The sequence below is a fragment of the Somniosus microcephalus genome, chromosome 24 (genome assembly GCF_052327205.1).
Source record: "Somniosus microcephalus isolate GS21.2 chromosome 24, FLI_Smic_1.0, whole genome shotgun sequence".
NCBI lineage: Eukaryota > Metazoa > Chordata > Chondrichthyes > Squaliformes > Somniosidae > Somniosus > Somniosus microcephalus.
The window spans coordinates 52,654,448-52,725,977 of NC_141010.1; the positions used below are offsets into that span (position 1 = coordinate 52,654,448).

The following is a 71,530-nucleotide window of genomic DNA, read 5'->3' on the forward strand; positions in this document are numbered from 1 at the left end:
CCCAGAACTGCTCACAGTGCTCCAGGTGTGGTCTAACCAGGGTTTTGCAGCATAACGTCTACCCCTTGTATTCTAGTCCTCTAGATATAAAGGCCAGCATCCCATTAGCCTTTATGATTATTTTCTGCACCTGTTCATGACATTTTAATGATCTATGTACCTGAACCCCCCAAGTCTCTTTGGACATCCACTGTTTTTAGCCTTTCACCATTTAGAAAGTACCCTGTTCTATCCTTTTAGGTCCAAAGTGGATGACCTCACATTTGCTTCCATTGAAATCCATTTGCCACAGTTTTGCCCATTCATTTAATCTATCAATATCCCTCTGTAATTTTATGCTTCCATCTACACTGCCTACAATGCCGCCTATTTTTGTGTCATCGACACATTTGTTATATAACTTTCTATGCCATTGTCTAAGTCGTTAATAAATATTCTAAATAGTTGAGGCCCCAACACGGATCCCTGCGGGACACCACTAGTCACATCCTGCCAATTTGAGTACCTACCCATTATCCCTACAGCCTGTCTCCTGCCGTTCAGCCAATCTCCTAACCAGGTCAATAATTTGCCCTCAATTCCGTGGGCTTCTACCTTAGTTAACAGACACTTATGTGGGACTTTATCAAATTCCTTCTGGAAGTCCATATAAATAACATCCATAGACATTCCGCTGTCCATTACTTTAGCCACCTCTTCAAAAAATTCAATCAGGTTTGTCAGGCATGACGTACCTTTCACAAATCCATGCTGGCTCTCTGATCAACTGAAAATTTCAAGGTGTTCTGTCCGCCTATCCTTAATTATAGACTCTAGCAATTTCCCAACAACAGATGTTAGGCTAACTGATCTATTATTCCCTGGTTTCCCTCTCTCACCATTTTTAAGTAGTGGAGTGACATGCGCAATTTTCCAATCTAAGGGAACGGTTCCTGAATCGCGAGAACTTTGGAAGATTATAGTTAGGGCATCTGCAATGTGCTCACCTACTTCCTTTAAAACCTGGGATGGAAACCACCTGGCCCTGGGGATTTGTCACTCTTTAGTGCCATTATTTTCTTCATTACTGTTATTTTACTTACATTAACTTTATTGAGACCCTGTCCCTGATTCCTTGGGATTTGCTCTACTGTAAATACTGACACAAAGTAATTATTCAACATGTCCGCCATTTCCTTATTATCACTGATAATATCACCACTTTCAGTTTTTAAGGGGTCCACATTGCTCCTGACCACTCTCTTTTTCCAAATATAATTGTAAAAAAAAGTGTTGATTTTGATATCCCTTGCAAGTCTCTTTTCATACAGACCTTTTGTAGCTCTTACGATCTGTTTTCTAACCCTTTGCTGTTCTTTGTATCTTTCCCATTTGCCAGGATTTCTGCTATTTTTTGCATTTTTGTATGTCCTTTCCTTTAGTTTTATGCTGTCCTTTACCTCTTTAGTTGTCCATGGCTTTTTTTTTTGGGAAGTAGATCTCTTGCCCCTCAGGGGTATCAACTGGTTCTGTATCACCTTAAATTCTTTTTTGAACATCTCCCACTGATCTTCTGTCATTTTACCCATTAACGGCGAGGGTTATGGGGAGCGGGCAGGAAAGTGGTGTTGAGGCCAAGATCAGATCAGCCATGATCTTATTGAATGACTTGAGGGGCCGAATGGCCTACTCCTGCTCCGATTTCTTATGTAACAGATTTGCCCAGTTTACTGTGGACAGTCTCTGCCTCATTCCATTGAAGTCGGCCTTACCCAAATCCAGAATCTTAGCGGTTTCGCGTTTCTCCCTTTCAAACACTACGTTGAACTCGATCATGTTATGATCGCTATTGGATAAATGTTCACACACAGTTAGGCTGTTAACTAAATCTGGCTCATTACTCATTACTAAATCTAATTAACTTGCCCCCTTGTTGCCTCTCGGACATATTGTTGTAGAAAACTATCCCGGACACACTCAAGAAATTCACTACCTTTCTGACAGGTGCTCGTCTGCTTTTCCCAATCTATATGAAAGTTAAAATCCCCCATTAAAGCCACTCTGCCTTTGCTACACGCTTGTCTAATCTCTGCATTTATACAATCTAGCACTTCACAGCTGCTACCAGGGGGCCTATACACAACTCCCACTACAGTCTTAGATCCTTTCCTATTTCTTAATTCTACCCATAAAGTCTCCACTGCCTGCTTACCTCTCTTTAAATCCTCTCTTATCATTGAAGTGATTTCATCCTTAATCACTAAGGCTACTCCTCCCCCTCTGCCATTTCCCCTATCTTCCCTGTAGACCTTATAAACTGGTATATTTAGTTCCCAGTCCTGACTGTCTTGCAGCCATGTGTCAGTAATGGCTACCATGTCATACCCTCCAATTTGAATTTGTGCCTACAGTTCATTCAATTTATTCCTTATACTCCATGCGTTTGTATAAAGAACGTGTTTTTGGAGCTTTCCTATTCTTGGCTAAAGTTTCAGTGGAATACAAGGAGTGTCCTGGCTGGTGCTGAAGTACTTTTTTGCTGATTTATAAACTTTTGCTGAAACAAGTTGCTTCCAGACATGGGTGGCCTGGTAGGGCTTCCTCTGGGAATTGAGCATGACTGGGAGAGTGAAGAGAGGCCACGCAGAGCAGGACAAGCTGCTAGAAGAGGGAGGAGGAGGAGGGGGAGAAGGGCTCTCAGCAGGAGGCCATATCCATCGAGGGTCTTTAGGGAGCAACTTCAGCGAGGACCAAAGCATGAGACGTCTTCTCTTCACTAAAGAGGTCATGATTGAAATCTGTAAACTGCTGCAGCCCCACCAGTGCAACCTCAAAGCAGGGCAAGGACAGCATTGCCTGTGGTTGTCAAGGTGACCGTGACTCTTAACCTTTATGCATCTGACTCCTTCCAGGCTGCTGCTGGAGAATTAAGCAACATCTCACAGTTTACAGTGCACTGTAAGGGAGCTCAGTGAGTCTCTCTATACACAGAGTGACAGCTTCATCTCATTCCCTCTTGCCAGAGACAAGCAGGCGGCACGAGCACAAGGGTTTGCTCGGATTGCAGGCTTCCCCATAGTGGAGCGTGCCATTGGCTGCATACCCCATGTGAACTCTGCCATTTTCCTGAACTGAAAGGGATTCCACTCCCTCAATGTGCAGCTGGTGTGTGACCACAGGCTGTGCATCATGCAGCTCAATGCCTGTTATCCTGGCAGTAGTCATGATTCCTTCATTCTGCGGCAGTCCTCTGTGCCGGCTGTATTTAGCCCACCACGGCAGTCAAAGGCTGGTTACTGGTGACAAGGGTTATCCACTGATGATATGACTCATGACTCCGGTCCGGAACATACACACACGTCCACAGCAGGCCTACAATGAGAGCCGTGCTGCCACAGGAACATTACAGAGCAGACCATCGGCATCCTCAAGCAACGCTTCCGCTGCCTGGAGGAGCTCTGCAGTACTCAGCTGAGCGGGTATCAGGATTTGTGGTGTTTTGCTGCATGCTGCACAACCTGGCCATCGTGAGGGAACAGCCCTGGCCACCACCTATCAGATGAGAATCTGCGGAGCAGGAGCACGAGGAGGAGGAGGAGGAGAAGGGGAGGAGAAATTGGAGGAAGAGAAGGAGGAGGAGGAATTGTAAGAAGAAGAAGGGAGGCTACAACGTAGACAGTCCCTTTCTGCCCGGGTACTACGTGATCAAATAAGTCAAAAGCGTTACCAGTAACCTCAACCACACCTCCCCATTCACCAACAGTCCCACATTCCTTACCTTTCCTCTATCACTGACCATCACATCGTCCTCGTTCCAACAACACAAATAAAAACCACCAGAAAATGCACATTCCAATCCAAATTTATAAATCAAATTATGACATAATGCATACAAAAATAAACTAATCACCCTTGTGTATTCCTTAGTGCCTCTTCCACGTGCCTTTGCCTGTCCTAGTGTTCCTACGAGGTGCTTCCTCAGTGGCTGCAATATGGGTGGTGGAAGGCTGTTGACCTCCAATTTGAGGAGACTGCAGATGGCCCTGAAGGGCGACCTCGAGCAGCTCTGGGCCTAGAAGACATAGCTTCAGACTGCACCATCTGTGCTGCAGCCGCCTGGGCTGGCTGGCTGACAGGCAACAGCAAGGGCACTAGCGGAGTGGCAGTGGTGGGAGCAGGAATGCTGTCCTCCTGAGTGAGGACAGCAGGTTTGTCCTCCATGGAGGCACTGCCACTCCCCCGGGGTGGTGCCTCAGCAATCCTAGTAATCTGTTGGCGAACAGATTGATGGACTGCTGGTATGCCCTGGAAGACCCTTTGAACACTGGTATCCAGAGCCATGATGACAGCAGTCTGAGCTTCCACTGCAGCACTCAGACCTTTGGTGGAAGCTGCTTGTGCTGCGATGGAGGCTGTGACATCGGCCATCAGACGCTGCATCATGGTGAGTTCCACAGGTGTACTGATTGAGGTTCCATGCTGGAAATCATGGGCTCCAAGCTCCGCGCAAAGCCCTGTGCCAAGTTGGTACTGGACTCCTCCAAGCTCCTTGACAATTGAGCGCAGGCACCAAGCATTTTGGTGTGTACACCCATCAGCCTTCTTCTGTAATCTGGCCCATCAAAGTCATCATCTGAGTCCTCTGCAGCAGAACTAGTGTGCGACCTTGCCCTCTGGTGAGCTGGCACCCGTGTTATCCTTTTCCCCCCCCGTCCTGGCTCCTGTGCACTTGTGCCCGGTGTCTCACCACGTGCAGATCCCTCCTCTATCCTGGACTCTAAAATGCGCGCAGTCTCAGTATCTGAGCTGATGGCTGCGAGTGTGTGATCGAGTGATGGTGTCTCTTCATCTTCACTGTCCTCTTCCTCCACTGACTGGGCAGGTTCCAGTTCTTGGGTATCTGAAATGGAAAAGGGACAAGGGTTGGGTTGTGGTGGGAGTCGAGGAGAAAGTACGAAGTGTGTGCTTACACCCTCTGCAGCTTCTCGCTCAGAAGAGATTGAGGGATGAGGGGGAAGTGGATGAGAGAAGGAGGATTAGGTACGCAGATACCCTCATCATTGATCATTTCAGCCCCGCCGGTGGCCACAGCCTCAGCGATGCCCCTTCCCACGATGGCCAGCACAGTCTCCTCCATGGGAGTTAAAACATGCAGGCGCACTTGCCCTCCTCCAGTTCTTTGCTGCTGCCTCCTTTTATGCGCCACCTACATCTGCAAGAAAGAGGGATTGTCCTGCAATATGTTTGGGTGATGTGGCTGTCATGGTTGAACAGCTGCCGGTGTGTGTGAGCTGTGAGTTATGAGTGCGAGGCTTGCAACAACGCTAAGTGTGTGAGGGTGAGGTAAAGCACATGAATGTTAGAGTTGAGCACTGATTGATAGAGATTGTTGGTAGGTGAGTGATGGGGGTGAGGTGATTGAGCAGTGGATGAGACTGGTGGTGTGTTTGGTAGGACACGCCATTTGAAGATTAGCTTACTCACCCTGACAACTCGTGTGAGATTGTTAAACTTCCTCCTGCACTGTGTCCATGTTCTTGGAGCAACACTCCTGGCATTGACCTCTGCCGCTACTTGGTCCCACTGCCTCCTGGGCATGTGTCTGGAGGGCCTCCTGCATCTCTCTGATTCGGGACGGCTCTCCTCCATTCAACCTCTTCCACCATGGCCTCCAGTACACATCAGAATACCTTGGTATACGCTCTCTACCATGTTCAGCCATTCTTCAATCTTTGACAGCACAGATTCAGCTCACAAAGGACTCCCACCACCTAGTCCAGCCACAATGCACCTCCCCTGGTGCTGGCTGCATGCAGCAATCATTTAAAACAGCAGGCAGCATCGCCATCTCTACGCCTGTTTTCAAGCCTTATTCAATTTATCCCCCTTCAAGTTTTGCTCCATCCTTCTATCCTCTCGTTAAACCTGGTGATGGCTTTTGAACTGTGGCTGCCCTATTGCTATAGAGTCCTGGGGGTGTGGGGGGGGGGGAATTTTAACCCTATTCGTCTGGCAGAAACCGAGTGAGTGGGCAGTTAAAATCGCCCAGGCTACTTAGTCACCCTGGAGACACCAGGAACTGACTTCCCAATTTTAACCTGCAAGGACTCCCGCCCAAAGGTAGCGAGGTCCTATTTCACATGTGCATGTTGGGTTCCAATAACGTCATCAGGACCTGACTGCAATTTTAACTCGATGGGTACGAGCAGGAAACCACTGTGGTGAGGATAACAGAGGAGAGGATCTGGGCCAGAACAGGCCCAAACAGGTCAAAAACTCCTGCTTCTCCTGGCCCCACAAGGAAAGCTTAGGCTTCCTCTACAGCGGATTAACCCCCCCGCCTCTACCCCAACCCCCATCCCCATCGTGAGGTGCCCGTGTGACAGCCCCCGCAGCCAATCCCGCTACTACTTCTTCTTCTTCTTAGGCAGTCCCTCGGAACCGAGGATGACTTGCTTCCACATTAAAAATGAGTTCTCAGGTGACTGATGAGTCCAATGCAGGACCTGCAGTCTCTGTCACAGGTGGGGCAGACTGTGTTTGAAGGGGCGGGTGGGTGTGGTGCTTGGGTTGACGTGCGCTCCTTGTGCAGCCTGCGCTTGGCTTCCGCTTGCTCCCAGCGAAGAGACTCGAGGTGTTCGGCGCCTTCCCGGATGCTTCTCCTCCACTTTGTGCGGTCCTGGGCCAGGGATTCCCAGGTGTCGGTGGGGATGTTACACTTTTTCAAGAAGGCTTTGAAGGTGTCCTTGAAGCGTTTCCTCTGCCCACCTGGGGCTCTCTTGCCGCGCCGGAGCTCCGAGTAGAGCGCTTGTTTTGGGAGTCTCGTATCAGGCATGCAGAGAATGTGACCCGGCCATCGGAGCTGATCAAGCGTGGTCAAAGCTTCAATGCTGGGGATGTTGGCCTGAGCAAGAACACTGACGTTGGTGTGCCTATCCTGCCAATGGATTTGCAGGATCTTGCGGAGGCAGCGTTGGTGGTACCTCTCCAGTGCTTTGAGGTGCCTGCTGTACATGGTCCATGTCTCTGAGGCATTCAGCAGGGCAGGTATCACTGCTGCTCTGTCGACCATGAGCTTCGTGCCGGGTTTGAGGTCCTGGCCTTCAAACACTCTCTTCCTCAGGTGACCGAAGGCTGCACTGGCACACTGAAGTCTGTGTTGGACTTCGTCATCGACGTCTGCCCTTGTTGACAGTAGGCTCCCGAGGCATGGAAAGTGGTTCACGTTGTCCAAGGCCTTGTCTTGGATTTTGATAATCGGGGGGGCAGTACTGTGTGGTGGGGGTACTTACATGGGTGTCGGCTCGTGGCCTCGGAATTGTAGTGTATGTACTTTTAAGAGCTCCTGTGTACTGTAGTACTGGTAGTGACCACTCAGGTATATAAGCCTGTATAGCGTCTTGTATCTGTTAGTTCACCTCCAGCCTTTGTTCAGTAAACACCTGTTAAACCAACTCCTGCATTCCGTGTCTCCATTAACACACGGATACAACAGGACTCACATCACTTCCTGCTGACATCACTCCTGGAATGGGCGGTAAACTGGCTGGCGGGATTTGCATGAGTCCCAGGAGTTAAAATAGCCTGGGTTTCTAGCTCACACCACTGCCCATCTGCCCAGAGTGAATCCCTTCTGCACCCTCCCAATGGCCTTGACATCCTTCCTAAAGTAGGGTAACCAAAACTGAACACTGGCCCAGAAATTTGGGTCGGGGGCTTCCCGCGGGTGCAAGCCCCTGACCTGCACGTACCTAGTGCGCCGGCCGTTGAGCTGTGGGCCCCTGTGCAATTCCGATCCGGGGCCTGGTCCAGCTGCCGGCGCGCAGTGCTTGCATATCCCAGGGGTGCAGTTAATTCGATGCGTCCCCTGGGATCACGTGGGCCATGGGCAGCCAATCAGAGCAGGGAATGCTCCATTCATAAGTCTGACAGGAAGTGCTGTCAAGACTTATAAATACTACGGCCGCAAAATAGCACTAAATTTTCAAATAAATTTTTTAAAAACATCACATTTTTTAAATCTATATATATAAACGAATCGATCTGTCTGTCCTTCTGTCTGTCCTTCTGTCTGTCCTCGGGTGTGCGTCTGTCCGGCTATGCGCTCGAAAGTTACAGAGCGTACCTACGCATGCATTACGTCGAAAGAAAGCTCACCGTTCCAAAACGATGGTAAGCATATTTGCGTTTCGGCCGGACAAAAATTGCGCCCGCGGTATCCGAAAACCTTCAACATTCCGCTCATTAGCATCTCATTATCCGCTCATTAGCGACAGAGTGACCTCGAGGTCGACCAATCGTACGCCGGGTTGCTGGCGCGTGCGGCCGGGCCCTCCTACGGTCGAGTGACGAGACGATTGACCAATCCTATGCTTTGGTGACCTGACAGTCGACCAATCGGTGCGTGTGTGGGCGGGCCTTATCGTTCTGAACCGAGGTGAGTAGCCACCATCTTGCTTCCATTCTTTTTCCTGCTATCTGCGTCTTTCTTTTCAAATATACATTTCCAGCAAAATAAAATTGCTTTTATTAAATTGTTTAAAAAAAAACTTCATTCATTTGTAAATATTTTCTCTAACCTGAAGATTCTTTTTCCTACCTTTCCCTGTTTTTGTTAGGCCTCAAAGCCTGGGCCTTTCTTGCCCAGCCAGGCCCGAGCTAGGTAATTGTCCCACGGCTTCTGCAAAGCTCCTCCCCCCCCGCTGGTGTCATGTTACCCGGGGCAACGGCGTCAGCCACGAGGGCCACAAGGGTCAGGGTGCGCGCGCAGCAGGAGCAGCTGAGACACGCCATCTCTCTCTGTTCCCCGCTCGGCTCGGGCGGGGGGGGCGGGGCTCTCGGGAGTGCGGATCTCGGGCGGGGCTTGGAGAGCGGGAAGAGTTACCCCGGCAACCTGGCCCGCCGGCCGTCTCTCACAGCCGCAATCGGCGGACTTGAAGCCAGCTCGGGAGGGCGGGGGGCCGGTGCTCGGGACTCTGGAGTTCGGTGCTTGGTTGGGGGTGCGGGAGATCGGGCGGGGGGGGGGCGGGAGATCGGGGGGGCGGGGCACGGGTGATGGGGGGGCGGAGATCAGGGGGCTCAGGGACTCTCCCCCTTCCGCCCCTCCCATCCCCTCCCCCTTCCCCCTCACCCCTCCCCTTCCCTTCCCCTCCTCCCCTCCCCTTCCCCCCTCCGCTTCCCCCCTCCCCTTCCACCCCCCTCCACCCCCCTTCCCCCCTCTTTCCCCCCTTCCCCCTCCCCTTCCCCCTCCCCTTCCACCCCTCTTCCCCCCCAGTCGCTCTCTCTCTCCCCCCCCAGTCGCTCTCTCTCCCCCCCAGTCGCTCTCTCTCTCCCCCCCAGTCGCTCTCTCTCTCCCCCCCCAGTCGCTCTCTCTCTCCCCCCCCAGTCGCTCTCTCTCTCCCCCCCCGGTCGCTCTCTCTCTCCCCCCCCGGTCGCGCTCTCTCTTCCCCCCCGGTCGCGCTCTCTCTTCCACCCAGGTCGCTCTCTCTCTTCCACCCAGGTCGCTCTCTCTCTTCCACCCAGGTCGCTCTCTCTCTTCCCCCCGGTCGCTCTCTCTCTCTTCCCCCCGGTCGCTCTCTCTCTCTTCCCCCCGGTCGCTCTCTCTCTCTTCCCCCCCGGTCGCTCTCTCTCTTCCCCCCGGTCGCTCTCTCTCTTCCCCCCCGGTCGCTCTCTCTCTTCCCCCCGGTCGCTCTCTCTCTTCCACCCAGGTCGCTCTCTCTCTTCCCCCCAGTCGCTCTCTCTCTTCCACCCAGGTCGCTCTCTCTCTTTTCCCCCCAGTCGCTCTCTCTCTTCCCCCCAGTCGCTCTCTCTCTTCCCCCCAGTCGCGCTCTCTCTCTTCCCCCCAGTCGCGCTCTCTCTCTTCCCCCCAGTCGCTCTCTCTCTCCCCCCTAGTCGCTCTCTCTCTTCCCCCCAGTCGCGCTCGCTCTCTCTTCCAACAACAACATGCCCTCGAAAAAGCCTCGGCACCGCCGGGTACTCCAGCTTTAAACTATAAATTACATGAAATAACTATTTTAAACAATAATTTAAATTTTTGAAAAAAATAATTTTATATTCTAACAGGGCTAAAAATAAACTTACCTTGCTTTAAAGTGTTTAAAAATAATAAACCTGTGGAAAAAATGTTTTAATTTTAATTAATTCACCACTTACCTTGTAAAAAGCAGGCCTTACGCAGCCTCTCCCGCGCACGCGTTCGACCTCTGAACCTCTTCGTTCAGAGGAACGGAAGTGCTGGTTTCCCGTGCATGCGCAGTGCATGCAGGAACCCGCACTTCCATCGGGCCTACGGGTGAGTACCCCGTGCGTACTCACCCGTGGAGACCCGAATTTCTGGGCCAATGATTTATACAGGTTCAGAATTGCCTTTATTCTTTTAAACTCAGTGTTAATATAATGTCATTTTATGTATCTGGGTCAGAGCAGGATTATTTAGGAGGAAAAAACAGCCAAAGATAGAAGGACTTGCATTTCTATAGCACCTTTCACAACTTCAGGACATCCCAAAATATTTTACAGCCAATTCAGTGCTCTTGTAGGAAATATGCCCAGCAAGGGCAGCATGGTGGCATAGTGGTTAGCACTGTTGCCTCACAGCGCCAGGGACCCGGGTTCGAATCCGGCCTCGGGTGACTGTCTGTGTGGAGTTTGCACATTCTCCCCGTGTTTGCGTGGGTTTCCTCCGGGTGCTCCGGTTTCCTCCCACAGTCCAAAGATGTGCGAGTTAGGTTGATTGGCTATGATAAATTGACCCTTAGTGTTAGGGGGATTAAATACATGGGGTTACGGGGATAGGGTGGGATATGTGTTGGTGTAGGGGTTACAGGGATCGGGTGGGATATGTGTTGGTGCAGGCTCGATGGGCCGAAATGGCCTCTATCTGCATTGTGGGGTTTCTGTGATTTCTGTGAAGGTCCCACAGTCAGCAATGTGATAATGACCAGATAATCTGTTTCAGTGACATTGGTTGAGAAGTAAGTATTGGCCTGGACACTGGGGAGAACTCCCCTGCTTTTCTTTGAATAGTACCATTGGGATCTTCTGCGTCCACCTGATAGGGCGACAGGGCCTTAGTTTAATGTCTCATCTGAAAGATGGCACCGCCGACAGTGCAGCACTCCCTCAGTACTGTCCTGGAATGTCAACCTAGGACTGTGCTCAAGTCTCTGGAATGGGATTTGAACCCACAACCTTCTGTCCTAGAGGCGAGTGAGCGACCCACTGACCCACAGGCAACACTGACAAGCATCAATAAACTTTAGCTTAGATGGAATTAAAATTCTGTTAACTCTTCTGGTGAAGTGAAATCCTCCTCTTTGCTTTTAGACGTCTACTGTCATTGGACGAGTTCTGCCAACTCTTCCTCAGGGCTTGAGACAGAGTGTTGTGTACGGGCGGAGAGTTCTGAGTTGTTGAAAGGGCGGGGAGTAGCTGTCAGGAGAGGAGCTGAGGAACAGAAGCTCTCAGGATCACCTGCTTTCAATCTTAAAGTTAGAGCTAGGCCGTTCAGGAGCGAAATCTGGAAGCACTTTTTCACACAAAGTCTAATGGAACTCCTGGACCCTCTCTCCCAACAAAAGGCTGTGGATGCTGGGGGACAATTAAAATGTTCGAGGCAAGTAAATGGAGTTGAGGTACAGATTAGTCCTGATCGAAGTTAATGGTGGAACATGCTCAAGGGGTTGAATGGCCCCCTCTTGTTCCTATAGCGCAGGGCGAGTGTGGCTAGCCCCGAGGAGGTGGCACAGGGGAGAGTGTAACAAGTCCTGTAATGGGACTGGGTGAGTGTGACTAGCCCCGAAGAGGTGGCACAGGGGAGTGTAACAGGTCCTGTAGTGGGACTGGGTGAGTGTGACTAGCCCCGAGGAGGTAGCACAGGGGAGTGTAACAAGTCCTGTAGTGGGACTGGGTGAGTGTGACTAGCCCCGAGGAGGTGACACAGGGGAGTGTAACAGGTCCTGTAGTGGGACTGGGTGAGTGTGACTAGCCCCGAGGAGGTGGCACAGGGGAGTGTAACAGGTCCTGTAGTGGGACTGGGTGAGTGTGACTAGCCCCGAGGAGGTGGCACAGGGGAGTGTAACAAGTTCTGTAGTGGGACTGGGTGAGTGTGATTAGCCCTGAGGAGGTGGCACAGGGGAGTGTAACAGGTCCTGTAGTGGGACTGGGTGAGTGTGACTTGCCCCGAGGAGGTGGCACAGGGGAGTGTAACAGGTCCTGGAGTGGGACTGGGTGAGTGTGACTAGCCCCGAGGAGGTGGCACAGGGGAGTGTAACAAGTCCTGTAGTGGGACTGGGTGAGTGTGACTAGCCCCGAGGAGGTGGCACAGGGGAGTGTAACAGGTCCTGTAGTGGGACTGGGTGAGTGTGACTAGCCCCGAGGAGGTGGTACAGGGGAGTGTAACAAGTCCTGTAGTGGGACTGGGTGAGTGTGACTAGCCCCGAGGAGGTGACACTGGGGAGTGTAACAAGTCCTGTAGTGGGACTGGGTGAGTGTGACTAGCCCCGAGGAGGTGGCACAGGGGAGTGTAACCGGTCCTGTAGTGGGACTGGGTGAGTGTGACTAGCCCCGAGGAGGTGGCACAGGGGAGTGTAACAAGTCCTGTAGTGGGACTGGGTGAGTGTGATTAGCCCTGAGGAGGTGGCACAGGGGAGTGTAACAGGTCCTGTAGTGGGACTGGGTGAGTGTGACTAGCCCCGAGGAGGTGGCAAAGTCTCTTTAATTCACTGTCTGGATACCTGCCTGCTAAGCTTGAGTGTGAAGTTCTGCAGTTCCTGCTGCAATGATGGGTTTGAATCCCATGACCTGAAGTAATGGCAGTGACTCATCCGATTCTGTTTGTTACTCTCACACAGGCTAATTACGATTTTTGCATCCTTTGGAGAACTGAGCAGACAGCAGTTTGATGCCCATCAGCAACGGGGCGTGTGAGGGGACAGCAACGAGCATCAAATAAAACTCCGAGCAGCAACCAATATGGAACATGAAGCTTTAGAAAGTAAGAGTTCCTCACGGACCCCAGGGAGGAGGGGCCGAGCTCGGGGAGTTTTAGTTGTAAATGTACTTTTGATGAACTTTGGCTCCTGAATTCCTTGGTGGACATTTTTTGGGGAAGTTCTCTCGGTCGAGCTGCCCCCGAACCACATCCAAACCCTTCACCTTCTGACTTTTAAACATTCACTTAGGCCTCGAAATTCAGTGGGCCTTGCGCCCACTTAGCGCCTAAAGAGGTCTTTTGCGCCGGCGGGGTGGTAGCGCGGAAATTGAGTGCAGCGGTATTGGCGGCAGTAGCCGTTAGCGCTGCGCCGGGACCGATGACGTCATCGGTGTGCGCGGTGGCCCGTAACGCCCCGAAACCGCACCGATCCCCATATTTATTTGCGCCCGCCTCCTCCGAAGCGGGCGCAAACAGCGAACAGAAAACGGGGCCGTCCTGCTGCCATAGTGGGGCGCTTTAAAGCGGAAGGTGCGGCCGGCCGCTTTTTCGGCGGCCGCCTGCCCGCACCTCCTTCCCCGGCCTCCTCCACCCCCCCCCGCGGCATTGCCGGCTGGTTTCCGTGGAGCCCGGCACTTCTCCGTTGTGCTGGGCTCTTTTGCCGGCACTCGCGATCGGGGCTCCGGCCGTTGCAGGCACCTCCCCCTTAAGAGAAGGAGGAGGCCTGCAGTACCGCAGCCTGCCACACCGCATCGGGTGGCGCTGCGGCAACTAGCGCACCGATATTCAGTTGCAGCGCCCCAAACGGAGGCGGGCACACCCTGGTATAGCGCCCGCTTCTGAATTGGGGCGCAGAAGACGAATATACGGCGTGCGCTAATGCCTCCCCGCCCAGCGCTAACTTTTGGGCGCGAGCGAGCTGCCCGCGCCCAAGTGAATTTCTAGGCCTCAGTGTCTGAATGCATAATTTGAGATATAATTACTGAGGATTTAGAAGTGCTTGACAAATTTAATAGACATTTCAGAAGAAGTAACTGATTGGATAAATAAAGGAAATGCAGTAGATGCAGTGTACATGGATTTTAAGAAGGTATTTGATAAGGTGTCTCACTAGAGGCTTTTTAGAAAAAGTTCGGGTAAATAGGTGTTGCTCAGACTAGAGAAGGGTGGAAAGGATCGAACAGGGTACTTTCTAAATGGTAAAAAGCTAAAAACAGTGGGGGTCCAGGTACATTGATCATTCAAATGTCAGGAACAGGTACAGAAAATAATCAAAAAGGCTAATGGGATGCTGGCCTTTATATCTAGAGGACTAGAGTACAAGTGGGTAGAAGTTATGCTGCAGCTGTACAAAACCCTGGTTAGACCACACCTGGAGCACTGTGAGCAGTTCTGGGCACCACACCTTAGGAAGGATAGATTGACCGTGGAGGGAGGGCAGCGCAGGTTTACCAGAATGATACACGGACTTCAAGAGTTACGTTACGAGGAGAGATTACACAAATTAGAGTTGTATTCCCTAGAATTTAGAAGGTTAAGGGGTGATCTGATCGAAGTTGTCAAGATATTAAGGGGAAGAGATAGGCTAGGTAGAGAGAAACTATTCCCGCTGGTTGGGGAGTCGAGGACTCGGGGGCAGAGTCTAAAAATTAGAGCCAGACTTTTTTGGAGTGAAATTAGGAAACACTTCAACACACAAAGGGTGTTAGAAGTTTGGAACTCTCTTCCACAAACGGCAATAGATGCTAGATCAATTGTTAATTTTAAATCGGAGATTGATAACTTTGTTAACCAAAGGTATTAATGGAAATGGGCCAAAGGCAGGTATATGGAGTTAGGTCGCAGATCAGCCATGATCTCATTGAATGGCGGAACAGGTTCAAGGGGCTGAATGGCCGACTCCTGTTCCTATGTTCCTCTATTCCTGTGTTCCTATGCTGGACCACAGGGGTCAGTGCTGGGTCCACTTGCTCTCAGTATATATCGATGATTTAGACTTGAGAGCACATTCTTTGCTGATGATGCAAAAGCAAAGGGTTGACAAACAACAGGCCAGTCAGCCTAACCTTGGTGGTGGGAAAATTATTGGAAAGAATTCTGAAGGACAGGATAAATCTTCATTAGAATGACACGGATTAATCAAGGATAGTCAGCACAATTTGATTGAATTATTTGAGGAGGTAACAAGGAGGGTAGATGAGGGTAGTGCATTTGATGTAGTGTATATGGACTTTAGCAAGGCTTTTGATAAGGTTCCACATGGCAGACTGGTCACAAAGTTAAAAGCCCATGGGATCCAGGGCAAAGTGTCAAGTCGGATTCCAAACTAGCTCGGAGACAGGAAGCAGAGGGTAATGGTTGATGGGTGTTTTTGTGACTGGAAGGCTATTTCCAGTGGGGTTCCGCAGGGCTCAGTACTAGGTCCCTTGCTTTTTGTGGTATATATCAACGATCTAGACTTGAATATAGGGGGTATGATTAAGAAGTTTGCAGATGATACTAAAATCGGCTGTGTGGTTGATACTGAAGAAGGAAGCTGTAGACTGCAGGAAGATATCAATAAATTGGTCAGGTGGGCAGAACAGTGGCAAATGGGATCAATCCGGAGAAATGTGAGGTAATGCATTTGGGGAGGGCTAACAAGGAAAGGGAATACACATTAAATGGTAGGACACTGAGTAGTGTAGGGGAACAAAGGGACCTTGGAGTGCATGTCCACAGATCCGTGAAGGTAGCAGGCCAGGTAGATAAGGTGGTTAAGAAGGCATACGGAATGCTTGCCTTTATTAGCCGTGGCATAGAATGCAAGGGTAGGGGGGGTTATGCTTCAACTGTATAAGACACTAGAGTACTGCGTGCAGTTCTGGTCACCACATTACAGGAAGGATGTGATTGCACTAGCGAGGGTACAGAGGAGATTTACAAGGATGTTGCCGGAAGTAGAGAATCTTAGCTACGAGGAAAGACTGGATAGGCTGGGTGTTATCCTTGGAACAGAGGAGGCTGAGGGGAGACCTTATTGAGGTGTATAAAATTATGAGGGGCATAGATAAAGTGAATAGAAAGGACCTATTTCCCTTAGCAGAAAGGTCAAAAACCAAGGGGCACAGATTTAATGTAATTGGTGGAAGGTTTAGAGGGGATTTGAGGGGAAATTTCTTCACCCAGAGGGTTGTGGGGGTCTGGAACTCACTGTCTGAAAGGGTGGTAGAGCCAGGAACCCTAACCACATTTACAAAGTACTTGGATGTGTACTTGGGATGCTCTAACCTGCAGGGCTATGGACCAAGAGCTGGGAAGTGGGATTAGGCTGGATAGCTCTTTGTTGGCCGGCGCAGATTCTATGATTCTATCAGACTGAAAGATGTTAGGAGGACAGAGCCAGGTGAGTGGAATGGGCAGACAGGTGGCAGATGCAGTTTAATGTGGAGCAGTGTGAAGTAATACATTTTGGGTGGAATGGGCAATACACTCAATGGAAAGACACTGAAGGGTGAGGATAAATACAGAAACCTAAGGATTCACATATCTGCACATGCAGGTACCGAAAACCATTAAGAAAAGGCTAACTGCACGTTGACTTTTATAAATAGGAGCAAAGTGTACAAGAGTGAAGAAGTAATGATGAATTTATACAAAGCATTTGTTAGGTCACAGTGAGACAAGTATGTGCACTTTCGAACGCCCCATCGTAGAAAGTACATTAAACCGGTGGAGAGTGTACAGCCTAGATTCACCAGGATGATGCCAGGGATCGGAAACTATCGCAGTGAGGAGAGATTAGAGACACTGGGACTATTTCTATTGGTGCACAGGAGGTTCCAAGGAGATTAAATAGAGTTTTTTTTAATTCTGGAGGCAGAGTGAATCGGGAAACACTATTTACTCTGGTTGGGGAGTCAATGATGAGGTGTTATCAATTTAAAATTGTCACTGAGAGAGTGAGGAGAGAGGTTAGGAGGAATTTCTTTACACAGCGAGTAGTTGGAGCAAAGTGTCTTACCACAGGGAGTGGCTGAGTCAGAGACTGTTGCATTATTAACAACAATGGGATTAGTTTCGGATTGCTCTCGCAAAGGGCCAGCACAGACATGGTGGGCTGAATGGCCTCCTGTGTGTAAATGTATATGCTTTTATTTAGCTGCTGTCACTCTGAGTTCACCCCAAACACTGTAAAAGAGACAGGTTCCAGGCACAGATATCTCTTTGCATCAGACTGTGACTCCTGTTCAATTCAAGCGGTACAGCCCACTGGTCCTGGTGAAACCGTCAAAAGAGGCAAGCAGTTTCTGAACCTGACACAGGATACAGCCAATCACAGCCAGCACCTGCAATATGGATGGTGCCAATCAATGTGGGGTTTGGATAGTAATTGAGGTTCAAAGCACGGTGGCATAGTGGTTAGCACTGTTGCCTCACAGCGCCAGGGACCCGGGTTCAAATCCGGCCTCGGGTGACTGTCTGTGTGGAGTTTGCACATTCTCCCCGTGTTTGCGTGGGTTTCCTCCGGGTGCTCCGGTTTCCTCCCACAGTCCAAAGATGTGTGGGTTAGGTTGATTGGCCATGATAAAAATTGGCCCTTAGTGTTAGGGGGGGATTAAATATGTGGGGTTACGGGGATAGGGCTTGGGTGGGATGGCTGTCGGTGTAGGGACCGGGTGCTAGGGTTTGGATGATCAGCCATGATCTTGTTGAATGGCGGAGCAGGCTCGAAGGGCCGAATGGCCTACTCCTGCTCCTATCTTCTATGTTTGTATGTTTCTAAAAGCGATTGGCTGAGTGATCAGTTGCAATATTTATGTTACACATTGATATGTTGCTTAAAAAATATGGTGGTGCCCCTGTACATAGGGCAAAGGCATAGCAAACATACCCAGGCACTGCCCAACCACGAGTATCATAACCAGCCCATGGACCAAAAGTGAGAATCGTAAGCCACCCTTACCCAACTGTAAGCATTGCAACCCTCCACTGCATAACAGCAAGCATTAAACCCAGCCTCTCTCCAACACCGAGCATCGTATCCAGCCCCTCTCCAACACCGAGCATCGTATCCAGCCCCTGCCCGACACTGTGCCTCGTATCCAGCCCCTCTCCAACACTGCATTGTATCCAGCCCCTCTCCAACACTATGCATCATATCCAGCCCCGTCCAACACTGCATCGTATCCAGCCTCTCTCCAAAACTGCATCGTATCCAGCCCCTGCCCGACACTGTGCCTCGTATCCAGCCCCACTCCAACACCGAGCATCTTATCCAGCCCCTCTCCAACACTGCATTGTATCCAGCCCCTGCCCGACACTGTGCATCATATCCAGCCCCGTCCAACACTGCATTGTATCCAGCCCCTGCCCGACACTGTGCCTCGTATCCAGCCCCACTCCAACACCGAGCATCGTATCCAGCCTCTCTCCAAAACTGCATCGTATCCAGCCTCTCTCCAACACCGAGCATCGTATCCAGCCTCTCTCCAAAACTGCATCGTATCCAGCCCCTGCCCGACACTGTGCCTCGTATCCAGCCCCACTCCAACACTGAGCATCGTATCCAGCCCCTGTCCAACACTGAGCATCTTATCCAGCCCCTGTCCAACACAGAGCATCGTATCCAGCCCCTCTCCAACACTGCATTGTATCCAGCCCCTACCCGACACTATGCATCGTATCCAGCCCCGTCCAACACAGCATCGTATCCAGCCTCTCTCCAAAACTGCATCGTATCCAGCCCCTGCCCGACACTGTGCCTCGCATCCAGCCCCACTCCAACACTGAGCATCTTATCCAGCCCCTGTCCAACACAGAGCATTGTATCCAACACTGAGCATCGTATCCAACACTGAGCATCGTATCCAGCCCCTGTCCAACACTGCATCGTATCCAGCCCCTCTCCAACACTGAGCATCTTATCCAGCCCCTCTCCAACACTGAGCATCGTATCCAGTCCCTCTCCAACACAGAGCATTGTATCCAGCCCCTGTCCAACACTGAGCATCGTATCCAGCCCCTGCCCAACACCGAGCATCGTATCCAGCCCCGTCCAACACTGCATCGTATCCAGCCCATCTCCAGCACTGAGCATCGTATCCAGCCCCTCTCCAACACTGAGCATCATATCCAGTCCCTATCCAACACTGAGCATCGTATCCAGCCTCTCTCCAACACTGCATCGTATCCAGCCCCTGTCCAACACTGCATCATATCCAGCCCCTATCCAACACTGCGCATCGTATCCAGCCTCTCTCCAACACTGCATCGTATCCAGCCCCTGTCCAACACTGAGCATCGTATCCAGCCCCTGCCCAACACCAAGCATCGTATCCAGCCCCTCTCCAACACAGCATTGTATCCAGCCCCTGTCCAACACCGAGCATCGTATCCAGCCCCTCTCCAACACTGTGCATCGTATCCAGCCCCTCTCCAACACCGAGCACCGTATCCAGCCCCTGTCCAACACCGAGCATCGTACCCAGCCCCTGTCCAACACTGCATCGTATCCAGCCCCTGTCCAGCATTGCATCCTTACCAGCCCCTCTCCAACACTGCATCGTACCTTGCGCTACCCATGTCGTAGCATTGTCTCTAGGCATTGGACACCCATGAGTTATGCATGTATCAATCATACAGCTGGGTGCTGCAGGTACACCCATTGCTCAGCAGGTGCAGTGTGTCTGGTGTTCCTGCCATGATTTTCAATTTTGTGTTATTATTTCTGTGAATCATAATATGTAGATTCACTGGGAGGCTGCCTGGCAAAAGGAAATACAAAGGTGAAGAAAGGCTTTAAAAATTTGAGCTATTTTTTGTTAGAATAATGCAGATTTTGGGTGATTTAATAGAATTGTTTTAAATGGTGAAATGATGGGAGAGGTAGATAGAAGCAGGCTGTCTCCAGTAGTTGAGGGGTCTAGAATCAGGGGCCAGAGATAAAAGATTCAATATAAGAGACTGAGAACAGAGGGCAGGAGAAACCTCTTCACACGGAGAGGTGTGAGGCTGGGAATTCACTCCCAGGGTTAGTGGGCGAAGCAGAAACTGTGTCAACATTCAAGATTAGATCGGAGAGGTGGATGAAGGAAGAGGAGTTCAAAAGATATGGGAACAGGGTGAGTTAATTTGATTAGGACTATTTTCTCAAGTGGAGGGTAAATACTGACACGGACTGGTTGAGTCAAAAGGCCTGCTACCGTGTTGTAAGTTCTAGGTATTTCCATGTAAAGTGTTCTGATTCGGTGTTGTATTGTGATGCAGTGTTGTGTTATGATTCTGTATTGTATTGTGATGCAGTGTTGTGTTGCAGGAATTAACAAATTCCCACGAATAACAGAGATCGACACAAGAGAACAGTTAAACAGGTCTTTACTCAACGGAGATGCCACAAGGACTGCCTGGGCAGCCCCGTGGTTTGCGACGTGACGTCATCGCGTTTGCCCGCCTTTTCCCGCGCTCTTAAAGGGGCCACGCCCCGTACATGCAAACTCTATATACAAAACACAGTAATGCCTAACACAATGGTACAGGTTTAGGCTGGTGTTAGATGATCGTTAAAGAGAATTATATACAGTTAGCTAGAGTCATTCAGTGGTTCTGCCACATGGTTCTGATTCTGTATTGTATTGTGATGCAATGTTTTCTTATGATTCTGTATTGTATTATGATGCAGTGTTGTGTTATGATTCTGTATTGTATTGTGATGCAGTGTTGTGTTATGATTCTGTATTGTATTGTGATGCAGTGTTGTGTTATGATTTCATTGTGTTCTGGTGCTGTATTACATTTCTCAAAGTTCTCAGTGAAAGATAGATAGATCACAAGCCCAGCTGCGTTTGTTTTTAGGAGTGAAGTACCCAAGAACAGATCACATTTTAAAACCAGGATGCGTGATCCTGACTGTGAATGACTGACGCCGCTGGCTTATCGCAGTGTCTTGACAGTGTTCTGTGTCTACAGGAGGACTGTACATCAGACTGTCATACTTGTATAAAGTCAGCAACACTGTGTCTTTTCTATCTGTATTAAATCAAATAAATCTGAAAGATTGATACCCATGGCTCGGGGCTGTGTGAGGTGCTTGAGAGATAAAGCAGGCTCTGTCCAGAGAGTGACAGCGATCCTGGAATCAACATGAACAGAGAGGTCTACATTGGACTTTGGAATTAGATCCTGACTTATTTTAATATATTGCAGCATGTTAAAAGGACATCTTAAAGGGCCATTTTATCAGGATACTGCACGGTTAAAGGGGCATGTTATCGGGAAACTGCACGGTTAAAGGGACATGTTATCAGGATACTGCACGGTTAAAGGGGCATGTTATCGGGAAACTGCACGGTTAAAGGGACATGTTATCGGGATACTGCACGGTTAAAGGGGCATGTTATCGGGAAACTGCACGGTTAAAGGGGCATGTTAATGGGATACTGCACGGTTAAAGGGGCATGTTATCTGGATACTGCACTGTTAAAGGGACATGTTATCTGGATACTGCACTGTTAAAGGGACATGTTATCGGGAAACTGCACGGTTAAAGGGGCATGTTAACGGGATACTGCACGGTTAAAGGGGCATGTTAATGGGATACTGCACGGTTAAAGGGGCATGTTATCTGGATACTGCACTGTTAAAGGGACATGTTATCGGGAAACTGCACGGTTAAAGGGGCATGTTAACGGGATACTGCACGGTTAAAGGGGCATGTTAACGGGATACTGCACGGTTAAAGGGGCATGTTATCGGGGTACTGCACGGTAGGGGCATGTTATCGGCATATTGTGGAATGTTCTACAGACATTGTAGCTGAAGGGGGGATATGGTAATGTGTTAAAAATACACAGCAGCTTCCTGTAGCCTCGTGGGGAAAGGGATCACCCAGTGAGTATCTAAGCCAAACCTGAGGCAAGTCCCAGGTTTGATCCCCGGCCTATGCTGAATTAGCCGATCGCAGCCTGAGGGACCAAATTTCCAATTGACCACAGCTCCCCAGGAGAACGGGCTCCTGCTGCTGATCACACCCAGCGACCAAAGCTGGAAAGTACGCGTGTGTGGATGTGAAGTGAGAACGGAATCGGGATCGGCCATGAGGTCAGCCTCTTGGCATTCGCTATCAGGTGAGAATGACAGCTTTGATAAGGTCACTTCGGGCTTGCAAGACTCAGTGCCTTCAGAGGGGCGGGGAGAAGAAAAGAGGGAGAAAAAGGAAGAGACATCGTGACATGGTAAAGGGATACTGAGCCTTTAAAGGGACACTGCACCTATTAAAGGGACACTCTTCTGTCCATATTAAATCTTGTCCAATTTCTACCCCATTGTTTCCATTAATCAGTGAGATGGTAATGAGAGAGAACAAAATTTAAAATAATCACAAACAGAATTAAAGAAAAGTTCAATAGCATTTTGGACTTTATAAGTATAGAAAAATAAGAAAAGAAAGATTTGCATTGCTACAGCGCCTTTCACTACCTCAGGACGTCCCAAAGCGCTTTACAGCCAATAAAGTATTTTTGAAACGTAGTCACTGTTGTAATGTAGGAAACACGGCAGCCAATTTGCTCCCACAAAGAGCAATGTGACAATGACCAGATAATCTGTTTTAGTGATGTTGTTTGACGGATAAATATTGGCCAGGACACTGGGGAGAACTCCCCTGCTCCTCTTTGAATACGTTCACCTAAGAGGGTAGATGGGGCCGTGTCTTAACGTCTCATCCGAAAGACAGCACCTTCGACAGTGCAGCACTCCATCAGCACTGCACTGGCGTGTCAGCCTAGATTTTTGTGCACAAGTCTCTGGAGTGGGACTTGAACCCATGACCTTCTGACTCAGAGGTGAGTGTGCTCCCCACTGAGCCGCGGATGACAGTCAGGTGATTAACTCTTCTCTTGACAGGAAAGCAACACGTGAAGAACTGTGGGTGATATAGACAGAATTGGACAGTGGGCAGACAAACTGATTGAGAATGATTGACCAAAGCAGGCATTTATTGCCCATCCTAGTAGCCCTGCAAAGGTGGCAGTGGTGGTGGGCCTTCTTCTTCAACCACTCCAGTCCTTTGCAGCCGAGAGGCTTGTTAGTCCAATTCAGAAGCCAGTTAAGAGGCAAACACATCGGTATGGGACTGGAGTCACATATAGGCCAGATGGGGTAAGGATGGCAGGTTTCCTTCCCTAAAGGGCATGAATTGATTATTTACAGCAATCCGACAGCTTCATGGTCGCTTTCATTTCCAGGTTTTTACACTGAGTTCAAATGCCCAAACTGCCGTGGTGGGATTTGAAATCACGTTCTGTGGATTATTAGTCCAGAAACATAACCACTACACTACCGTAGCTCAGTGTTTCCCATCCATCTCTACTCCATGTTGAAACTCACCTCCACACTTGATTACACCAATATTCTCCTGGTTGGCCTCCCACCCTCTGGCCTCCATAAACCCAGCTGATCCAAAACTCTGCTGCACATCCCCTACACCAAGTCCTGCTCGCCCATCACTCCTGTCCTCGGTGACCTGTATTGCCTGCCAAACACCTGAACTTTAATATTCTCATCCTCATATTTAAATGCCTTCATGGCCTCGCCCCTTCCTATCACTGAAACCCCTCCATTTCTACTATCCCACCGCCCCCCAACCTCAAACTCTCTGTTCCTCTTACTCTGGCATCTAGTGCTTCTCCCCCTCTTTGCCACACCGATGGCAGCCATACCTTCAGCCATCGAAGTCCTTCAAGCATCCCTCCCTAAACCCTCTGCCACCTTCTCCTCCTTTGAAGCCCTCCTTAAACCCAGCACTTTGACCAAGCCTCCTCCTAATATCTCCTTCCTTGGCGCGATGTATGTTTTTCCTCACACCTCTGTGAAGCCCCTTGGGATGTTTTCCTACATTAAACGCGCTGTACAATTAAAAGTTGTTGCTGTTGAGGCAGTAACAAGACTCAAATGGCTGCACATAGTATTTGAGCAGGAGGTGGCAACAAAAGCTGACTTATATCCTCCTGTCAAGACGTCCTTAACCCTTTCAATTGTTTAACATTTCATCTCACACACTGTAAATTTCAATACTCAATATTAAAAATGGTACGGGGATATTCGGAGTTGCTATAGTCCTGTAATATTAATAGAATATAGATCATAAATTTATGAACAGTTGTAAAACATTACTTATACTTCCACTCCCTCCGAGCTTTCTTCGATATTCTCTAAGATACCTTTTTATGTATTTATCTCTTTAAGTTGTTTTCTGTGTGTCTGTACCAATCATTTAGGACCACATTGCTCCTCTTGTGTTAAACCAATAAAACAAAAACATTAAACAAATACACCCAATCCAATAAACCCCGAAACAAAACTTAACCCCTTAAATTAAAGTTTGGTTGTTTAAACCAACTACGCACTCCAGTCCCCGCGGCGCCCACCGGTCTCGAAAGAGCTCGAGCTCGCCGGCGGACACCGCGTGCTCCATCTCCAGGGCCACCCGGCCGCGAACATGGCCGCGGAAGAGAGGGAGGCAATCCGGCCGGACGACCCCCTCGACCGCCCGCTGCCTGGACCAATTAATGGCTTTCTTGGCCAGGCCCAGGAGCAGGCCCACGAGGAGGTCCTCCGACCTGCCCGCTCCCCTCCGCACCGGGTGACCGTAGATCAGGAGCGTGGGACTGAAGTGCAAACAAAATTTGAGGAGCAGCCCCTTCAAAAAATGGAAGAGGGGCTGCAACCTCTCACACCCCGTGTAAACGTGAAAGACGGACTCCTCCAGACCGCAAAACAAACAGGCGGTCTGGGAGTCCGTAAACCTACTTAAAAATCTATTGCACGGAACTGCTCTGTGCAACACCCTCCAGGCCAAATCCCCGATAGAACAGGGGAGGACTCCCGCATAGAGAGCCCCCCATTGGGGACCTCCGCCTCCGACCGGAGGTAAAACGGCACGCCACGGCGTGTCCGGACGGCAGGCGAAGATGGCAAAGTGGAAGGTGTGCAAGAGCAGCCCGTACAGGAAACCCCTCCGCGCAGAATGAAAAAGCACGGAGGGTATTTCCTCGAGACGGCTCAAGTTGTGAGGCGCCGATCCCCGAGGGGAGTCTCGGGGCAAGGCGCCGATAAGGAATTCCATCCGAACGGGAGTAAGCTCGGACGGGATCTCCCCACGTGCCCGAGCCGCCTCGACACACCTCGTGGCGCCGGGGGGCAACATCGCTTTCACCGCCCCGATGGCATTGACCGCGAGCCGGACGTCGTCCCAGGACATGCGTCGCGCCAGCTCCTCTGGCGCCATCCAGCCCGCTCCTCCGCCATCGAGTAGGTCCCCGACTCTAGTCACCCTGCCAGGCACAGCCCTGCGCTCCGCCAGCCACCCGAACTCGCGGACGTGGAGGTGCGGATTCCTGAACAGCGGCTCCCGGAGGACAGCCGCCGCTCCTGACGGGGGAGAGCTCCGCCTGGAGGCGACGTGATTCCAAACCCATAGTAGTTCCTGGTAAAAGACAGGCAGCTCCCGCAGGCTCTCACGCCTGCCGCTCACCTCCAAAAACAGGAGCTGCGTGTCGTAATTGAGGCCGTGCAGCTGGCGGAAAAAATACGTCGCCAGCGCACACCATCTTGGAGGATTCTCGACGTACAGGTATCTCTGCAGCGTCTGAAGACGGAAAGTCGCAGCCTGGGTGCGGAGGCACACCAACGCCTGACCGCCCTCCCTAAGCGGGAGACTCAGAACCGCGGCAGCGACCCAGTGTCTCCTGTTGTTCCAGAAGAAGTCGACGAGCTTCTTCTGTATCTTGGCGACAAACGCAGGGGGGGGGATCAGAGTAACCAACCGGTACCACAACATGGCGGCCACCAGTTGGTTTATGACCAACGCCCGACCCCTGTAGGACAACACTCGGAGCAATCCTGTCCAGCGTCCTAAGCGAGCGGTGACTTTGGCCTCCAGCTCGTGCCAGTTCGCCGGCCAGGCGTCCTCGGCCGGGCTGAGGTAGACTCCCAAGTAGAGGAGGTGCGTAGTACTCCAGGCGAAGGGCCTGAACTCCTCCGGCAGAGAGTCCACCTGCCACTGACCCACCAGGAGTCCAGAACATTTCCCCCAGTTGATCCTGGCGGAGGATGCGTCCGAGTAAATCTGCTGGCATTCCCGCATCCTCCGCAAGTCAACGGGATCCGTGACCACGAGGAGCACGTCATCGGCGTAAGCCGAGAGGACCACCTCCACGCCCGGCCCTCGCAGAGCCAATCCCGCCAACCTCTTCCGCAAGAGGCGCAGGAAAGGCTCCACGCAAATGGCGTATAACTGGCCGGACATGGGGCATCCCTGACGCACCCCCCTCCCGAAGCGAAGGGGCGCCGTCAAGGACCCGTTAACTTTAATCAGACACTCCGCGGCAGCGTACAGAAGTCGGATCCGGGCGACAAAATGCGTCCCGAACCCGAAAGCGCGCAGAGTCCCGAAAAGATACTCGTGATCCACCCTGTCGAACGCCTTCTCCTGATCCAGGGAAAGGAAGGCGACCGACAGACCAGCCCTCTGGGAATGGTGGACCAGGTCCCGGACCAGATGGATGTTATCGTGAATGGTCCGGCCCGGGACCGTGTAGGACTGGTCGGGATGGATCATGCGGGCCAGCACGGCGCCAAGGCGAACAGACATGGCCCTGGCAAAGATTTTGTAATCCGTGCTGAGGAGGGACACCGGGCGCCAGTTCTTGAGGAGGCGGAGATCACCCCTCTTAGGCAGCAGGACGATCACCGCCCTGCGCCACGAGAGGGGCATCTCCCCGGTCGCCAGACATTCCCCCAGGACCCGCACGTAGTCGCCCCCCAGGACGCCCCAGAACGCCCTGTGGAACTCCACGGTCAGCCCGTCCAGCCCCGGGGACTTCCCCCTAGAGAGCTGGCGGAGGGCGCCGGACAGCTCCTCCAAACTCAGAGGAGCGTCCAGTTTTTCGGCGCCCTCCAGGCCGACCTTCGGCAGGTCCTCCCACAAAACTCTGCGCGCGTCCTCGCTGGACGGATCCGGAGAGAACAGAGCCCCGTAATAGGTGCGGGTCTCCGCGCGGATTCCCTCCGGATCCGAGACCGGAGATCCGTCGTCGGCCAGCAGCTCCAAAAGCTGCTTACGGACCCCCTGTCTTTTTTCCAGCGAGTAGAAGAAGGGGGAGCCGCGGTCCAGGTCCCGCAGGAACTGGATCCGCGACCTCACGTACGCGCCTCGGGACCCGACGAGCCGCAGGTCCTTCAGCGCGCCCTTCTTCTCTTCGTACGCCAGCCGCAGGGCCGGGTCCTCGGCGACTTGACCGAGACGGGGCTCCAGGTCGAGCACCTCCTTCTCCAACTGCCCGACCCTGGCCTCCCGCCTCCTGGTCGACCCCTTCGCGTACTCCTGACAGAAGAGACGGATGTGAGCCTTGCCCACATCCCACCATAGCCTCAAGGAGGGGAAGCCCCCCTGCTTCCTTCTCCAGCCGGCCCAGAACCGACCGAACGAATCCCGGAACCGCGCGTCCTCCAGCAGCAGGTTGTTAAAGTGCCAGTACGCGGACCCCCCCCCGGCGCGCGGCGGCACGAGCTCCGCCCACACCAGGTGGTGGTCCGTGCACGGCACCGGCCGCACGGAAGCCGTCGGAACGCAGGAGACGTACGCCCGGGAAATGTAGAGGCGGTCGATCCTGGACGCTCCTCCCCCAGACCTCACAAAGGTGAAGGCGCTGGAGTCGGGATGGAGATTACGCCAGACGTCCACCAAGTCGAGGGACCCGACCAGGTCCCTCAACTTCCCCACCGACGCCGGGCTCGGCTGGGTACCCGTGCGGTCCCTCGCCTCGAGGGTACAATTAAAATCCCCCCCGAGGACGACGCACTCGCCCGCGTCGACGGAGCCCAAAAGAGTGGACACTTCTTCAAAGAAGCGCGCTTGCTGCGCACCGGCCCCGGGGGCGTACACGTTCACTAGATGGAACGGCACGCCCCCCAGGCGAACGGTGACCTGGAGCAAGCGGCCCGGCACGAGCTACTTGACCCCCAAGATCTCCGGCTGAAAATGCGGGGCCAACAAGATAGCCACCCCACTGGAAACACTGGAGAGGTGACTCATGTTGACCCCTCCTTGCCACTCCAGGAGCCACGTGGCCTCGTCTCCCGGAACGGTGTGGGTTTCTTGCAGGAAGCACACCGCATACTTCCCGTCCCGAAGGACCGAAAAGTTATTAAACCTGCGGCTAGCTTCCCTGCTGCCGTTGACGTTGAGGCTGGCTATGGTTATCTTCATTTCAGAAGCACAACCAACCCCTACTTACGACTAACGGGGTAAGGAAGGGCGGCCGCTAGTCGACCGCCACTTCCTCAGCAGCCCAGTGAGAAACAGCCGGAACCGACGCAGCTCGAGCGGGTCCGCGCCCGCGTCCTCGCCCATAGTCCTGTAGGCGACGCGGGCCGACCCGATGAGCAGCGCCAGCTCCGACCATCTATCGAGGGCCCGCCGGGTGGTGCGGCGACCCTGGCACGTGGCCACAAAGTCCCGGAGGTCCCTGACGGGAATGAGATCGAGGGGGGTCCCGGCGAGGGGCGCGAGGTCATCCATCGCCTCCTCGGCGACGGCATCTAGATCCTCCTCCGCCCCTACCACCGAGTCCCCGTCCTCCTCCGGGGGGTCGCCACCGTCGGCCAAACCGTCCGCCACGCAGTGCGCATCGGGCGGCTCGGCCGTGACGGCCGGCCCCGCCTCCGCCCGGATCCCACCCCCAGGATCGGTAGCGGAGGATTTCTCCCTGGGCTCCTCTAGGGGGGCCGGGCCAGAAGACGGCGGCGGTTCGGAGACCCCCTCCGCCCCAGGCGCCGGAACGACCGGAGAGGCCGGAGAGACCGGAGAATACGAAAACCGGGCCTCCTCCAAGTCGCCCGGCGCCGGAGACACAGACCGAGGGCCCTCCTCTGCGACGCCACCGGCCTCCGACCCAGCAGACGGGGTGAAATTTTTACATACCTCGACGAGGTCGAGCAGCACCTGGGAAAAATCCGGGCCGTTCTGGGCGAGCTCGTCCTCAGACGACTCGCCCGACCCGGTCCCCTGGCCGCCCGAACCGTCGAGGGGCAATGCCACCAACAGTGGATCTATAACCGCCGCGGGTTGTTCCGCGACCCCCCCCACGGGCAGGGTCTCGTCCCCATCCCCGGGAGGCACGAGCTGGGCAGACGCTTCTGCCTCAGCCTCCTCAGGGACAGGCGAACCCTGCCGTCCGCCCGTAATGGTGTCAGCGGTGGGGTGGGGCGCAGCGCCCGCGGCGGGCGACGACTCCCCCTGACCGGAGGGACCTTCCTCCTCCCGGTCCTCCTCCTCTTCCAGGGGGTCGCGCCTTCTTTTGAGCGCGGAGGGGTAAAGGGAGGCCTCCATTTCTTCAGGGGCCTCCCCTGCTCCTTCTGGAGGAGCGAGTTCTTTGGGACCCCCGGGCCCGAGCCCGGCCGCAGGTTCTGGCATTACCGCCTCGGCGGTCGCGGCCACGGGCTCGGCCACGAGGGCCCCCCCCCCTCCGCACTCCGCGATTAGCGCGGCGACGCTCTCCGGCGTCAGGGGCTCAATATTGTGGGGGACGCCCTCCGCGGGGGGACCCACCCCACGGTTCTGCGTCTTGTCCCGCGCCTTCTTTCGGACCGGACCTCCCTCCTCCCCCCCGCCGGAGGCCAGGATGGCATCGACCTCCGACGACGACCGCGCCCCGGTAGCGTTGGATCGAGCGGGGGCGCGGCTAGACCCGGAGGGAGGATCGGCGGCGGCGCCAGCCTTGGCCACGCCAGATGACTTGGCGGCCTTGGAGGCGGGGCAGTTTTTGCGCACGTGCCCCACCTCCCTACAGGCGTGGCACCGCACGCCGTCCGTCGTCCAGAAGACGCGGTACGAGGTCCCCCCGTGGAGGACCGTGAAAGCCCCGTCCGTCTCCCCCTCCCGCGCCAGCTGGATAAAGGCCTGGCGCCGGAAGGAGAAGACATGGCGAAGGCTGCTCTCCCGGAGTCCGAGCGGGATCGGGGAAATCCCCGACCTCACCTCCCCGAGTTGGTGTAGGTGGGGGAGGAGGAGCTCACAGGTGATAAAGGGCGGGACGTTTGATAAAACCACCCTCTGCGCGGTGGCCTCCAGCGGGTCCACCGGCAGGAAAGTCCCGCCCACGGTGAGCCCCTGAGCGATGGCCAGGGCCACCGCCCGCTCGGACTCCAGGAAAAAGACAGCCTTCCCATACATTTTTGAGGCGGCGACTATGGCCGGAGGGCCGACAACCCCGGCCATAGCCTTTACGCACGCCTCAATAGTCATGTTGGGGTGGGTGTAGCTCTTCACCCCAAGTTTCTCGGTCAGCAGGCGGAACGGCGACGGGGCAGCAGCGGAAGCGGGAGCGGCCGAAGCTTTGGCCGCCACTGCCGCATAAGTTCTCGCCGGCCCCGTCGCCGCCGCAGATGTAGATGCCATAGTGGGGTGGATTTTAAAAAAGAGCTACACACACCCCAAAAGTCACAGGCCCGAAGGTGTTAAAAATGGCCTCGGTAGAAGGTCTTCCCCGAGCAGAGGGAGCGTAAATGTACTGCGCCACCTCTCCCCTTGATGGTATGAATTGGGAGGGGGCCCTTTCTTCCCTCTGCTCAATTGGGAAATTAAAATGAAGGGAGGTGCCTATCGGAGAGGCAGAGAGAGGACAAAGAGAGAGAGGGGGGTGGGAAGGAGGGGGGGGGCCGCAAAGGCAGGGTCCCCACTGGACGATGATAGGCGGTGGGTGGGTGTCGGCAGGGTGTACTCCCCCGATGGTAAAGCAAAGTCTTTTCAGGTGGTCTTCGGGCAGGGGGAGAAGATGTCTTCGCCTGGGCAGACTGGAGACAGCCCAGGTTCAGCCCACACCAGGTCTTTTCGGTGAGCAGGAAGCAGCTTCACCTGGGCAGGCTCCAGCCAACCCAGGCCAGGCTTTGGAAAAGTCTTCTTTTCCTCCCCCCGCCTAGAATGCAAAAAGTCTTTAGGGGGAATACACAGAGACACCCACCTGCAGATGTTGGAGTTGCAGCTCCTCCCCTCCTTCCAAGTGGAGCTGTTGGTATCCTCTCTCCCTCTCTCCCTCTCCTGGGCTGGAGGCCGAATTGGGAGGCAGTGCTGGCAAAGGCCTCTCCAGGTGTAATGCTGGCCTCCTCCTCTGTCCTCCACTCCTTCCCCTCCAGGCACCTCTGTAGATGGGTTGGTGTGGGAAGGTTGAAGTGGTGGTGGCCTGGGGTCGCTCCTTCCTTCCACTTTACTCCCAGGCCAAGGCAACCACACACTCTCTCGCCACAGCAGCAGGAGCTCTGCACCAGCACAGCCTTCTCCTCTCACTCAGGACCACATTGCTCCTCTTTTGTTTAAATCAATAAAACAAAAACATTAAACAAATACACCCAATCCAATAAACCCCGAAACAAAACTTAACCCATTAAATTAAAGTTTGGTTGTTTAAACCAATTATGCACTCCAGTCCCCGCGGCGCCCACCGGTCACGAAAGAGCTCGAGCTCGCCGGCGGACACCGCGTGCTCCATCTCCAGGGCCACCCGGCCGCGAACGTGGCCGCGGAAGAGAGGGAGGCAATCCGGCCGGACGACCCCCTCGACCGCCCGCTGCCTGGACCAATTAATGGCTTTCTTGGCCAGGCCCAGGAGCAGACCCACGAGGATGTCCTCCGACCTGCCCGCTCCCCTCCGCACGGGGTGACCGTAGATCAGGAGCGTGGGACTGAAGTGCAACCAAAATTTGAGGAGCAGCCCCTTCAAAAAATGGAAGAGGGGCTGCAACCTCTCACACCCCGTGTAAATGTGAAAGACGGACTCCTCCAGACCGCAAAACAAACAGGAGGTCTGGGAGTCCGTAAACCTACTTAAAAATCTATTGCACGGAACTGCTCTGTGCAACAGCCTCCAGGCCAAATCCCCGATAGAACAGGGGAGGACTCCCGCATAGAGAGCCCCCCATTGGGGACCTCCGCCTCCGTCCGGAGGTAAAACGGCACGCCACGGCGTGTCCGGACGGCAGGCGAAGATGGCAAAGTGGAAGGTGTGCAAGAGCAGCCCGTACAGGAAACCCCTCCGCGCAGAATGAAAAAGCACGGAGGGTATTTCCTCGAGACGGCTCAAGTTGTGAGGCGCCGATCCCCGAGGGGAGTCTCGGGGCAAGGCGCCGATAAGGAATTCCGTCCGAACGGGAGTAAGCTCGGACGGGATCTCCCCACGTGCCCGAGCCGCCTCGACACACCTCGTGGCGCCGGGGGGCAACATCGCTTTCACCGCCCCGATGGCATTGACCGCGAGCCGGACGTCGTCCCACGACATGCGTCGCGCCAGCTCCTCTGGCGCCATCCAGCCCGCTCCTCCGCCATCGAGTAGGTCCCCGACTCTAGTCACCCTGCCAGGCACAGCCCTGCGCTCCGCCAGCCACCCGAACTCGCGGACGTGGAGGTGCGGATTCCTGAACAGCGGCTCCCGGAGGACAGCCGCCGCTCCTGACGGGGGAGAGCTCCGCCTGGAGGCGACGTGATTCCAAACCCATAGTAGTTCCTGGTAAAAGACAGGCAGCTCCCGCAGGCTCTCACGCCTGCCGCTCACCTCCAAAAACAGGAGCTGCGTGTCGTAATTGAGGCCGTGCAGCTGGCGGAAAAAATACGTCGCCAGCGCACACCATCTTGGAGGATTCTCGACGTACAGGTATCTCTGCAGCGTCTGAAGACGGAAAGTCGCAGCCTGGGTGCGGAGGCACACCAACGCCTGACCGCCCTCCCTAAGCGGGAGACTCAGAACCGCGGCAGCGACCCAGTGTCTCCTGTTGTTCCAGAAGAAGTCGACGAGCTTCTTCTGTATCTTGGCGACAAACACAGGGGGGGGGATCAGAGTAACCAACCGGTACCACAACATGGCGGCCACCAGTTGGTTTATGACCAACGCCCGACCCCTGTAGGACAACACTCGGAGCAATCCTGTCCAGCGTCCTAAGCGAGCGGCGACTTTGGCCTCCAGCTCGTGCCAGTTCGCCGGCCAGGCGTCCTCGGCCGGGCTGAGGTAGACTCCCAAGTAGAGGAGGTGCGTTGTACTACAGGCGAAGGGCCTGAACTCCTCCGGCAGAGAGTCCACCTGCCACTGACCCACCAGGAGTCCAGAACATTTCCCCCAGTTGATCCTGGCGGAGGATGCGTCCGAGTAAATCTGCTGGCATTCCCGCATCCTCCGCAAGTCAACGGGATCCGTGACCACGAGGAGCACGTCATCGGCGTAAGCCGAGAGGACCACCTCCACGCCCGGCCCTCGCAGAGCCAATCCCGCCAACCTCTTCCGCAAGAGGCGCAGGAAAGGCTCCACGCAAATGGCATATAACTGGCCGGACATGGGGCATCCCTGACGCACCCCCCTCCCGAAGCGAAGGGGCGCCGTCAAGGACCCGTTAACTTTAATCAGACACTCCGCGGCAGCGTACAGAAGTCGGATCCGGGCGACAAAATGCGTCCCGAACCCGAAAGCGCGCAGAGTCCCGAAAAGATACTCGTGATCCACCCTGTCGAACGCCTTCTCCTGATCCAGGGAAAGGAAGGCGACCGACAGACCAGCCCTCTGGGAATGGTGGACCAGGTCCCGGACCAGATGGATGTTATCGTGAATGGTCCGGCCCGGGACCGTGTAGGACTGGTCGGGATGGATCATGCGGGCCAGCACGGCGCCAAGGCGAACAGACATGGCCCTGGCAAAGATTTTGTAATCCGTGCTGAGGAGGGAGACCGGGCGCCAGTTCTTGAGGAGGCGGAGATCACCCCTCTTAGGCAGCAGGACGATCACCAGGACCACATTGCTCCTCTTTTGTTTAAACCAATGAAAAATACATTAAACAAATACACTAACAAAAAACCCAGAAACAAGACTTAACCCATTAAATTAAAGATTGGTTATTTAAACCAATTATGCACTCCAGTCCCCGCGGCGCCCACCGGTCACGAAAGAGCTCGAGCTCGCCGGCGGACACCGCGTGCTCCATCTCCAGGGCCACCCGGCCGCGAACGTGGCCGCGGAAGAGAGGGAGGCAATCCGGCCGGACGACCCCCTCGACCGCCCGCTGCCTGGACCAATTAATGGCTTTCTTGGCCAGGCCCAGGAGCAGACCCACGAGGAGGTCCTCCGACCTGCCCGCTCCCCTCCGCACCGGGTGACCGTAGATCAAGAGCGTGGGACTGAAGTGCAACCAAAATTTGAGGAGCAGCCCCTTCAAAAAATGGAAGAGGGGCTGCAACCTCTCACACCCCGTGTAAACGTGAAAGACGGACTCCTCCAGACCGCAAAACAAACAGGCGGTCTGGGAGTCCGTAAACCTACTTAAAAATCTATTGCACGGAACTGCTCTGTGCAACACCCTCCAGGCCAAATCCCCGATAGAACAAGGGAAGACTCCCGCATAGAGAGCCCCCCATTGGGGACCTCCGCCTCCGCCGGAAGGTAAGACGTCACGCCACGGCGTGTCCGGACGGCAGGCGAAGATGGCAAAGTGGAAGGTGTGCAAGCGCAGCCCGTACAGGAAACCCCTCCGCGCAGAATGAAAAAGCACGGAGGGTATTTCCTCGAGACGGCTCAAGTTGTGAGGCGCCGATCCCCGAGGGGAGTCTCGGGGCAAGGCGCCGATAAGGAATTCCGTCCGAACGGGAGTAAGCTCGGACGGGATCTCCCCACGTGCCCGAGCCGCCTCGACGCACCTCGTGGCGCCGGGGGGCAGCATCGCTTTCACCGCCCCGATGGCATTGACCGCGAGCCGGACGTTGTCCCACGACATGCGTCGCGCCAGCTCCTCTGGCGCCATCCAGCCCGCTCCTCCGCCATCGAGTAGGTCCCCGACTCTAGTCACCCTGCCAGGCACAGCCCTGCGCTCCGCCAGCCACCCGAACTCGCGGACGTGGAGGTGCGGATTCCTGAACAGCGGCTCCCGGAGGACAGCCGCCGCTCCTGACGGGGGAGAGCTCCGCCTGGAGGCGACGGAGTTCCAAACCCATAGTAGTTCCTGGTAAAAGACAGGCTGCTCCCGCAGGCTCTCACGCCTGCCGCTCACCTCCAAAAACAGGAGCTGCGTGTCGTAATTGAGGCCGTGCAGCTGGCGGAAAAAATACGTCGCCAGCGCACACCATCTTGGAGGATTCTCGACGTACAGGTATCTCTGCAGCGTCTGAAGACGGAAAGTCGCAGCCTGGGTGCGGAGGCACACCAACGCCTGACCGCCCTCCCTAAGCGGGAGACTCAGAACCGCGGCAGCGACCCAGTGTCTCCTGTTGTTCCAGAAGAAGTCGACGAGCTTCTTCTGTATCTTGGCGACAAACGCAGGGGGGGGGATCAGAGTAACCAACCGGTACCACAACATGGCGGCCACCAGTTGGTTTATGACCAACGCCCGACCCCTGTAGGACAACACTCGGAGCAATCCTGTCCAGCGTCCTAAGCGAGCGGCGACTTTGGCCTCCAGCTCGTGCCAGTTCGCCGGCCAGGCGTCCTCGGCCGGGCTGAGGTAGACTCCCAAGTAGAGGAGGTGCGTTGTACTCCAGGCGAAGGGCCTGAACTCCTCCGGCAGAGAGTCCACCTGCCACTGACCCACCAGGAGTCCAGAACATTTCCCCCAGTTGATCCTGGCGGAGGATGCGTCCGAGTAAATCTGCTGGCATTCCCGCATCCTCCGCAAGTCAACGGGATCCGTGACCACGAGGAGCACGTCATCGGCGTAAGCCGAGAGGACCACCTCCACGCCCGGCCCTCGCAGAGCCAATCCCGCCAACCTCTTCCGCAAGAGGCGCAGGAAAGGCTCCACGCAAATGGCATATAACTGGCCGGACATGGGGCATCCCTGACGCACCCCCCTCCCGAAGCGAAGGGGCGCCGTCAAGGACCCGTTAACTTTAATCAGACACTCCGCGGCAGCGTACAGAAGTCGGATCCGGGCGACAAAATGCGTCCCGAACCCGAAAGCGCGCAGAGTCCCGAAAAGATACTCGTGATCCACCCTGTCGAACGCCTTCTCCTGATCCAGGGAAAGGAAGGCGACCGACAGACCAGCCCTCTGGGAATGGTGGACCAGGTCCCGGACCAGATGGATGTTATCGTGAATGGTCCGGCCCGGGACCGTGTAGGACTGGTCGGGATGGATCATGCGGGCCAGCACGGCGCCAAGGCGAACAGACATGGCCCTGGCAAAGATTTTGTAATCCGTGCTGAGGAGGGAGACCGGGCGCCAGTTCTTGAGGAGGCGGAGATCACCCCTCTTAGGCAGCAGGACGATCACCAGGACCACATTGCTCCTCTTTTGTTTAAATCAATAAAACAAAAATATTAAACAAATACACCCAATCCAATAAACCCCGAAACAAAACTTAACCCATTAAATTAAAGTTTGGTTGTTTAAACCAATTATGCACTCCAGACCCCGCGGCGCCCACCGGTCACGAAAGAGCTCGAGCTCGCCGGCGGACACCGCGTGCTCCATCTCCAGGGCCACCCGGCCGCGAACGTGGCCGCGGAAGAGAGGGAGGCAATCCGGCCGGACGACCCCCTCGACCGCCCGCTGCCTGGACCAATTAATGGCTTTCTTGGCCAGGCCCAGGAGCAGACCCACGAGGAGGTCCTCCGACCTGCCCGCTCCCCTCCGCACCGGGTGACCGTAGATCAAGAGCGTGGGACTGAAGTGCAACCAAAATTTGAGGAGCAGCCCCTTCAAAAAATGGAAGAGGGGCTGCAACCTCTCACACCCCGTGTAAACGTGAAAGACGGACTCCTCCAGACCGCAAAACAAACAGGCGGTCTGGGAGTCCGTAAACCTACTTAAAAATCTATTGCACGGAACTGCTCTGTGCAACACCCTCCAGGCCAAATCCCCGATAGAACAAGGGAAGACTCCCGCATAGAGAGCCCCCCATTGGGGACCTCCGCCTCCGCCGGAAGGTAAGACGTCACGCCACGGCGTGTCCGGACGGCAGGCGAAGATGGCAAAGTGGAAGGTGTGCAAGCGCAGCCCGTACAGGAAACCCCTCCGCGCAGAATGAAAAAGCACGGAGGGTATTTCCTCGAGACGGCTCAAGTTGTGAGGCGCCGATCCCCGAGGGGAGTCTCGGGGCAAGGCGCCGATAAGGAATTCCGTCCGAACGGGAGTAAGCTCGGACGGGATCTCCCCACGTGCCCGAGCCGCCTCGACGCACCTCGTGGCGCCGGGGGGCAGCATCGCTTTCACCGCCCCGATGGCATTGACCGCGAGCCGGACGTTGTCCCACGACATGCGTCGCGCCAGCTCCTCTGGCGCCATCCAGCCCGCTCCTCCGCCATCGAGTAGGTCCCCGACTCTAGTCACCCTGCCAGGCACAGCCCTGCGCTCCGCCAGCCACCCGAACTCGCGGACGTGGAGGTGCGGATTCCTGAACAGCGGCTCCCGGAGGACAGCCGCCGCTCCTGACGGGGGAGAGCTCCGCCTGGAGGCGACGGAGTTCCAAACCCATAGTAGTTCCTGGTAAAAGACAGGCAGCTCCCGCAGGCTCTCACGCCTGCCGCTCACCTCCAAAAACAGGAGCTGCGTGTCGTAATTGAGGCCGTGCAGCTGGCGGAAAAAATACGTCGCCAGCGCACACCATCTTGGAGGATTCTCGACGTACAGGTATCTCTGCAGCGTCTGAAGACGGAAAGTCGCAGCCTGGGTGCGGAGGCACACCAACGCCTGACCGCCCTCCCTAAGCGGGAGACTCAGAACCGCGGCAGCGACCCAGTGTCTCCTGTTGTTCCAGAAGAAGTCGACGAGCTTCTTCTGTATCTTGGCGACAAACGCAGGGGGGGGGATCAGAGTAACCAACCGGTACCACAACATGGCGGCCACCAGTTGGTTTATGACCAACGCCCGACCCCTGTAGGACAACACTCGGAGCAATCCTGTCCAGCGTCCTAAGCGAGCGGCGACTTTGGCCTCCAGCTCGTGCCAGTTCGCCGGCCAGGCGTCCTCGGCCGGGCTGAGGTAGACTCCCAAGTAGAGGAGGTGCGTTGTACTCCAGGCGAAGGGCCTGAACTCCTCCGGCAGAGAGTCCACCTGCCACTGACCCACCAGGAGTCCAGAACATTTCCCCCAGTTGATCCTGGCGGAGGATGCGTCCGAGTAAATCTGCTGGCATTCCCGCATCCTCCGCAAGTCAACGGGATCCGTGACCACGAGGAGCACGTCATCGGCGTAAGCCGAGAGGACCACCTCCACGCCCGGCCCTCGCAGAGCCAATCCCGCCAACCTCTTCCGCAAGAGGCGCAGGAAAGGCTCCACGCAAATGGCATATAACTGGCCGGACATGGGGCATCCCTGACGCACCCCCCTCCCGAAGCGAAGGGGCGCCGTCAAGGACCCGTTAACTTTAATCAGACACTCGGCGGCAGCGTACAGAAGTCGGATCCGGGCGACAAAATGCGTCCCGAACCCGAAAGCGCGCAGAGTCCCGAAAAGATACTCGTGATCCACCCTGTCGAACGCCTTCTCCTGATCCAGGGAAAGGAAGGCGACCGACAGACCAGCCCTCTGGGAATGGTGGACCAGGTCCCGGACCAGATGGATGTTATCGTGAATGGTCCGGCCCGGGACCGTGTAGGACTGGTCGGGATGGATCATGCGGGCCAGCACGGCGCCAAGGCGAACAGACATGGCCCTGGCAAAGATTTTGTAATCCGTGCTGAGGAGGGAGACCGGGCGCCAGTTCTTGAGGAGGCGGAGATCACCCCTCTTAGGCAGCAGGACGATCACCAGGACCACATTGCTCCTCTTTTGTTTAAATCAATAAAACAAAAACATTAAACAAATACACCCAATCCAATAAACCCCAAAACAAAACTTAACCCATTAAATTAAAATCTGGTGGTTTAAACCAACTACGCACTCCAGACCCCGCGGCGCCCACCGGTCTCGAAAGAGCTCAAGCTCGCCGGCGGACACCGCGTGCTCCATCTCCAGGGCCACCCGGCCGCGAACATGGCCGCGGAAGAGAGGGAGGCAATCCGGCTGGACGACCCCCTCGACCGCCCGCTGCCTGGACCAATTAATGGCTTTCTTGGCCAGGCCCAGGAGCAGGCCCACGAGGAGGTCCTCCGACCTGCCCGCTCCCCTCCGCACGGGGTGACCGTAGATCAGGAGCGTGGGACTGAAGTGCAACCAAAACTTGAGGAGCAGCCCCTTCAAAAAATGGAAGAGGGGCTGCAACCTCTCACACCCCGTGTAAACGTGAAAGACGGACTCCTCCAGACCGCAAAACAAACAGGCGGTCTGGGAGTCCGTAAACCTACTTAAAAATCTATTGCACGGAACTGCTCTGTGCAACACCCTCCAGGCCAAATCCCCGATAGAACAGGGGAGGACTCCCGCATAGAGAGCCCCCCATTGGGGACCTCCGCCTCCGTCCGGAGGTAAAACGGCACCCCACGGCGTGTCCGGACGGCAGGCGAAGATGGCAAAGTGGAAGGTGTGCAAGAGCAGCCCGTACAGGAAACCCCTCCGCGCAGAATGAAAAAGCACGGAGGGTATTTCCTCGAGACGGCTCAAGTTGTGAGGCGCCGATCCCCGAGGGGAGTCTCGGGGCAAGGCGCCGATAAGGAATTCCATCCGAACGGGAGTAAGCTCGGACGGGATCTCCCCACGTGCCCGAGCCGCCTCGACACACCTCGTGGCGCCGGGGGGCAACATCGCTTTCACCGCCCCGATGGCATTGACCGCGAGCCGGACGTCGTCCCACGACATGCGTCGCGCCAGCTCCTCTGGCGCCATCCAGCCCGCTCCTCCGCCATCGAGTAGGTCCCCGACTCTAGTCACCCTGCCAGGCACAGCCCTGCGCTCCGCCAGCCACCCGAACTCGCGGACGTGGAGGTGCGGATTCCTGAACAGCGGCTCCCGGAGGACAGCCGCCGCTCCTGACGGGGGAGAGGTCCGCCTGGAGGCGACGGAGTTCCAAACCCATAGTAGTTCCTGGTAAAAGACAGGCAGCTCCCGCAGGCTCTCACGCCTGCCGCTCACCTCCAAAAACAGGAGCTGCGTGTCGTAATTGAGGCCGTGCAGCTGGCGGAAAAAATACGTCGCCAGCGCACACCATCTTGGAGGATTCTCGACGTACAGGTATCTCTGCAGCGTCTGAAGACGGAAAGTCGCAGCCTGGGTGCGGAGGCACACCAACGCCTGACCGCCCTCCCTAAGCGGGAGACTCAGAACCGCGGCAGCGACCCAGTGTCTCCTGTTGTTCCAGAAGAAGTCGACGAGCTTCTTCTGTATCTTGGCGACAAACGCAGGGGGGGGGATCAGAGTAACCAACCGGTACCACAACATGGCGGCCACCAGTTGGTTTATGACCAACGCCCGACCCCTGTAGGACAACACTCGGAGCAATCCTGTCCAGCGTCCTAAGCGAGCGGTGACTTTGGCCTCCAGCTCGTGCCAGTTCACCGGCCAGGCGTCCTCGGCCGGGCTGAGGTAGACTCCCAAGTAGAGGAGGTGCGTAGTACTCCAGGCGAAGGGCCTGAACTCCTCCGGCAGAGAGTCCACCTGCCACTGACCCACCAGGAGTCCAGAACATTTCCCCCAGTTGATCCTGGCGGAGGATGCGTCCGAGTAAATCTGCTGGCATTCCCGCATCCTCCGCAGGTCAACGGGATCCGTGACCACGAGGAGCACGTCATCGGCGTAAGCCGAGAGGACCACCTCCACGCCCGGCCCTCGCAGAGCCAATCCCGCCAACCTCTTCCGCAAGAGGCGCAGGAAAGGCTCCACGCAAATGGCATATAACTGGCCGGACATGGGGCATCCCTGACGCACCCCCCTCCCGAAGCGAAGGGGCGCCATCAAGGACCCGTTAACTTTAATCAGACACTCGGCGGCAGCGTACAGAAGTCGGATCCGGGCGACAAAATGCGTCCCGAACCCGAAAGCGCGCAGAGTCCCGAAAAGATACTCGTGATCCACCCTGTCGAACGCCTTCTCCTGATCCAGGGAAAGGAAGGCGACCGACAGACCAGCCCTCTGGGAATGGTGGACCAGGTCCCGGACCAGATGGATGTTATCGTGAATGGTCCGGCCCGGGACCGTGTAGGACTGGTCGGGATGGATCATGCGGGCCAGCACGGCGCCAAGGCGAACAGACATGGCCCTGGCAAAGATTTTGTAATCCGTGCTGAGGAGGGAGACCGGGCGCCAGTTCTTGAGGAGGCGGAGATCACCCCTCTTAGGCAGCAGGACGATCACCAGGACCACATTGCTCCTCTTTTGTTAAACCAATAAAAAATACATTAAACAGATACACTAACAAAAAACCCAGAAACAAGACTTAACCCATTAAATTAAAGATTGATTGTTTAAACCAATTATGCACTCCAGTCCCCGCGGCGCCCACCGGTCACGAAAGAGCTCGAGCTCGCCGGCGGACACCGCGTGCTCCATCTCCAGGGCCACCCGGCCGCGAACGTGGCCGCGGAAGAGAGGGAGGCAATCCGGCCGGACGACCCCCTCGACCGCCCACTGCCTGGACCAATTAATGGCTTTCTTGGCCAGGCCCAGGAGCAGACCCACGAGGAGGTCCTCCGACCTGCCCGCTCCCCTCCGCACCGGGTGACCGTAGATCAAGAGCGTGGGACTGAAGTGCAACCAAAATTTGAGGAGCAGCCCCTTCAAAAAATGGAAGAGGGGCTGCAACCTCTCACACCCCGTGTAAACGTGAAAGACGGACTCCTCCAGACCGCAAAACAAACAGGCGGTCTGGGAGTCCGTAAACCTACTTAAAAATCTATTGCACGGAACTGCTCTGTGCAACACCCTCCAGGCCAAATCCCCGATAGAACAAGGGAAGACTCCCGCATAGAGAGCCCCCCATTGGGGACCTCCGCCTCCGCCGGAAGGTAAGACGTCACGCCACGGCGTGTCCGGACGGCAGGCGAAGATGGCAAAGTGGAAGGTGTGCAAGCGCAGCCCGTACAGGAAACCCCTCCGCGCAGAATGAAAAAGCACGGAGGGTATTTCCTCGAGACGGCTCAAGTTGTGAGGCGCCGATCCCCGAGGGGAGTCTCGGGGCAAGGCGCCGATAAGGAATTCCGTCCGAACGGGAGTAAGCTCGGACGGGATCTCCCCACGTGCCCGAGCCGCCTCGACGCACCTCGTGGCGCCGGGGGGCAGCATCGCTTTCACCGCCCCGATGGCATTGACCGCGAGCCGGACGTTGTCCCACGACATGCGTCGCGCCAGCTCCTCTGGCGCCATCCAGCCCGCTCCTCCGCCATCGAGTAGGTCCCCGACTCTAGTCACCCTGCCAGGCACAGCCCTGCGCTCCGCCAGCCACCCGAACTCGCGGACGTGGAGGTGCGGATTCCTGAACAGCGGCTCCCGGAGGACAGCCGCCGCTCCTGACGGGGGAGAGCTCCGCCTGGAGGCGACGGAGTTCCAAACCCATAGTAGTTCCTGGTAAAAGACAGGCAGCTCCCGCAGGCTCTCACGCCTGCCGCTCACCTCCAAAAACAGGAGCTGCGTGTCGTAATTGAGGCCGTGCAGCTGGCGGAAAAAATGCGTCGCCAGCGCACACCATCTTGGAGGATTCTCGACGTACAGGTATCTCTGCAGCGTCTGAAGACGGAAAGTCGCAGCCTGGGTGCGGAGGCACACCAACGCCTGACCGCCCTCCCTAAGCGGGAGACTCAGAACCGCGGCAGCGACCCAGTGTCTCCTGTTGTTCCAGAAGAAGTCGACGAGCTTCTTCTGTATCTTGGCGACAAACGCAGGGGGGGGGATCAGAGTAACCAACCGGTACCACAACATGGCGGCCACCAGTTGGTTTATGACCAACGCCCGACCCCTGTAGGACAACACTCGGAGCAATCCTGTCCAGCGTCCTAAGCGAGCGGTGACTTTGGCCTCCAGCTCGTGCCAGTTCGCCGGCCAGGCGTCCTCGGCCGGGCTGAGGTAGACTCCCAAGTAGAGGAGGTGCGTCGTACTCCAGGCGAAGGGCCTGAACGCCTCCGGCAGAGAGTCCACCTGCCACTGACCCACCAGGAGTCCAGAACATTTCCCCCAGTTGATCCTGGCGGAGGATGCGTCCGAGTAAATCTGCTGGCATTCCCGCATCCTCCGCAAGTCAACGGGATCCGTGACCACGAGGAGCACGTCATCGGCGTAAGCCGAGAGGACCACCTCCACGCCCGGCCCTCGCAGAGCCAATCCCGCCAACCTCTTCCGCAAGAGGCGCAGGAAAGGCTCCACGCAAATGGCATATAACTGGCCGGACATGGGGCATCCCTGACGCACCCCCCTCCCGAAGCGAAGGGGCGCCGTCAAGGACCCGTTAACTTTAATCAGACACTCGGCGGCAGCGTACAGAAGTCGGATCCGGGCGACAAAATGCGTCCCGAACCCGAAAGCGCGCAGAGTCCCGAAAAGATACTCGTGATCCACCCTGTCGAACGCCTTCTCCTGATCCAGGGAAAGGAAGGCGACCGACAGACCAGCCCTCTGGGAATGGTGGACCAGGTCCCGGACCAGATGGATGTTATCGTGAATGGTCCGGCCCGGGACCGTGTAGGACTGGTCGGGATGGATCATGCGGGCCAGCACGGCGCCAAGGCGAACAGACATGGCCCTGGCAAAGATTTTGTAATCCGTGCTGAGGAGGGAGACCGGGCGCCAGTTCTTGAGGAGGCGGAGATCACCCCTCTTAGGCAGCAGGACGATCACCAGGACCACATTGCTCCTCTTTTGTTTAAATCAATAAAACAAAAACATTAAACAAATACACCCAATCCAATAAACCCCAAAACAAAACTTAACCCATTAAATTAAAATCTGGTGGTTTAAACCAACTACGCACTCCAGACCCCGCGGCGCCCACCGGTCTCGAAAGAGCTCGAGCTCGCCGGCGGACACTGCGTGCTCCATCTCCAGGGCCACCCGGCCGCGAACATGGCCGCGGAAGAGAGGGAGGCAATCCGGCTGGACGACCCCCTCGACCGGCCGCTGCCTGGACCAATTAATGGCTTTCTTGGCCAGGCCCAGGAGCAGGCCCACGAGGAGGTCCTCCGACCTGCCCGCTCCCCTCCGCACGGGGTGACCGTAGATCAGGAGCGTGGGACTGAAGTGCAACCAAAATTTGAGGAGCAGCCCCTTCAAAAAATGGAAGAGGGGCTGCAACCTCTCACACCCCGTGTAAACGTGAAAGACGGACTCCTCCAGACCGCAAAACAAACAGGCGGTCTGGGAGTCCGTAAACCTACTTAAAAATCTATTGCACGGAACTGCTCTGTGCAACACCCTCCAGGCCAAATCCCCGATAGAACAGGGGAGGACTCCCGCATAGAGAGCCCCCCATTGGGGACCTCCGCCTCCGTCCGGAGGTAAAACGGCACGCCACGGCGTGTCCGGACGGCAGGCGAAGATGGCAAAGTGGAAGGTGTGCAAGAGCAGCCCGTACAGGAAACCCCTCCGCGCAGAATGAAAAAGCACGGAGGGTATTTCCTCGAGACGGCTCAAGTTGTGAGGCGCCGATCCCCGAGGGGAGTCTCGGGGCAAGGCGCCGATAAGGAATTCCATCCGAACGGGAGTAAGCTCGGACGGGATCTCCCCACGTGCCCGAGCCGCCTCGACACACCTCGTGGCGCCGGGGGGCAACATCGCTTTCACCGCCCCGATGGCATTGACCGCGAGCCGGACGTCGTCCCACGACATGCGTCGCGCCAGCTCCTCTGGCGCCATCCAGCCCGCTCCTCCGCCATCGAGTAGGTCCCCGACTCTAGTCACCCTGCCAGGCACAGCCCTGCGCTCCGCCAGCCACCCGAACTCGCGGACGTGGAGGTGCGGATTCCTGAACAGCGGCTCCCGGAGGACAGCCGCCGCTCCTGACGGGGGAGAGCTCCGCCTGGAGGCGACGGAGTTCCAAACCCATAGTAGTTCCTGGTAAAAGACAGGCAGCTCCCGCAGGCTCTCACGCCTGCCGCTCACCTCCAAAAACAGGAGCTGCGTGTCGTAATTGAGGCCGTGCAGCTGGCGGAAAAAATACGTCGCCAGCGCACACCATCTTGGAGGATTCTCGACGTACAGGTATCTCTGCAGCGTCTGAAGACGGAAAGTCGCAGCCTGGGTGCGGAGGCACACCAACGCCTGACCGCCCTCCCTAAGCGGGAGACTCAGAACCGCGGCAGCGACCCAGTGTCTCCTGTTGTTCCAGAAGAAGTCGACGAGCTTCTTCTGTATCTTGGCGACAAACGCAGGGGGGGGGATCAGAGTAACCAACCGGTACCACAACATGGCGGCCACCAGTTGGTTTATGACCAACGCCCGACCCCTGTAGGACAACACTCGGAGCAATCCTGTCCAGCGTCCTAAGCGAGCGGCGACTTTGGCCTCCAGCTCGTGCCAGTTCGCCGGCCAGGCGTCCTCGGCCGGGCTGAGGTAGACTCCCAAGTAGAGGAGGTGCGTTGTACTCCAGGCGAAGGGCCTGAACTCCTCCGGCAGAGAGTCCACCTGCCACTGACCCACCAGGAGTCCAGAACATTTCCCCCAGTTGATCCTGGCGGAGGATGCGTCCGAGTAAATCTGCTGGCATTCCCGCATCCTCCGCAAGTCAACGGGATCCGTGACCACGAGGAGCACGTCATCGGCGTAAGCCGAGAGGACCACCTCCACGCCCGGCCCTCGCAGAGCCAATCCCGCCAACCTCTTCCGCAAGAGGCGCAGGAAAGGCTCCACGCAAATGGCATATAACTGGCCGGACATGGGGCATCCCTGACGCACCCCCCTCCCGAAGCGAAGGGGCGCCGTCAAGGACCCGTTAACTTTAATCAGACACTCCGCGGCAGCGTACAGAAGTCGGATCCGGGCGACAAAATGCGTCCCGAACCCGAAAGCGCGCAGAGTCCCGAAAAGATACTCGTGATCCACCCTGTCGAACGCCTTCTCCTGATCCAGGGAAAGGAAGGCGACCGACAGACCAGCCCTCTGGGAATGGTGGACCAGGTCCCGGACCAGATGGATGTTATCGTGAATGGTCCGGCCCGGGACCGTGTAGGACTGGTCGGGATGGATCATGCGGGCCAGCACGGCGCCAAGGCGAACAGACATGGCCCTGGCAAAGATTTTGTAATCCGTGCTGAGGAGGGAGACCGGGCGCCAGTTCTTGAGGAGGCGGAGATCACCCCTCTTAGGCAGCAGGACGATCACCAGGACCACATTGCTCCTCTTTTGTTTAAATCAATAAAACAAAAACATTAAACAAATACACCCAATCCAATAAACCCCGAAACAAAACTTAACCCATTAAATTAAAGTTTGGTTGTTTAAACCAATTACGCACTCCAGTCCCCGCGGCGCCCACCGGTCACGAAAGAGCTCGAGCTCGCCGGCGGACACCGCGTGCTCCATCTCCAGGGCCACCCGGCCGCGAACGTGGCCGCGGAAGAGAGGGAGGCAATCCGGCCGGACGACCCCCTCGACCGCCCGCTGCCTGGACCAATTAATGGCTTTCTTGGCCAGGCCCAGGAGCAGACCCACGAGGAGGTCCTCCGACCTGCCCGCTCCCCTCCGCACGGGGTGACCGTAGATCAGGAGCGTGGGACTGAAGTGCAACCAAAATTTGAGGAGCAGCCCCTTCAAAAAATGGAAGAGGGGCTGCAACCTCTCACACCCCGTGTAAATGTGAAAGACGGACTCCTCCAGACCGCAAAACAAACAGGAGGTCTGGGAGTCCGTAAACCTACTTAAAAATCTATTGCACGGAACTGCTCTGTGCAACACCCTCCAGGCCAAATCCCCGATAGAACAGGGGAGGACTCCCGCATAGAGAGCCCCCCATTGGGGACCTCCGCCTCCGTCCGGAGGTAAAACGGCACGCCACGGCGTGTCTGGACGGCAGGCGAAGATGGCAAAGTGGAAGGTGTGCAAGAGCAGCCCGTACAGGAAACCCCTCCGCGCAGAATGAAAAAGCACGGAGGGTATTTCCTCGAGACGGCTCAAGTTGTGAGGCGCCGATCCCCGAGGGGAGTCTCGGGGCAAGGCGCCGATAAGGAATTCCGTCCGAACGGGAGTAAGCTCGGACGGGATCTCCCCACGTGCCCGAGCCGCCTCGACACACCTCGTGGCGCCGGGGGGCAACATCGCTTTCACCGCCCCGATGGCATTGACCGCGAGCCGGACGTCGTCCCACGACATGCGTCGCGCCAGCTCCTCTGGCGCCATCCAGCCCGCTCCTCCGCCATCGAGTAGGTCCCCGACTCTAGTCACCCTGCCAGGCACAGCCCTGCGCTCCGCCAGCCACCCGAACTCGCGGACGTGGAGGTGCGGATTCCTGAACAGCGGCTCCCGGAGGACAGCCGCCGCTCCTGACGGGGGAGAGCTCCGCCTGGAGGCGACGTGATTCCAAACCCATAGTAGTTCCTGGTAAAAGACAGGCAGCTCCCGCAGGCTCTCACGCCTGCCGCTCACCTCCAAAAACAGGAGCTGCGTGTCGTAATTGAGGCCGTGCAGCTGGCGGAAAAAATACGTCGCCAGCGCACACCATCTTGGAGGATTCTCGACGTACAGGTATCTCTGCAGCGTCTGAAGACGGAAAGTCGCAGCCTGGGTGCGGAGGCACACCAACGCCTGACCGCCCTCCCTAAGCGGGAGACTCAGAACCGCGGCAGCGACCCAGTGTCTCCTGTTGTTCCAGAAGAAGTCGACGAGCTTCTTCTGTATCTTGGCGACAAACGCAGGGGGGGGGATCAGAGTAACCAACCGGTACCACAACATGGCGGCCACCAGTTGGTTTATGACCAACGCCCGACCCCTGTAGGACAACACTCGGAGCAATCCTGTCCAGCGTCCTAAGCGAGCGGCGACTTTGGCCTCCAGCTCGTGCCAGTTCGCCGGCCAGGCGTCCTCGGCCGGGCTGAGGTAGACTCCCAAGTAGAGGAGGTGCGTTGTACTCCAGGCGAAGGGCCCGAACTCCTCTGGCAGAGAGTCCACCTGCCACTGACCCACCAGGAGTCCAGAACATTTCCCCCAGTTGATCCTGGCGGAGGATGCGTCCGAGTAAATCTGCTGGCATTCCCGCATCCTCCGCAAGTCAACGGGATCCGTGACCACGAGGAGCACGTCATCGGCGTAAGCCGAGAGGACCACCTCCACGCCCGGCCCTTGCAGAGGCAGTCCCGTCAACCTCTTCCGCAAGAGGCGCAGGAAAGGCTCTACGCAAACGGCGTATAACTGACCGGACACGGGGCATCCCTGACGCACCCCCCTCCCGAAGCGAAGGGGCACCGTCAAGGACCCGTTAACTTTAATCAGACACTCTCCGGCAACGTACAGAAGTCGGATCCGGGCGACAAAATGCGTCCCGAACTCGAATGCGCGCAGAGTCCCAAAGAGATACTCGTGATCCACCCTGTCGAATGCCTTCTCCTGATCGAGGGAAAGGAAGGCGACCGACAGACCAGCCCTCTGGGAATGGTGGACCAGGCCCTGGACGAGCTGGATGTTATCGTGGATAGTCCGGCCCGGGACCGTGTAGGACTGGTCGGGGTGGATCATGTGGGCCAGCACGGCGCCAAGGCGAGTAGACATGGCCCTGGCAAAAATTTTGTACTCCGTGCTGAGGAGCGAGACCGGGCGCCAGTTCTTAAGGAGGCGGAGATTGCCCTTCTTAGGCAGCAGGACAATAACCGCCCTGTGCCAAGAGAGGGGCATTTCTCCGGTCGCCAAACTTTCCCCCAGGACCTGCGTGTAGTCGCCCCCAAGAAGTCCCAGAACGCCCTGTGGAACACCACGGTCAGCCCGTCCAGCCCCGGGGACTTTCCCCTGGAGAGCTGGCGGAGGGCGCCAGTCAGCTCCTGCAGACTCAGGAGCGTCCGACTTTCGGCAGGTCCTCCCACAAAACTCTGCAGGCATCCTCGCTGGACGGATCCGGAGACAACAGAGCCCCGTTGTAGGCGCGGGTCTCCGCGCTGATTCCCTCCGGATCCGAGACCGGAGATCCGTCGTCGGCCAGCAACCCAAAAGCTGCTTACGGACCCCCCGTCTTTTTTCCAGCGAGTAGAAGAAGGGGAAGCCGCGTTCCAGGTCCCGCAGGAACTGGATCCGCGACCTCAAATATGCGCCTCGGGACCCAGCGAGCTGCAGGTCCTTCAGCACGCCCTTCTTCTGTTCGTACACCAACCGCAGGGCCGGGTCCTTGACGACTTGACCGAGACGGGACTCCAGGTCGAGCATCTCCTTCTCCAACCGCCCGACCCAGGCCTCCCGCCTCTTGGTCGACCCCCTCGCATACTGCTGACAGAAGAGACGGACGTGAGCCTTGCCCACGTCCCACCATAGCCTCAAGGAGGGGAAGCCCCCTGCTTCCTTCGCCAGCCGGCCCAGAACCGACTAAACGACTCCCAGAACCGTGCGTCCTCCAGCAGCAGGTTGTTAAAGTGCCAATATGCGGACCCCCCCACCCCCCCCCCGTGCACGCAGCGGAACGAGCTCCGCCCACAGCAGGTGGTGGTCCGCGCACGGCACCGGCCGCATGGAGGCCGCCGGAACGCAGGAGACGTATGCCCGGGAAATGTAGAGGCGGTTGATCCTGGACGCTGCTCCCCCAGACCTCACGCAAGTGAAGGCGCTGGAGTCGGGATGGAGATTTCGCCAGACGTCCACCAAGTCGAGGGACCCGACCAGGTCCCTCAACTTCTCCATCGCCGCCGGTCTTTGCAGGCGGCGTATGCGGTCCCTTGCCTCGAGGGGGCAGTTAAAATCCCCCCCGAGGATGACGCACTCGCCCGCGTCGATGGAGCCCAGAAGAGTGGACACTTCTTCAAAGAAGCGCGCTAGCTGCGCACCAGCCCCAGGGGCGTACACGTTCACTAGATGGAGCGGCACGCCCCCCCAGGCGAACAGTGACCTGGAGCAAGTGGCCCGGCACGAGCTCCTTGACCCCCAAGACCTCCGGCTGAAAATGCGGGGCCAGCAAAATAGCCACCCCACTGGAAACACTGGAGAGGTGACTCATGCTGACCCCTCCTTGCCACTCCAGGAGCCACGTGGCCTCGTCTCCCGGAACGGTGTGGGTTTCTTGCAGGAAGCACACCGCATACTTCCCGTCCCGAAGGACCGAAAAGTTATTAAATCTGCGGCTAGCTTCCCTGCTGCCGTTGATGTTGAGGCTGGCTATGGTTATCTTCATTTCAGAAGCATAGTTCAACCTTTACTTATGACTAACGGGGGAAGGGAGGGCGGCCGCTGGTCAACCGCCACTCCCTTAGCCCAGTGAGGAACGACCGGAGCTGACGCCGCCCGAGCGGGCTTCCGGCCGCGTCCGCGCCCATGGCTCTGACGGTGGCGCGGGCCGACCCGAGGAGCAGCGCCAGTTCCGACCATCTTTCGAGGGCCAGCCGGGTCCTGTGACGACCCTGGCACATGGCCACAAAGTCCCGGAGTTCCTTAACGGGAATGAGGGGGGTCCCAGCGAGCGGCGCGAGGTCATCCATCGCCTCATTGGCGATGGAATCCCAGTCGTCCTCCGCCCCCACCATCGAGTCCCCGTCCTCCTCTGCGGGGTTGCCACCGGCGGCCGACCTGTCCATCACGCAGTGCGCAGTTCGCCCGCGACGGCCGGCCCCGCCTCTGCCCGGATCCCACCCCCAGGATCGGTAGCGGAGGATTCCTCCCTGGGCTCCTCTAGGGGCGCCGGGCCAGAAGATGGCGGTGGTTCGGAGCCCCCCTCTGCCCCGGAACGACCGGAGAGTATGTAAAAACGTAACTCTCCAAGTCGTCCGGCGCCGGAGACACAGACAGAGGGCCTTCCTCTTCCGCTCCACCGGCCTCTGACCCAGCAGATGGGGTATTACTGTTAAAAACCCTGACGAGGTCGAGCAGCTCCCGGGGAATGTCCGGGTCGCTTTGGGCGAGCTCATTTTCCGGGAGCTCGCCCGACCCAGACCCCTGGCCGCCCAACCCGTCGAGGGGTAACGGCACTGAAAGGGGATTGATTTCGGCCGCGGGTTGTTCCGCGGCCCCCTCTGCGGGCAGGGTCTCATCCCCATCCCCGGGAGGCATGAGCTGGGCAGACACCTCTCTGCCTCCCTGGGGACAGGCGACCCCTGCCGCTCGCCCATGTTGGTGACAGCGGTGGGGGGGGGCGCAATACCCGCGGCGGGCGACGACTCCCCCTGTCCGGAGGGACCTTCCTCCTCCTGGTCCTCCTCATCCTCCTGGGGGTCACGCCTCCTTTTAAGTGCAGCGGGATAGAGGGAGACCTCCATTTCTGCAGGGGCCTCTCCTGCTCCCTCCGGTGGAGCAGGTTCGTCGGGTCCCTCGGGCTCGAGTCCGGCCACAGGTTTTGCTGCTCCCGCCACGGCCACAGGCTCGGGCACGAGGTCCCTCCCACTCTCGACTTCCCTGACCAACTCCGCTACGCGCTCGGGTGTCAGGGGCTCCATGTCATGGGGCACGCCCTCCTCGGGGGGGACCCACCCTCCGGTGTTTACTTTTCTCCTTCGCCTTCCTCGCACCTGGACGCACTCCCTCCCCTCCACCACCCCCCCCCCGGAGGCCTTGATGGCATCGACCTTCGACGACGACCGCGCCTCGGATGTTTCTTCTTGGGGGGCGCGGCCAGACCCGGGGGGAGGAGCGGCGGCGGTGCCAGCTTTGGCCACGCCAGACGATCTGGCGGCCTTGGAGGCGGGGCAGTTCTTTCGAATGTGCCCCACCTCCTTGCAGGCGTGGCACCGCACACCGTCCGTCATCCAAAAGACGTGGTGAAGGGTCCCCTCGTGGAGGATGGAAAAAGCCCCGTCGGTATCCTCCTCCCGTGCCAGCTGAATAAATGCCTGGCGCCGGAAGGAGAAGGCGTGACGAAGGCTGGCTTCCCGGAAGCCGAGCGGGATAGGCGTGATCCCCGACCTCACCGCCCCAAGTTGGTGCAAGTGGGGGAGGAGGAGTTCACCAGAGATAAAGGGCGAGACGTTGGATATTACCACTCTCCGCGCGGTGGCCTCAAGAGGGTCCACCGGCAGGAAGGTTCTGCCCACGGTGAGCCCCTCGGTGATAGCCAGGGACACCGCCCGCTCTGACCCCAGGAAGAACACAGCCTTCCCGTACATTTTCGAGGTGGCGAGGATGGCTGAAGGGCCGACAACCCCAGCCATGGCCTTTACACACGCCTCGATTGTCATGTTGGGGTGGGTGTAGCTCTTCACCCCAAGCTTTTTCATGATAAGTCTGAATGGCGACGGGGCAGCAGAAGACGCGGGAGCAGCCGTGGTTTTGGCTACCACCCCCACATAGGTCCTTGCTGGCCCCGCCGCCACCGAAGATGTGGAAGCCATAATGGGGTGGTTTTTAAAGAGTTACACACACCCCAAGTCACAGGCCCTACGATGGTAATGGGCTCAATAAAATAAAGGTCTTCCCTTGAGCAGCGGGAGTTGTTAAAGCTAATGGCCCACCTCTCCCCTTGTTGGAATTAATTGGGAGAGGGGCCTCCTCCCCTCTGCTCAAGTGGCAATTAATAAGTGTAGAAATGAGGTGCCCCCTGAGAGAGACAGAGAGGGGGGCCGCAAAGGCAGGGTCACCACTCGGTGGTATTTGGTGGGTGGGTGTCGGCAGGGGTGCACTCCCCGATGGAAATAAAGTCTATGTGGAATGGTCTTTGGGCAGGGGGAGAAGATGTCTTCGCCTGGGTAAACTGGAGAAAGCCCAGGCTCAGCCCCACACCAGGTCTTCTCGATGTAAGTAAAGGCTTCGCCTGGGCAGCTCCAGCCGACCCAGGCCAGGCTTTCCGGACAGTCTTCTTTCCTCCCCCCGTCTAGAATACAAAGTCTTTTGGGGAATGCACCAAAAAGACACCCACCTGCAGATGTTAGGTATAAAGATGCAGCTCCTTCCCTCCTTCCAAGTAGTTGAAATGAGTGGTGTTCCTCTCCCCTCTCTCCCTGGTGGATACTGGCCTCCTTCTCCCTCTCCTCCTCTCCCTCCAGGCACCTCAGTTGTGTCTGGTTGGTGGTAGTGGCAGTCTGGGGTCTCTCCTTCTCCTCCTTCACTGCCTGGTCAGGAGACCACCACTTTCCACTTTCCTCCAGCTCCAACCAGCAGTACACAGAGCAAGGCAGAGAATGAATAAAGTTGTTTGGTTTGTCTCTGCGCCTCTGGCCTCACCTGTTTGTTATTAAAGTATTTGTCTCCTGTGTCTCATTTGAATAATTGTGTCACGTGACCAATTAGGTCTGTATTTAAGCTTCCTGTTTCCTGTCCTCTGTGCGCCTGCCTGCAACTAACAGCTCTTGCTGTGTCCTCGAGTCGCAAGTGAATCATCTCTCGAGTGTTACCCGGTCTCGAGTCCCTGGATAGGTTTCCTGCGCTTCGGTCCACTACCGTAACCCTAAGAAAATGGCCCCGTGACAGTTCCAGAGTCTATAGAATTTTGGAAGATGACCAGCAATGCATTTACTATTTCTAGGGCCACTTCCTTTCGTACCCTCGGATGTAGATTATCAGGCCCTGGGGATTTATCGGCCTTCCGTTCTGTCAATTTCCCTAATATCTTTTCCCTACAAATACTGATTTCATTCAGTTCCTCTTTCTCATTAGACCCTATGTTCCCCAACATCTCTGGGAGGTTATTTGTGTCCTCCTTTGTGAAGACAGAACCAAAGTATGTTTTTAATTGGTCTGCCATTTCTTTGTTCTCCATTATAAATTCCCCTGATTTTGACTGCAAGGGACCTGCACTTGACTTCACCAATCTTTTTCTGTTCACATATCTATAGAAGCTTTTACAGTCAGTTGTTATGTTCCCTGCAAGCTTACTCTCAATCTATTTTCCGCCTCTTAATTAATCCCTTTGTCCTCCTTTGCTGAATCCTAAACTGCTCCCAATCCTCAAGTTTGCTGCTTTTTCTGGCCAAATTATATGTCCTCTCCTTGGATCTTATGCTTCCCTTGTTAGCCATGGTTGAGTCACCTTTTTTGTTTTATTTTTATGCCAAATGGGGATGAAAATTCTGTAGTTCATCCATGTGATCTTTAAATGTTTGCCATTGCCTATCCACCGTCAACCCTTTAAGTAACGTTCCCCAAACCATCCTAGCCAACTCGTGCCTCATACCATCGTAGTTTCCTTTATTTAAATTCAGGACCCTAGTCTGAGTCGACCACTTGACTCCATTTTAATGAAGAATTCATCATATTATGATCCCTCCTCCCAAGGGGCCTCACACGACCGAGATTGCTAATTAATCCTCTCATTACATAATACCCAGTCTAAGATGGCCTGATCTCTAGTTGGTTGCTCGACATATTGGACCAGGGAACCATCCCATATACACTCTAGGAATTCCTCCTCCACAGTATTATGACGGTGGAGTGACGCAGGATGTACAATTCATTGAAGCTGCCAGGGAACCAGGTGCATATATTATGATTTTATTGTGGTTGCAGCTGAACGTTTAGGGAGTGGAAGCCCTCGAGGTTCACAAAAGCTCTCTGATTGTGATGGGGTGCCCTGATCGCCATGTTTACAGTCAATCACTCCCTGCACCTGTGGGAAGCCAAGCAGAGCTGCGAAGCCAATGGCCCGCTCAGTCACTGTGTTGGTGAGTGGTAAACCTTAAATAGTTGCCAGTCGTCTTGTTAAACAGGGCATCGGTGACCTGTGTGGCAGACTGGGAAATGCCGCTGATGTCTGCAGTAGATGCCTGGAAGGAGCCTGAGGCGAAGAGGTTGAGGGCAAGGGTGACTTTGACAGCCACTGGTGATGGCTGTTCACCCCTTCCTCTAGGCTGCAGGTCCTCCTCCAGCAATGCGCAAAGGTCGGTGACCACCTGGTGCGATTAGCCCGAGTCTCCTTCGACACTGCTGCTCAGTCATGTTTAGGTAGCTCATCCTCTGCATATAGACCCTGTGCTGGGGGTAATGCCTCTGGCGCGGTGCAGCATGAGGTGGTTGAGGAGACAGTTGGCGCTCTTGCTGGTGTGGCTGGTTCTGCTTCTCGGGCGGCTGTTCCTCGTCAGACTCGGGACCAAGATGAGAGCATAAATTGTGCCCATTCTGATTGTTGATATGCCAGATCCAGTTGAGTTGACGGAAGCAGTTTACAGTGAATCTAGAGCTCTCTACAAACAATTCCAAAAGTGTATGAGGCTGAAGAGACACTTCCTCACACTGAAGGCTGCAGCTTCTGACCTTGGAAAGTGAACAGCTGTAAAATGGTAGCTTTTATACCACTTTTACAGCTGTCACCTATTGAAAGCAATGGAGAGCCATTGAGAACCCGACCCCACTTACCTGGCGTGTTCCCCGAGGGACGGCAAACTCCTCAAGGGTGATTAAATTGCAAGTGCCTGCTTTTAGTCCTCTTAAATAGCTTTAAAGTATCTGTTAGTACCTTAATTAACTGGCCCGCCGCTTGGTATCGGGTCTGCGATACACAGGCAGACCCAACAGTTGCGAATCTTGCATGGAGGCGGACTTTCGCCCGCTGTCAATCAGGGCCATTTTGACAGCAGGCCCCGCCTCCAAACCTGCACTCGCAGGGCTGGCAAGATTCCGGCTGATGTGTGGGGTAACACTTCCTCAAAGCAACTCCAATTTAATGAAATTTGAAGCAACATTTTCAGGTTCACCACGATATTGGACTGCTTTCTCGGCTGAATTTGTCTTGTTACTTGAACCAACAGATCACAGGTATACAGTTGTAACAATGCAAGATCAGGTCTGTATTGAGACACCGTACATGATTCCTGTGAGTGATGCTATACAGTGATTCACTCACTCTTGTATACCGTTATTACCTTTGGATCTCTAATTGGTGTGCATGGAATGTAAACACAAGTGACAAGAGAATAACATGGACCCAGCAAAAATGTACTTAATCCATCTGATCATTTTATTACCTTGGTTATATTGCCCTCTATCTGTGGTGATTTAAACCTCCTAACACAGTACATAACTTACAATGTACTGTACCATCATGTGTTGGTCCCACAGCCTGCCCAGGACTTTGAGGCACCTGGGTGATGGACAGAGAATGGGTGAGGGGCTTCAGACTACATTCTGTGCCCTTGCTGCCCTCCGTGCTTACATAAGAACAAATGGTGTTCAACATGTGGTACTGATTACCAGCTACTGGCTCCCCATCAGCTGATAATCCTTGTTCATGTTTGACCTGATGCCATGAGACTTCATGGGGTCCGGAGTCAATGTTGAGGACTCCCAGGGCCACTCCCTCCCTCCCGACTCTACACCACTGTACCGCCACCTTTGGTGGGTCTGTCCTGCCGGTGGGACAGGACATACCCTTCATCCAACATCCCAGACTCCATCACCATCCCTGGGTATGATTTGTCAGGCTGTTGCTTGACTAGCCTGTGGGATAGCTCGCTAGATGGCAGTGAGGAGGACTTTGCAGGGTTGACTGGGCTGGGTGTGCCTTTGTCATAGGTCGATGCCGGGTAGTCTATCCAGTTTTATTCTTCTACTTTGCTGTAGGAGTTATGAGTGGCTTGCTAGACCATTTCAGAGGGCAGTTAAGAGTGGGTTGAAGTCACATTTTCAGTCACTATGACTGATACTAGCTTCTTGCAGATTTTTATTGAATGAACAATTTAAATTCCCCAGCTGCCGTGGTGGGATTTGTGCTCCCATCTCCAGATCATTAGTCCAGACCTCTGGATTACTAGTCCAGTAATATAACCCCTTGCTACTGTACCGCATGTATATGCAAACACATGCACCGCATCAGCTGCCCTCTGTGGCCTCCTTTTTTCTCCCCCCCTCTCCCTCCTTGCGGGTAGAGGACATCCCTCCTCCTCCAGGACCACACTGGAAAACCTGGGCACTCCCTCTTCAGCTCCTTCAAACATCCTTCCACTTCCAGCCAGCACACTCGGCAGGCGACATAGAGCTCCTGGAGAATTGTGTCTAATCAGCGCTTGAGTGCTAAACCTGCCGCTGTCAGTTTCAGCGCCTGCGGGCATGTTTAAATCACGATCCTCAATTTGCTCAAATTGCGTGCTAAATTTGGACTTTCAGACACGCCAATTAGAGATCCAAAGGTAATAACGGTATACAAGAGTGAGTGAATCACTGTATAGCATCACTCACAGGTGTTTCTTATTACAAAGATACGACGAGCAATGACGGACAGGTAAAGACCCTCTGGTCCATCCAGTGGTGGTGGGCTGCCTTCTTCAATCACTCCAGTCCTTTACAACCTAGAGGCTTGGTAGTCCAATTCAGAAGCCAGTTAAGAGGCAAACACATTGGTATGGGACTGGAGTCACATATAGGCCAGATGGGGTAAGGATGGCAGGTTTCCTTCCCTAAAGGGCATGAATTGATTATTTACAGCAATCCGACAGCTTCATGGTCACTTTCATTCCCAGGTTTTTACACGGAGTTCAAATGCCCAAACTGCCGTGGTGGGATTTGAAATCACGTTCTGTGGATTATTAGTCCAGAAACATAACCACTACACTACCGTAGCTCAGTGTTTCCCATCCATCTCTACTCCATGTTGAAACTCACCTCCACACTTGATTACACCAATATTCTCCTGGTCCTCTTTTTGTGAACCCATAAATTTAGACAAATAAAAACTGTAAATAAACCAATAAAACTCCAAATAAACCTTAATAATCAAATTAAAATTTGGTTCTCCAGCCCAATTATGCACTCCAGTCCCCGCAGCGCCCACTGGTCACGAAAGTGATCGAGCGTGCCGGCGGACACCGCGTGCTCCAGCTCCAGGGCCACCCGGGCGCGAACATGGCCACGGAAGAGAGGGAGGCAATCCGGCCGGACGACCCCCTCGACCGCCCGCTGCCCGGACCAATTAATGGCTTTCTTGGCCAGGCCCAGGAGCAGACCCACGAGGAGGTCCTCCAGCCTGTCCGCTCCCCTCCGTACCGGGTGACCGAAGTGCAACCAAAACTTGAGGAGCAGCCCCTTCAAATAATGGAAGAGGGGCTGCAACCTCTCACATTCGATATAAATATGAAATACGGACTCCTCCAGACCGCAGAACAAACATGCGGTCTGGGAGTCCGTAAACCTACTTAAATACCTATTGCACGGGACCGCCCTGTGCAACACCCTCCAGGCCAAGTCCCCAATAGAACAAGGGAGGACTCCCGCATAGAGAGCCCCCCATTGGGGACCTCCGCCTCCGTCGGAAGGTAAAACGGCACGCCACGGCGTGTCCGGACGGCGGGCGAAGATGGCAAAGTGGAAGGTGTGCAGGAGCAGCCCGTACAGGAAACCCCTCCGTGCGGAATGAAAAGGCACGGAGGGTATTTCCTCGAGACGGCTCAAGTTGTGAGGCGCCGGCTCCCGAGGGGGGGGTCGGGGCTGGGCGCTGACAAGGAATTCCGTCGGAACGGGGGAAAGCGCAGACAGGATCGCCCCACACGCTTCAGCCGCCTCGATGCACCTAGTGGTGCCGGGGCGCACTTTCGCCTTTATCGACTCGATGGCATCGGCCACGAGCTGGACGTTGACCCAGGACATGCGCCTTGCCAGCTCCTCCGGCGCCATCCAGCCCGCTCCTCCGCCATCGAGCAGGTCCCCGACTTGAGTCACCTTGCCAGCCACAGCTCTGCGCACCGCCAGCCACCCGAAACTGCGGACGTGGAGGTGCGGATTCCTGAACAGTGGCTCCCGAAGGACAGCCACCATTCCTGTCGGGGGGAGAGCTGCGCCTGGAAGCGACCTGGTTCCAACCCCATAGCAGTTCCTGGTAAAAGACAGGCAGCTCTCGCAGGCTGGCACGCGTGCCACCCACTTTCAAACAGGAGCTGCGTGTCATAATTGAGGCCGCGCAGCTGGCGGAAAAAATACGTCGCCAGCGCACACCATCTTGGAGGATTCTCAACGTACAGGTATCTCTGCAGCGTCTGAAGACGGAAAGTCGCAGCCTGGGTGCGGAGGCACACCAACGCCTGACCGCCCTCCCTAAGCGGGAGACTCAGAACCGCGGCAGCGACCCAGTGTATCCTGTTGTTCCAGAAGAAGTCGATGAGCTTCTTCTGTATCTTGGCGACAAATGCAGGGGGGGGGGGATCAGAGTAACCAACCGGTACCACAACATGGCGGCCACCAGTTGGTTTATGACCAACGCCCGACCCCTGTAGGACAACACTCGGAGCAATCCTGTCCAGCGTCCTAAGCGAGCGGTGACTTTGGCCTCCAGCTCGTGCCAGTTCGCCGGCCAGGCTGAGGTAGACTCCCAAGTAGAGGAGGTGCGTTGTACTCCAGGCGAAGGGCCTGAACTCCTCCGGCAGAGAGTCCACCTGCCACTGACCCACCAGGAGTCCAGAACATTTCCCCCAGTTGATCCTGGCGGAGGATGCGTCCGAGTAAATCTGCTGGCATTCCCGCATCCTCCGCAAGTCAACGGGATCCGTGACCACGAGGAGCACGTCATCGGCGTAAGCCGAGAGGACCACCTCCACGCCCGGCCCTCGCAGAGCCAATCCCGCCAACCTCTTCCGCAAGAGGCGCAGGAAAGGCTCCACGCAAATGGCATATAACTGGCCGGACATGGGGCATCCCTGACGCACCCCCCTCCCGAAGCGAAGGGGCGCCGTCAAGGACCCGTTAACTTTAATCAGACACTCCGCGGCAGCGTACAGAAGTCGGATCCGGGCGACAAAATGCGTCCCGAACCCGAAAGCGCGCAGAGTCCCGAAAAGATACTCGTGATCCACCCTGTCGAACGCCTTCTCCTGATCCAGGGAAAGGAAGGCGACCGACAGACCAGCCCTCTGGGAATGGTGGACCAGGTCCCGGACCAGATGGATGTTATCGTGAATGGTCCGGCCCGGGACCGTGTAGGACTGGTCGGGATGGATCATGCGGGCCAGCACGGCGCCAAGGCGAACAGACATGGCCCTGGCAAAGATTTTGTAATCCGTGCTGAGGAGGGAGACCGGGCGCCAGTTCTTGAGGAGGCGGAGATCACCCCTCTTAGGCAGCAGGACGATCACCGCCCTGCGCCACGAGAGGGGCATCTCCCCGGTCGCCAGACATTCCCCCAGGACCCGCACGTAGTCGCCCCCCAGGACGCCCCAGAACGCCCTGTGGAACTCCACGGTCAGCCCGTCCAGCCCCGGGGACTTCCCCCTAGAGAGCTGGCGGAGGGCGCCAGACAGCTCCTCCAAACTCAGAGGAGCGTCCAGTTTTTCGGCGCCCTCCAGGCCGACCTTCGGCAGGTCCTCCCACAAAACTCTGCGCGCGTCCTCGCTGGACAGATCCGGAGAGAACAGAGCCCCGTAATAGGCGCGGGTCTCCGCGCGGATTCCCTCCGGATCCGAGACCGGAGATCCGTCGTCGGCCAGCAGCTCCAAAAGCTGCTTACGGACCCCCTGTCTTTTTTCCAGCGAGTAGAAGAAGGGGGAGCCGCGGTCCAGGTCCCGCAGGAACTGGATCCGCGACCTCACGTACGCGCCTCGGGACCCGACGAGCCGCAGGTCCTTCAGCGCGCCCTTCTTCTCTTCGTACGCCAGCCGCAGGGCCGGGTCCTCGGCGACTTGACCGAGACGGGACTCCAGGTCGAGCACCTCCTTCTCCAACTGCCCGACCCTGGCCTCCCGCCTCTTGGTCGACCCCTTCGCGTACTCCTGACAGAAGAGACGGATGTGAGCCTTGCCCACATCCCACCATAGCCTCAAGGAGGGGAAGCCCCCCTGCTTCCTTCTCCAGCCGGCCCAGAACCGACCGAACGAATCCCGGAACCGCGCGTCCTCCAGCAGCAGGTTGTTAAAGTGCCAGTACGCGGCCCCCCCCCCGGCGCGCGGCGGCACGAGCTCCGCCCACACCAGGTGGTGGTCCGTGCACGGCACCGGCCGCACGGAAGCCGTCGGAACGCAGGAGACGTACGCCCGGGAAATGTAGAGGCGGTCGATCCTGGACGCTCCTCCCCCAGACCTCACAAAGGTGAAGGCGCTGGAGTCGGGATGGAGATTACGCCAGACGTCCACCAAGTCGAGGGACCCGACCAGGTCCCTCAACTTCCCCACCGACGCCGGGCTCGGCTGGGTACCCGTGCGGTCCCTCGCCTCGAGGGTACAATTAAAATCCCCCCCGAGGACGACGCACTCGCCCGCGTCGACGGAGCCCAAAAGAGTGGACACTTCTTCAAAGAAGCGCGCTTGCTGCGCACCGGCCCCGGGGGCGTACACGTTCACTAGATGGAACGGCACGCCCCCCAGGCGAACGGTGACCTGGAGCAAGCGGCCCGGCACCAGCTCCTTGACCCCCAAGATCTCCGGCTGAAAATGCGGGGCCAACAAGATAGCCACCCCACTGGAAACACTGGAGAGGTGACTCATGTTGACCCCTCCTTGCCACTCCAGGAGCCACGTGGCCTCGTCTCCCGGAACGGTGTGGGTTTCTTGCAGGAAGCACACCGCATACTTCCCGTCCCGAAGGACCGAAAAGTTATTAAACCTGCGGCTAGCTTCCCTGCTGCCGTTGACGTTGAGGCTGGCTATGGTTATCTTCATTTCAGAAGCACAACCAACCCCTACTTACGACTAACGGGGTAAGGAAGGGCGGCCGCTAGTCGACCGCCACTTCCTCAGCAGCCCAGTGAGAAAGAGCCGGAACCGACGCAGCTCGAGCGGGTCCGCGCCCGCGTCCTCGCCCATAGTCCTGTAGGCGACGCGGGCCGACCCGATGAGCAGCGCCAGCTCCGACCATCTGTCGAGGGCCCGCCGGGTGGTGCGGCGACCCTGGCACGTGGCCACAAAGTCCCGGAGGTCCCTGACGGGAATGAGATCGAGGGGGGTCCCGGCGAGGGGCGCGAGGTCATCCATCGCCTCCTCGGCGACGGCATCTAGATCCTCCTCCGCCCCTACCACCGAGTCCCCGTCCTCCTCCGGGGGGTCGCCACCGTCGGCCAAACCGGCCGTGACGGCCGGCCCCGCCTCCGCCCGGATCCCACCCCCAGGATCGGTAGCGGAGGATTTCTCCCTGGGCTCCTCTAGGGGGGCCGGGCCAGAAGACGGCGGCGGTTCGGAGACCCCCTCCGCCCCAGGCGCCGGAACGACCGGAGAGGCCGGAGAGACCGGAGAATACGAAAACCGGGCCTCCTCCAAGTCGCCCGGCGCCGGAGACACAGACCGAGGGCCCTCCTCTGCGACGCCACCGGCCTCTGACCCAGCAGACGGGGTGAATTTTTTACAGACCTCGACGAGGTCGAGCAGCACCTGGGAAAAATCCGGGTCGCTCTGGGCGGGCTCGTCCTCAGACGACCCGCCCGACCCGGTCCCCTGGCCGCCCGACCCGTCGAGGGGCAATGCCACCAGTACTGGATAAAAACCCGTCGCGGGTTGTTCCGCGACCCCCCCCACGGGCAGGGTCTCGTCCCCATCCCCGGGAGGCACGAGCTGGGCAGACGCTTCTGCCTCAGCCTCCTCGGGGACAGGCGACCCCTGCCGTTCGCCCGTAATGGTGTCAGCGGTGGGGTGGGGCGCAGCGCCCGCGGCGGGCGACGACTCCCCCTGACCGGAGGGACCTTCCTCCTCCCGGTCCTCCTCCTCTTCCAGGGGGTCGCGCCTTCTTTTGAGCGCGGAGGGGTAAAGGGAGGCCTCCATTTCTTCAGGGGCCTCCCCTGCTCCTTCTGGAGGAGCGAGTTCTTTGGGACCCCCGGGCCCGAGCCCGGCCGCAGGTTCTGGCATTACCGCCTCGGCGGTCGCGGCCACAGGCTCAGCCACGAGGGCCCCCCCCCCTCCGCACTCCGCGATCAGCGCGGCGACGCTCTCCGGCGTCAGGGGCTCCATGTCGTGGGGGACGCCCTCCGCGGGGGGACCCACCCCACGGTTTCGCGTCTTGTCCCGCGCCTTCTTTCGGACCGGACCTCCCTCCTCCCCCCCGCCGGAGGCCAGGATGGCATCGACCTCCGACGACGACCGCGCCCCGGTAGCGTTGGATCGAGCGGGGGCGCGGCTAGACCCGGAAGGAGGAGCGGCGGCGGCGCCAGATGACTTGGCGGCCTTGGAGGCGCGGCAGGTTTTACGCACGTGCCCCACCTCCCTACAGGCGTGGCACCGCACGCCGTCCGTCGTCCAGAAGACGCGGTACGAGGTCCCCCCGTGGAGGACCGTGAAAGCCCCGTCCGTCTCCCCCTCCCGCGCCAGCTGGATAAAGGCCTGGCGCCGGAAGGAGAAGACATGGCGAAGGCTGCTCTCCCGGAGTCCGAGCGGGATCGGGGAAATCCCCGACCTCACCTCCCCGAGTTGGTGTAGGTGGGGGAGGAGGAGCTCACAGGTGATAAAGGGCGGGACGTTGGATAAAACCACCCTCTGCGCGGTGGCCTCCAGCGGGTCCACCGGCAGGAAAGTCCCGCCCACGGTGAGCCCCTGAGCGATGGCCAGGGCCACCGCCCGCTCGGACTCCAGGAAAAAGACAGCCTTCCCATACATTTTTGAGGCGGCGACTATGGCCGGAGGGCCGACAACCCCGGCCATAGCCTTTACGCACGCCTCAATAGTCATGTTGGGGTGGGTGTAGCTCTTCACCCCAAGTTTCTCCGTCAGCAGGCGGAACGGCGACGGGGCAGCAGCGGAAGCGGGAGCGGCCGAAGCTTTGGCCGCCACTGCCGCATAAGTTCTCGCCGGCCCCGTCGCCGCCGCAGATGTAGATGCCATAGTGGGGTGGATTTTAAAAAAGAGCTACACACACCCCAACTTTGTCGCAGGCCTGGAGGTCTTCAATGGCCTCGGAAAAAGAGTCCTGAGCAGAGGGAGTGTAAATGTACTGGGCCACCTCTCCCCTTGATGGAATAAATTGGGAGGGGGCCCTTCCTTCCCTCTGCTCAATTGTTAAAAATAATAATAAAAGAGGTGCCTTTTGGAGAGGCAGAGAAAGAGGGGGACGGGAAGGAGGGGGGGGGCCGCAAAGGCAGGGTCCCCACTCAGGGTGTTGTTCGGTGGGTGGGTGTCGGCAGGGTGCACTCCCCCGATGGTATGACAAAAGTCTCTAAACGATGTTCTTCGGGCAGGGGGAGAAGATGTCTTCGCCTGGGTAGACTGGAGACAGCCCAGGTTCAGCCCACACCAGGTCTTCTCGATGTATAGAAGCAAGCTTCACCCGGGCAGGCTCCAGCCAACCCAGGCCAGGCTTTCGGCCCGTCTTCTTTCCTCCCCCCGCCTAGGATGTAAAGTCTTTAGGGGGAATACACAGAGACACCCACCTGCAGTTGTTTCAAGTTGCAGCTCCTCCCCTCCTTCCACGTGGAGCTGTTGGTATCCTCTCTCCCTCTCTCCCTCTCCTGGGCTGGAGGCCGAATTGGGAGGCAGTGCTGGAAAAGGCCTCTCCAGGTGTAATGCTGGCCTCCTCCTCTGTCCTCCACTCCTTCCTCTCCAGGCACCTCTGTCGATGGGTTGGTGTGGGAAGGTTGTAGTGGTGGTGGCCTGGGGTCACTCCTTCCTTCCAATTTTACTCCCAGGCTAAGGCAACCACACACTCTCTCCCCCACAGCAGCAGGAGCTCTGCACCAGCACAGCCTTCTCCTCTCACTTCGGACCACATTGCTTTAACTCTCCATCTAATTGAGTGCCCAGCTGAAGCAGCCAATGAGCTGATTGGCAGCTTTATAAAAGGGGTGTGGTTTGGGGACTGGATTTTGTTGGGAAACAGACTGGGTTGCTGTGTAGACAGGGTGCTCTCCGAACTGCTAGGGCCAAGCTGGGCTATTGCCGGGCAGGAGATTGGTGAAACAGAGGCAAGCCTGGATTGGTACTGGGAAACTTTGCTCAGTTTGGGTATTGAAGAAAAAACTTTCAGACCTCTTCCTCAGTTTGTTAAATCAGTTGAAGGTGTTGGAGCATGTTGTTCCTGGCCTACAGTGAGAGTGGGGTTGATGAGCCAAGTGGCCTTTTCCTTGTTCTGTGCTTTGATATTTCTCTGCATTGTGAATTTTATAAATCTCCCCAACGCCCCCCCACCCCCCAAATTCCTAGTTTGCCAGCATTTTGAGAGAAAGGAATTGCTATACAGAAACAAAACTTTCAATGAACTGCTAGGTGAAGCAGTGAGGAATAGAAATGTTGAGGCAATGACCATTGACACTGATTGTCCCTTACTCACTATCTATTGTGGGTCAATTGTGAAGTGTTAAACCAGTTAGAGACTAAGTTGACCTCTCTTGTGCACAATCTATAGTTGAGGGGGAAATGGAGACTAGTCTGCCTTCAAAAGATTCAGTGAAAATAGATCAAAGGCTTTTTTACTTTTGTTGCAAATGAGGGCTACATATCATTTGAGCTGCAGTTACTGGGACAGGAGCTCTGTTGGATGGCTCGAACTCACTCCATGATATTTTGCTATTGCAATGATGAGTCAGCTTGGCTCCATTGGTAGCACTCTTGTCTGATTGCAAATTCAAACCTTATTCCAGGATTTCAGCAGACAATGTGCACACTTCCAGTACTAAGGGAATGTTGCATTGCTATCCTTGGATGAGACATTAAACTGAGGGATTGCCTGTCGAGGATATAAGATCCAATAGCACTATCTGAACAGGAAGTTTGCATTGTCCTCTCAACTACCCCACCCCTTAAGTTAGATCAATTGGTTATTCATCATGCTTGTTTGTGGAAGCTTGGGTGCAAATCGGCTACCCCATGAACCCTCATAAATGCACAAGGTGATTGTTGTGCACAGTACCACAAGGAGTGGTTGAGATGAATAACAAATGTATTTGAGGGAAATCTAGAAAAGCACATGAGGGAGAAAATATGCTGAAAGGGGGGGAGGAGGCTCGTGTGGAGCAGAGACTAGATGGACCGAATGGCCTGTTTCTGTGCTGTACATTCTATGTAACATAATTGTTTATATAATCCAAAGTCTCCCTTTTGCTCTCAGCAGCCAACCAGGTCAAGCTGCTGCCACTCCTTGTCCCACTTGGTTTACGCTAACCCTGGTTCTTAACTCTTTAATGCCTTCGTGCTCACTTTTTTTCAAACATCAGCTGAACAAATTTGAACAGCCAATGTGCCGGTGTTGCTGTGTTTTGGTTCTGCTTTAAACCAGAGTGCAGTGAGAGCCTTTCATCCAAATGTTCAACCAAGCAATGAATTTGGCTAACCTGGAATACTACAAACTACACTGAATATTTAATTCTGCATGGACACTGATCTGAAAAGGGGGGTTAAACTAGGCAACTCTGCTTACTGCTGTTCAGCAACATCCACTCAACTGGAATGATCAGGCCCAGATTGAACTGGATTAGGGTTTAGCTCATTTGTGTACTAATTGGACAATCAGCCAATTAAATAAATGGCAAGTATCCATCTTGTGATTAAAACTCCAGTTTGATTTGTACTATCTGCAGGATTCCAGCTATACTCTCATTATCCTTGCACATCATTTTTGAAGTTTCAACTTCAGAAGTCTTGCATTTCAAAATCTGCAAAGCCAAATCTCCTAATTCATCTCGAGCACAAGTCGTGCTGTGCGCCTCCTCTCTCTGCACTGCATACCCTGCAGCCCAGTATGCATCTGTCGCCTGTTGACCACAAATGGCAAAATAGGGTTTTCCACCATTTCCTATGGATTCTATTGATTAAGATTGCTGGGTGAGTCACAACTACTAGCATCCAGTTACATGGCTACATATGGTTATTGGGAGACTGGTAAATTGCCATCAAGACACAGCCTGGCCACCCAATCCCATACATAGTAGGATTACCACTCCCATTGGCCTCCTCCTGTTCTTGCAAATTATTCCATACTGTGCTATTTTCTCAAACTTGTGGAACATTCTGAATGAGTTGAGGTAAACTTATTAATAACCAGACTGTTAGCTGCATGTCACTCCAAGGCAGGCAGATTGACTCTGGTTGGATCTGGCATGTTGTAGAAGTTGTGTTGCCAGCATGAAAATTACATTTGCTCACTTTCCTGGGAAATTTGAGTTGATATTTTGGCTGAGAATGGAACATTTTTTTCACTTCAGTAGTTGAGCATTGAGCTCTCCCATGTTGGGTAAAGCATGAATTAGAAGCCAAATAAAGCTCCCGCTCTGTCCCAACTTGACAGTGCTGCATATTGTACAGGTGTGACACTTTTTTTTTCATAACCCCCAATAGTGATCAGGTAGTCTGAGATTGCAGATTGTGGACTCACGTTAGGAACTGAGGGGAGACTGATCAATTCACGCAAGAGCATTGCAGACAGGAGACTTCTATTGTGACAGTCCGGCCTGGCTTTTGTCCCAATGTGTGCACCAGTTTCATTTTATAATATGGGGAAACATCCATTCTGTGCCAGCCGTATAGATGGATTTGAAGTGAGACCAATGAGTCTGTAGTTGCCTGTGTCTAATTGTCGTTCTCGAATATGGGCGACACGTTGGCCTGTATCCAACCTATTGGTACCTCCCTGTGTCTACTGACTCCCTCAGTTGTCAGTGCCTCCTTAGTCTGTCTCAGCACTCCGATGAATACCATCTAACACTGGGAATTTCATTTGGTTGATTCCTTTTTTAGTTTATCTAAAATTCCATCTCTTTTTATATGGAGGTGCTCAATTTTGCCTTTGAAGAACATGTTTGTCTTGTGAATTTTGAGGAGGATGTAATCATTCAGAATATTAATTATTTCATGCTTATTCTCAATTTCATGGAATGATACAGCACAAAGGAGGCCATTCAGCCCATTGTATCTGGCCTGGCTCTTTGAAAGAGCTATCCAATTAGTCCCACTCCCCTGTCACCCTGCCAATATTTCCTATTTTAAAGCATTTATCCAATTCCCTTTTGGAAATTTGCTATTGAATCTGCTTCCACCACCCTTTCAGGCAGCGTATTACAGATTGTTATCTGTCCTCTTATGCTGTAGGACCAAGAATTTTTTTGCAGTTATTTATTTCTTGACCCTTTTTCAATAAAACTGGTCAGCTCCTGTTCTGTAATTGAAAGCTAGCCCACCTGCTCCTGAGACCATCGCTCCCATATCACCATCATCAAATCCATATGGGTCACCACTTCTCTCTCCCCCTCCTCCCACAGCCCCCCTCCCCGGGCCAAGCTCACCATCAAACTCATTACTGAACTCTGGTAAAGTAATGTATTCCTTGTCCTTCAGTTTGAGCTAATCTCGTGTTGCTCATGGTGATGGAGGGGATGACCTGGGTTTCCTCAGATCATTGGGTTAGCAGTGGGGTGGGACTTCCTCCTGGAATGGGGTTCAATTCCATCACACTATACAACTGCTCCAAGTTCTAGGGTTCTCATCTCAATGGTCGTTGCATTGGGAACTGTCCAGTTGGCGTGGCTGCCTCCCAAGGACACTTTCACAATGGTGAATATTATGGGCTGTACTCGGCCCAGCCTTGTAACAAGATACGGTACTGCACAGGGCAGCGGCGGGTACAGGGCTGGGGTTGGGAAGGCCTTTTTTTAAAAGTTCCTTTTGGACAGTTCTTGTCATTTCCATCCCCTGCAGCCCCATATCCTGGAGACATGAGTTAGTCTGAAACGACCCTTCAGTTCTTGTGTTCTGTCTCCATACCTAAGTTTCTTCTGCTCTAACTCTTCCTTCTGGTGCGATGATCCGATTAGGGCTTCTGCACAATTTACTGTGCCCTCTGTCCTATTGTCTGTTAACTCCTGCAGCTCCACTTTAACCGTTTTTCTATCTTTAAACATTGACATTCCCGCTTAAGACATTTATTCAACAAACTCTATATATAGTAAATAAAAGCTGTTATTTGGAGCTTCAGTCTTGTCTTTTCCAGTCTTTGGGTTATTGACTCCTTTGCTAAAAGCTGGACTAGTCGTCGTCTTTTCCCTAAAAGTTTGCTGACTGTCGGTTCTGTGAACCCGGTACACTGTCCAGCCCTATTGACTTTAAATTGGGAAGAAACTAAATGTGTGGTTCCAGTCTGAGGGTAGTGTGAATTTCAACCAAGAGGACATTTGCTTCGTGTCTTGCCTCAGTCGCAAGCAGCGGGCTGCAGTCAGCCCTCCCACAACCAATGGATCAGAGCAAAACTCTGGCACCACCTCCAGTCAGGAAAGGTGGACAACCAGGTAATGGGTGCAGGAGGCTCCACTAACCTCCCTCATTCCCCAATCACAAAACATGGTGGAGCCCTGCATGTGGAGTAGAAGAGATTATGGTTGAAGTGTTGTGAAAGTGTCTTCGAATGCTGAATGCCTGCGCGTGCTCAGCCTCCTTCAGAGGTCCCCACCCCCCATTAAAGATATCAGTGTCCAGCCTATTAGGTTCAGTACACTTTTTATTCAGAAGGAGCTGGGTGCACGGGATACAGCAAAGGCCAATGGCCCTGATGACAACTCAGCTGCTGACCTGTGATAAATAGCTGCTTCCCCTAGTCATGCTGTTCCAGTACAGCTATGACAGGGCATCTAGATGACTATATAGAGGGTCACCTAGATATGCCCTATCCATAATTCTAGCCTGGCCAATTAGTGCCTTATCAGACTCCTCCTATAATTCGTAAAGTGGTAGGAGTCAGAACTAGTGCCTTCAAACATCTGCCCACTGATGCCAGTACAAGTTCCACAAGGAAAACCTGGCACCAGACCTCAACGCAGTCTGGTTGCCTTACCTTGATGCTAGAAATAAATGGCCTGGATTTTGCAGTGGTAATGATGGAGACAGTGGTTGCAGTCATTGGGTGATGAGAGCTACCTGCTAAAACCATCTCTGATGACACACCCTATCGCAGACCAATAATGAAGCCCGGGAAAGATGTGCACGTGTCCACACACTGGTGGAGAGGACAGTCGGTACTGAAATCATGCTTCCAGTCCCTGGACCGGTCTGGGGGGGGCTGTGCAGTACTTGCCTGTGGAAATTGTCAGATTGTGGTGGCCTGTTGTGCATCGCACAACTCTTCCCTGTGGGAAGGACTGACCCTTAACCTGATAGATGAGATTCCTATGGAAATAGGTGACATGGAGGATCCCTGAATGGATGGCGGTGGGCCCATGCTTTGTGGCCCACTCGAGGAAGCAACTTCTGCAGAGTGGCTGAGAGCAGCTGGTGGCAAATACATTGAGTGTCAAGATCCCTCCCCCAGGAAGCCACACAAGCTTGGCGGTTGGCTGCGAGGGGACACTAATCTGTGCCTTGCACAGAGCCATGATGGTGAGGTGGTGGTCTGCGGGTCATCGTGCTCAAGATTGCCCCCTCACTACATCAGCGCCCTGAAGTTTGGGGGGGGGGGGGCGCGCAGCGCAAGAATGACAACGCCACTTTCAAATAGCCACCCACCCACCCAGGGTCCACACCTCGTCTTGCACAACTTTCTCCTCTGCTTCACTTACTGTCTGAACTTGCTCTGCAACCCCTTCCCCAATGCCCCCGCCAGGCCCTATGGGAACATCCTCTGCACCTGTAGACTCGAGCCCATGTGTCCAAAAGACTGCCGTCCACCTGGTGGGAAGGAAACCAATAAGTCATTTACAGTGATGAAGCATGTTCCTCCGACACATGTCAGAAGCCCATATTCATGCTGCATGCACATTCATCATTCATCTCTTCAGACCTTCCAACCAACCTGCATTAACCATACAACTGGACAAAGCCACACTCGCCTTTCCTCACTCCGATATCTGGGCACCAGAAATTGAACTGCCACTGATGCCCAGCAGTTGAATGAGCCTTTCTTCTGCTCAGTCAGCTCCTTTTAGAACAGCCCCACCACTGCCCGTCATGGAACGCTCTCTGGCGTTGTTATTGTACTCCACACAGACATGGAAAATGGATTTCAGATTTTGCTTCATTTTTGGGTGAGACAAGTTGGCTGCTTTGGAGACAGGTTACTATTCACTAATAGCAATTTCACACCAAATCTGTGGTGTATAGATAACAAGGAGAAATTTGGTACCTTAGTGCTTCTGGGGGGTGCTACCGGCTTACCAGATCTAAAATGGTCTTCTCCCTGGTTGGATCCACAATGTATTGTTCCAAGAAACCATCCCGTATACACTCTCCAAGAACTCTTCCTCAAGTCTCCCTTTGCCTACCTGCTTTGTCCAATCAATATGAAGATTAAAATCTCCCATGATTATAGCTGTACCTTTCTTGCAAGCCTTTAATTTTTGATTTATACTCTGTCCTACAGTATGGTTACTGTTTGGGGGCCTGTAGACCACTCCCACCAATTACTACTTACCCTTATTTCTTATCTGCACCCAAATTGATCCTAGAAATATAGACATAGAAAAATAGGAGCAGGAGTAGGCCATTCGGCCCTTCGAGCCTGCTCTGCCATTCAATGAGCATGGCTGATCCTCTATCTCTACCATATTCCTGCTCTCTCCCCATACCCCTTGATGCCTTTTGTGCCTAGAAATCTATATCTCCTTTTAAATATATTCAATGACGTCCTCCAGAGCCTTCTGTGGTAGAGAATTTCACAGGTTCACCAACTTGAGTGAAGAAATTTCTCCATCTCAGTCCTAAATGTCCTACCCTGTATCCTGAGACTCTGCCCCCTCGTTCTAGACCCACCAGCCAGGGGAAACATCCTCCCTGCACCCAGTCTGTCTTGCCCTGTCAGAATTCTATGTTTCAATGAGATCCCCTCTCCTAAACTCGTGAATACAGGCCTAGTTGACCCAATCTCTCCTCGTACGACAGTCCTGTCATCCCAGGAATCAGTCTAGTG

General features: G+C 55.4%; 1 long non-coding RNA gene across 1 annotated transcript; it reads left to right on the top strand.

Annotated features, from left to right (window-relative positions):
• Window positions 1–12,878: 12,878 nt before the first annotated feature.
• Window positions 12,879–20,957, top strand: LOC147101483 (uncharacterized). The gene is made up of 2 exons (XR_015073503.1): window positions 12,879–12,973; window positions 20,208–20,957. It is a non-coding gene; the product is annotated as an uncharacterized LOC147101483 (long non-coding RNA).
• Window positions 20,958–71,530: the final 50,573 nt, after the last annotated feature.